The sequence below is a fragment of the Hyaena hyaena genome, unplaced genomic scaffold (assembly GCF_003009895.1).
Source record: "Hyaena hyaena isolate Hyena2069 unplaced genomic scaffold, ASM300989v1 scaffold_456, whole genome shotgun sequence".
NCBI lineage: Eukaryota > Metazoa > Chordata > Mammalia > Carnivora > Hyaenidae > Hyaena > Hyaena hyaena.
The window spans coordinates 988,205-1,056,378 of record NW_024081087.1 but is presented as its reverse complement, the minus strand read 5'-3'; the positions used below and the strand labels follow the sequence as shown (position 1 = coordinate 1,056,378).

Here is a 68,174-nt window from a genome sequence, read left to right as displayed (position 1 = left end):
ACACAGCTGTGGTCATGAAGGGAGGGCTCGTCACCTTGAGCAGGTTGCTTCTCGCCAGACCAAAGCCCTGCAGGGGAGTGTGTGGGCCGACAGCCAGGATGCCTACCTTCTGCCCCTGGTAGTGCCAGAGCTGCGCTCTGCAAATTTGGGCGAGTTGCTGAGCCTCTGCCTCCTCATCTGTTGACTAACAGAGTGGATAGGGTGGCCCCTTCCAGCTCAGACATGCTAAGCTTCTAATGAGGGAGCCGGCCTTCGGACTGGGTGGGTGGGTGGGGGCACCCGGCTGATCCTGTGAACTGGGCAGGGATCCTGGCATTCCTTGAAGCCCTCGGGGCAGGAAAGGCCTGCCCCAGGCTCCTGTGGGTTACGGAAGGTAGGCCAGGAGTTAGACAGCTGCTTGCCTGTCACTCCAGTGGTTTCTGGAGACCAGCCCTCTCATTTTTGTTTTGTTTTGTTTTGTTTTCCTGTTGCATGTCTATGGTGGACATGGCCAGAAATCCCCAGAGAGTGGGAGGGGAGAGCGAGACCTGTTCTTTCTCTCAGTGGCACACAGATGGCGTCAACCCTCGAGCCCGTGTCCTGGGGAGCGGGGGCGGGGGGGGGGGACAGAGCCTGCCACCTCCAAGCCACCTGGCGCCACAGAAGTCCTGGGCTGGGCCGTGGGCGGGCCAGAGTGCCAAGGAGAGAGGGGCCAGGGGTCATGGATGAGAGGCCGCGGGAGAGGGCTTGAGGCCTCTGGAAGCCCGCCGCGCCCCTGAGCTCTTTGCTGGGGAAAGGTGTGAAGCGTGAGGGAGCAGACGCAGGCTGGAAACGAGATTTCACATCACCCATGTGTTCATTAGCCGGCTCCATTTCCACCCACAGCCTATTTTTACCTCTTTGCCATGTAGGTCTCCCTCCGTATTCTAACACGCCCATCCCTTCTGATCCTTACATCAGCCGTCCCTGCCTTCCTGGGAGAGGTGGAGGTGGAGGTGGAGGCCCTGGGCCCTCGCCCCTACCCTGCCTGACATTCCAGGTGGACACGTGCCATTGCCACCTGGTCACGCCCACCCCTTCCATCTCACGGCCTCTGGGGCATCTCCCGGGTGATTGGGCCGCGCCCCACAAGGGTCTCCAGAACCAAGCGCTTCCTTCCCACCACTGTCCCCATCCCCAAGCTCGGCATTGGCCTTGGCACCACCCCTGGGGCACCCAGCACCTCAGTACTCCATTCGTCAGGATTCCTGGCTCTTTGGACCTTGGAATGGGAGGCTCGGGTCAGCTTCTGCCCCCAGACCCAGAGTCTGCCCCTCTGCCCCGATCCCCTTCCTTCCCGTCCAGCTGACCCCTTGGCTGGATGCCTGGGGTCAAGAGTGGTTCTGTCAGCAGTGGGTACCTGGGAGGCAGGGGTCCCCGGAAGCAGGAGCAGCCATTCCAAGTCCCAACCGAGGTAGGGGTCCATCTAGCAAGCAACATGGAGGTGGGAAGGTTGGTCACTACCTACCCCCAGCATCCTTGGTGCCCTGGAAGCCCCCCATCCAGGATCTCCCAGTCCCTGGGCCTCAGCACCGTGGGTCCCAAGAACAGAATGCTCTTGGACCCCGGAGGGAGGGAAGGAAGGAGGCCAGGGCCGCCCCAGGCTCCCATGCCGCCTGCTGCCTTCACCCATCCTTCCGCATCCATCCCCACGTCATGCTCTCTGCCATCCCTTCCATTGCTCCTCGGGATCCAAATGGTTTCCACCGCGGCCCCACCCCCACCCGAGTGGGGCGCGGGGCAGGGCGGGGACCGGGCCACCCCCATCGCTCTCCTCGCCCCAAAACCACCATGTTTCCTCTGTCCCGGTGTGTGTCCCCGCCTCCTCTCTGCCCCTCCTCTCGGCCGCCTCGCTCGTCCCCTTGTGCACCCTGCAGCCTCTTCACTAGTCTCCGACTAACCTTTCTTGGCCTCTCTCTCTCTCTCTGTCTCCCTTCTCCTTCCTCCCATCTGCTCCTCACAGGGATGTCCCCGGGCCGGTGACGGGCCCCTCCGCCTCTCCCTCTGCCTCTCTGTGCACTTGTCTCTCTGTCTCTCTCTGTCCTGTGACCTCCGAGAGCTTCCGTGGCGTTGACCATCTACCCAGGCTGCTTTGCAGCTGTGCTGATGCCGTGGTGTGGCCAGAATAACTCCGACTCTCTCATACCTTCAGCAGTCAATCTGGCGCTCTCCTCCTGTCCCACTCTATTTTTAACCTGACTTTACCTCTCCAGCTATTTCAGTGTCCTCTTCCTCCCCGCGCCTGTCTGCGTACGCACGTGTCTGCGAGTGTGTGTCCCTGTGTGCGCGCGCGCATGCGAGTGGCTGTGGCCGCACCTCTGGGAGGGACCCCGGTGCGTCTCCGGGCGGGGTGGGGGGTGCGTGTTTCCTGCTGTCGAGGCAAGGCCGCGTTCTCCCAGCGGGCGCGTGTGCGTCTCATTCTCGTGTGTCTGTCCCCGAAACGGCTCCCTGCTTTTTCTGTTTCAGTTTGTCCCAATTCACGCGCACACCTTGGCATGCCTCGGTCTCCCTGAATGTTTCCTCTCGGGATCTAAGTGTGCACATTGCTGTGCGTCTCAGCTCACGGCTCTGGTTTACCTGCCTTGTTGCTGTGCCAGTCTCTCCCTGGTCCCCTGAGTGTCTGTTGGGCTTGTGTGCACCACTGTGTATGTGTGTGTGTGCACGTGTGTGCGTGCGTGCGTGTGTGCACGCGCGCGTGCACACCTTGCTGTTGGATCCTGGTATCTTCCCTCCAGGGCCTGGCATATTCCGTGCATGTCTGTCTGCCTCGTGGCCAACTGTGTGCTGACAGCTGGTCCGTGCCAAGGGTGTGTGTCTAGCCTGTGTGTGTTTCCGATGCTGTGGCTCTGGGACTCTCCAAGCTGTTCCACTGTAACCTGTCCTGAGCCCCACGCTGCCAGTCTCCCGTCTTTCCCTCGCTGCCCACGCCACCTCTCCTTCTCATGAGATGTTCCAGCCTGGTCCCTGGGCAGGCTTTCAGTGCCCCCTTCCGGAGCCCCAGCTGCATGGGGCCTGGGCGCACCACCCAGCTGTTGGGCCAGAGAGCCCAGCTTCCTGGGACCAGCGCGGAGTCGGGGTTGTACGTGGAATGGTCAGATCTGGGGCTTCCCGGTGGGGCCCCATCTCTCTCTGACCCTGGGTGAGAGCCTTCTCGCACTCACAGTGCTCAGAGCGAGAGAAGAGTGGGGGATTGGGGAGCAGGGGGCGTAGTCTCACCCTGTCCGCCAGGTGGCTGTTTAAATTCGTTTGAGTCGAACAAGACTAAACATTCTGTTCTCAGTCGCGTTGGCCACTTCCAATGCCCGGTAACCGCATATGGACAGTGCAGATATAGAACACGGCTGTCCTCGTAGAAAGTTCTGCTGGCCAGAGCTGTGTGGACGGCGGTCCTGACCTCACCTGGTCAGTCTGAAGGGCACCTGTGTTCTCAGCCTGAACAAACACAGGTGTGGCCTCTGGGAGCTAGCACTCGGGGCGTGTTTGCAGAGGCTAATGACGCAGAGGGGTGACCTGGATGGGCCACCAGGGGAGCCTCCCCTGCTGGGTCGGAGCAGGCAGGGGTGACAGGGACCTCTGGGGAGGGGCCCACGCTCAGATACTACCCTGCAAGCAGTGACTGGATGGCGGGGAATTTTCTGGGGGAACAGGAGGCATGGGAATACCCACCAAAACGGCACCCACAGGGGAGTCACGCTGAGCTGTGCTGAGGTGAGGGAGGTGGGCCCTGAACGCTGGTTTAGGGGAAAACCAGACCTACCCCAAGGACAAGAGCATAACTCTTGCTGACCCATGGGACGTGGCAGCTGCTTGGGGCTCAGAGAAGGCCTTGCTGCCACCCAGGCCAAGGTGCCCAGCCCAGCCCACCTCCCGCCCCGTACTCATTCGCATTCCCCCCCACCCCCAGGTTGCCTGCAGGAGGGAAGGCGGTGAACACAGCCCCTGTGCCCGGCCAGACCCCCCACGATGAGTCTGACCGCCGGACCGAGCCACGCTCCTCCGTCTCGGACCTCGTCAACTCCCTCACCAGTGAGATGCTCATGGTGAGAAGGGCAGGAGGCCTGGGCCCCACGCAGGAGCTGGAGGGAGGCGGGGGCAGGGTTGGGGTCGAGTGTGGCAATTGGTGACAGCGTGGGGGTTGTCCACCCAGGAAGGGAAACCAGTGTGGTGACTGAGTGAGCGAGGCTTAGGTTCTTTCCTCAGCTTGTTCATCGACACAGGCTATGCCTCAGTTTACTCATTGGTCAAGTGAGAAGAAGAATACCCATCCTTCTCCAGTCTCTTTCTGGGTTGAGTGGGGGTCTAAGAAACCCTACTCATGTGAGATATTTTTATGGTCGTCAGAGGAACGGCTTGGGGCATCACGCGTCCCCTCTCTGGGAGAGGTGCCCCACTGAGTGGTGGGGTGCGTGGAGCTCCCAGTAGACCTGGTCTCATATCCCCCTCCTGGGGACCCCCCCACCCCCGCCCCCATCGCTGGGGGCCAGCCGAGGCTCCAAGATGACAGGAGAGCCAGAACCCCCCCCCCCCCGGTCCTGATTCCTGAGGGCCTTCTGTGCACACCCCACTCCACCGGGATCGCAGCCCAGTGGTTCTGCGGCGTTTTCACCGAGGTAGAGGTTGAAGCTCCGCATTGCGCCCCCTGGTGGCGGCAGGAGCGAGGCACGGCCATTTGCCCCACTTGTGCTCACCGAAGAGCCCCAGGAGGGCTGCCACAGGGCAGGTTCACTGCCCTGGGGCAGCCGGAGGTTTGCAGCTGGCAGCCAGCCAAAGGTTTGGCAGCTCCGAAACCCCAGGGAGGCTTAGGACATCCAGTTGGGAACCTGGTGCCTGCTGTGTTCCTACTGGATGTGACCTGGGACAAGTCATTTCCGTTCCCCACACCTGGGTTCCCAACCCAGTCCCTCCTGTAAAAAAAGAAGCAGGTGTGTAGGCTGTCAAGCCACTGCCAGTCTGACACCATCCAGGTCAGAGTTCCCTTGCCCAAGGCCTGGTGCTGCAACCGCCACACCGCCTGAGGCCCTGGGGCCCCCAGGCCCTCCCTCTTTCTGCCCCATAGGCTCCAGCAGCTCTAACCATCCACCTCCAGTGCCCCTTACTAGCCCAGCTCTTCTGAGCTTCTCACAACGTGATATGCACGTGAATGAATCACTGGGAGATCTTGCTAAAATGGAGATTCCCAAGGGGCACCCGGCAGACTCAGGCGGAAGAGCGCGTGACTCTTGATCTCGGGGTCCTGAGTTCGAGCCCTGTGCTGGGTATAGAGATAACTTTGATAAACAGAACTTTAAAAAAAAAATACTGACTCGTGGTCAGCAGACCTGAGGTGGACCCGAGTCTGCATTTCTCTTGGATCTAGACCAGGGCATCGTATTTTCCTGGTTCCAGATCTGGTCTCCCTTGGGCCTCCCCACCTCGGCCCCTGCACACCTGGCCCTCCTCTGCCCTCCTGTGCGTCTTCCGCACCCACATAGACAAGCCCTGCCACGGTCCATCCTGCCTCCCTGTGCAGCCTCCTAATGGGTTATAGCGTCCTGGTAGTCAGGATCCTGGAAGGGACTGCCCGTTCCCAGCCAGCTTGCCTGCCACTTGCTGCCCCCAGGGAGGAGCTGACAGCCTCATGCTGTGCAGGCCTCAGGGCCCTCTCATGGGCTCAGGGCTCAGCCAAGGTCTCATTGCCCAACCCTAGGCCAAAGATGGGTCACGGTCATTCATGATGAAGATAAGCAGGCCCTGGCTGTCAGGAGCTTGCGGTCCAGAGTCAAGGCCCCCACAGCTGGCCCAGGGACGGGACTGAGGGAAAAGGGTCAGAGGGAATGCCAGGCCACACCCCTCTCTGAGTCACCCCGCTCTGGCATTGATGCTTGTTTCTACAGAGCAGGGCTCAGGCAGTGCCTCCCCTGGGGCCATGGTAGGGGCAGCCAGTCTGGTTGTCATGGACACAGCTCCTCAAGCTGCCCCGGCTGGTGAATTCGGCCTTAGGACTGTGGTTTGGGAGAGCCAGGGCATGGACACAGAGCTAGGAGCAGCCTGGGCCTCCCTCCGGCTCCCCCCCACCCAAACACACACATAGACCACCGTATCTGGGAACCAAGAGCCAAGCGACTGGAGGGACCTCAGATGGGGCTGGGACCGCCTGGGCTCTGATCGCCAGGGACTCCACCCAAACTTCAGAAGGAACAGGAGGGGCTGGGGGGGGGGTGTCTCTGCTGGCCCTGCCTACTCACACGTGCCCCAGGCTCTTGGCCCCACGACGGACAGCGGCAAGGCCCAGGCTGCAGAGCAGGACATGAGCCCATTTAACCTTCCCAGGAGTCCCGTGGGATGGACGGCATGGTCCCATTCTGCAGATGCAGAATCTAAGGTTCATGGGGAGCGAGGCGGGTACCAGCACAGGAAAGGAGCACATGGCCAAACTGGACGTGGGGAGCAGAGCCACGCTCTCAGTGCGCCTGTGGTGGCGCCTGGATGTAGCCAACGGGTAGGAGCTGGAGGGACCCTCTTCCACGGGGAGGAAAGCCAGCTCCAGACAGGACCAGGGTGTGGCCGAGGAATGCCTGATGCTGGATCTGCGTGTCAGAGTCAGGGGGGCCAGAGGGACACCCGCGATGGCTGGGTGCTGACCTGGCTTTGAGTTTCAGCTCAGTGTTTGTTCACTCAGGGGTGACTTGAGGCAAGCCCATCACCTCTCTGTGCTCCCAACCGAACTGACACATGGTGGTGCCTGCCTCCTTCCGATGTCCTAGGGAGTAAATGAGTGCTGGGCGCGGGGCACAGGGCCAGGCCGGCATGGTGGTTACCGCTCTGAGTGTGATTCAAATCTTCTCACCTGGGGCAGGCGAGGCCTCACTAGCTTGAGTGGGGGCGGCGGGGGGGGGGGGGGTGTATCTCAAAATTGCCCTGAGATGCGAGCCTGCCTTGGTGGAAAGAGTGGGCTTTGAAGTCAGAGAGGCTCCATACTGCTTTGTGATCTTGGCCGTGTGACTTAACCTCTCTGAGCCACTCTCCTCAGCTAGAGAGTGGTGATAAGTACCTCGCCCGGCTGTTGTCAGGATTCAGTAAGAAGGTGATGTAAGAGCCTTCTGCCATGGTAGGTACATGCTATGTATATTCTTATTATCTGTGTTATCTGGTATTTCAGAGCCTGGAGGGAGGACAGGGCACACGGAAGACCTCCAAGCGAAGTGGGGAGAGGCAATGGGCCACCAGTTGTGTCCTAAAATGTGGTACCATGAGTGCTAACTCTGGCCCTCCTCCAGTCACCTGGGGGCCTTTCAGAGAGAGGGATGCCTGGGCCACTTGGACCCCCGGGTCTGGGGTGGGACCCAGGGAAACCACCTCGCTGCATCCCCAGTGAGCGGCCGCAGCTGAGAAGGCTTGGCCGGGAGACCCTCCCCCTGATTACTTCCCAGGTGTTCAACATCACTGTGGGAAGGGGACACCCAGGCCACCATCCACATGTCTGTCTGCTGCTGGGCCCACCCCTGGGATCAGTGCAGATGGAGCCCTTCCTCCTAGCGGCCCTCAGCCCCGCTGTGCGGTACAGACAGCCGAGGCGCTATTTACACAATTCCGCGCCCAGACCCTCTCCAGCGCCATCAAACCAGGCTCTCTGGGGAACGGGGCCCGGGAACCTGAATTTTTTAGCATCTCTACACGAATTTATGCCCTACACAGATTCAGTGCTGCTCCTGAAACCTCACTCTCTCATTTTGTAAATCACATCATTCTCAGAACCCCAGAGAGTCACTTTCCAAAGAAATGTCATGGTAAACGCTTTTGAGCTGGGAGCAATGTCCCTGATCTGCTCTGTGGGCCCGGCAGAGCTGTGGAAGGGGACGCTCGGGGGCCCAGGACTTCCCGGGGAGGCCAGGGAGGAGGGTGCACACTGCTCTGGGGTTCCGAGGACAGGGGCTGCCCCAGCTCGGTCCCCTCGGTCCTGTGTGACCGGAGTGTCCTGGCCCAGGTGTGAATGGGACATGGGCCACCACCAGCCCCACGTTGTGCCCAGAGGGAGAGCCAGCTGGCAGCAGCGGGACTTGGCTTCAGGCACGGAGAGACTTTCTTCCGTGCGGGGCTGTGGGCGGGGGCCTGGGGGAAGCAGGATCCTCCCTGACCCCGCCGGCCTCTTCCCCCGCCCCCAGCTGTCCCCAGGCTCCGAGGAGGACGAAGCTCATGAGGGCTGCAGCCGGGAGAACCTGGGCCGGATCCAGTTCAGTGTCGGCTACAACTTCCAGGAGTCCACGCTCACGGTGAAGATCATGAAGGCCCAGGAGCTGCCGGCCAAGGACTTCAGCGGCACCAGCGACCCCTTTGTCAAGATCTACCTGCTGCCGGACAAGAAGCACAAGCTGGAGACCAAGGTGAAGCGGAAGAACCTGAATCCTCACTGGAACGAGACCTTCCTCTTCGAAGGTGAGGCTGGCGCTGCCCCCCGCCCCCACCCAGAGTCCCCTCTTCCCTCCCACGGCCCCACCCAGCTGCACCCGCACAGATGGACGCACCCACGCGCACTCACACACCTGCTTGCACCCGCCCACACAGCCACGTGGTTCAGCCCAGTGAACTTGAGGCATTTTGTGTCTGGCTGAGATCAGGTTATAGGGCCTGCTGGAGCCACACCACGGCCAGAGGGGCCCGGAACCGAACTAGACCCCCACATTGGCTTTCAGCTCACACAGGGCTCACCCTGAGGGCAGGCAGGAAGGGAGGCATCCACGGGACCTAGAGGTGGCGCACCGGGCACAGTCGTAGGTTAGTGGTCGAGAGCTTAGGCTGTGGTTCAGACTGTCTGTTGGAAACCCAGCTCTGCCACTTCCTAGCTGTGTGCCCGGGGCAAGTTCCTGAACATCTCTGTGCCATGGTTTCTTCATCCCTAAGACAGATAATCCTTGTGAGGATCTGAAACAAATCAGTGAGTCAGCACCCAGAAAACCCTTTACACCAGTTTGTTAAATATGCTCTGTCGGGTCCCCATCTCTGAGCCCTTCCCCCATACTTCCCCCGCACCCCCACCACATCCAGATACATAGGAACAGCTCTGAACCATGCACCCTGGCTCCTGGAGACCTTGCTTTCTCCTGCAGTCTCTCTCTGAAGGCCATCTTTCTCTCTTATTTCCGAGGATCCAAGGTAACCAGGAAGCTGGGTGTGTGATCAGGGAGTGATTTCTGTCCCAGGCCTTTTTGGTTCCTGGACTCCACTTAGAGAAGCCATTGCCCTCTCCTGATATGGTTCAACCAGTGAGAATAAATCCCTGCAGCTCCAACTGCCAGGTGCCTTGGCGTTCCAGAATTTTCAGTGTGCATCCCGAGGAATCTTCCCCGCCTGGTGTCCCAGCCATCGGACACCCCACCCGTTCTGCAAGGTGACGGCCAGCTCACCTCAAACAAATTGTTGAGGGTGAGCTAGGGGTGCTTGTGTGTTTCTGGATCCTTCTCCTCCCCAGCTTGGTGTGGGGGCCAGGGAGAGGCTCAGCTCTCTCACTCAGAGGTGCATGTAGCCAGCTGATGGGGCAAGGTTTACGAGCAGATCTTCAGTCCACTGGTCTCTTCTGCAAACATTTATCCAGCATCAGCGATGGGCTGGGTGCTGTCCTTGGCACCGGGGGTGCAGAAAAGAGCAAGGCACCATTTGGCTCTCAAGGCATTCCTGATCTAATGGAGGACACAGACGTGTAGACAATGAAGCTGTAGGCTGCATGGCAGATGCTGTAGGAACCCACTACAGGCTCCCTTTGGTAGTGCTGGAAGACTGGGGGGCCATTCAGGATGGGTTCTGATGGATGAATAGGAGTTTGCCAAATGAGAGTCTTCCTCCTCTGCTGTTGAAGAGGGCTGACTCAGGTGCGGGATCTCCTGGGGCCTCCAACATTTCCAGAACACCTGTCCTCATGTGTTTCACCTGGATAGATGCCAAAGGTCACCTGGGCAGTTCCCTGGGGGGGCTCCCAGATGAGCAAGACAGAGCCCCCTTTGGTCTGAGGAGGAAGCCCCGCAGAAATGCAGAGGCTGGGGGCTTGGGGAACATGCGATTTCCTCTTCGAGCACACCTGCTCCTCTCAGAGACAATTCGGCTTCTAGCGTCCGGCCGAACGTGCCAGAATGCTCCAGACCTCTTTCTTTCCCTTCATCTTCGCCAGTCGGGCTGAGGTGTTACGTGTCCTCCCTCCTTCCTGCTCACACCCTAGTTCAGGCCCTCACCACCTCAGGCCTCCAGGCTGACCCGCACCTCCCGCCCCTCCTCTGACCAAGCCTCCCCAGGCTTCAGCCCTTCCTCAAGGCCCCCCACCATCCTTTCCATCCCGCAGGCTCCCTCCCCCGGCTCTCCCTCTGGTCTTTTTTTTTTTTTTTTTAAATATTTTATTTCTAGCAGAGAGAGAGAGAGAGACAGCGTGAGTAAGGGAGGGTCAGAGAGAGAGGGAGTCACAGACTGAAACAGGCTCCAGGCTCTGAGCTGGCAGTCAGCACAGAGCCCGACGCGGGGCTCGAACCCATGAACCACAAGATCATGACCTAAGCGAAAGTCGGACGCTTAACCGACTAAGCCACCCAGGCGCCCCTCTCCCTCTGGTCTTAATCTCCCTCTGCACCCCGGCACACTCCGGCTGCTCTGTCAGTCCATTTTGCTGGCATTAATCCACTCTTCCAGTTATTGATTCACTTAAACAAATACTTATCGAGTGCCTACTATGTGCCAGAAATGGCGTTAGGTGCTAGGATCCGGTAGTTGAGGGCAAAGACACCTTCCTGGAAACCCTTGCCTAGTGGGAGTCAGACTCAAGGGAACAGAGACATCTCTGTTACCACCCGTGGTGCATGGCATGAAAAAAAATTGCCAGAATTTAGAGCAGGGGGAATGGAAATCTGAGACCTGCTTAGGAAGAGGAAAGGCCAGGGTGGGTCACGGATGCGCCACCTGGCAGGATAGACTGGGTGCTGAAAAGCTGGGAAGGAGGCTGGTGTGGCCAGAGCCCATGGCTGAGCGGAGAGTGTTCGCAGGAGGGGCAGAGAAAGGTCAGTGGGCTGGGCCGTGTAGATGGTCTTGAAGCCAGGGCAGGGCACACAGCTTTTACTCTAAGTGCCCTGGGAGCCTCTGAAAGGCTTTAAGCAGGGAGCGTCATGATGTGGTTTCTATTTTTAAAGGATCGCTCTGCTGCGTTGACGATGGACGGTAGGAGATGGTGTGTAAGTAGGGAGGGCGGTGTGGAAACTCTTGTGACTGTCTAGGCAAAATGTGCCAGTGGCTTAGATGAGGGAGGTGGCAGTGGAGAAGGGGACAGGCTCAGGATCTGTAGAGGAACAACAAAGGACAGCCTGAGGCACCGGGGGGGGGGGGGGGGGGGGGGGGGGGGGGGGGGGGGGGGGGGGGGGGGGGGGGGGGGGCGGGGGGGGGGCGGGAGGCGGAGTCCTATAGCACAAGTGTCCACTCCTATCTCCATATCTTGCCGCCTCCTCCTCCTCCTCGAGCCCTCCTGGGGCTTGGCTTCTGGTGGCCGTGGCCATCTCAGACAGGGCCACCTGTCCAGAGAGCAAGGGGCCGCTGCCCGGCCACCAAGACAGACATGTGACAAACGAGTGAGTAAATCGTCCCTGTTCTGCTCTATTAGCAGGGAGACTTTGGGCAGGTAATTTCAGCCGTCCGGGGCTCAGTCTCCTCATCTGTGAAATGTACAAGATGCCACCCACCTTGGAGAACCGTCAAAGGAGACAAATGTGACAGGGGCAGTTCTTGCTGATGCTGCAGGAAGGTCTGAACTGGTCTGATGCCAGGGGCCTCAGCGGGGCAGCAGCGGGAAGGCCCGGGACCGGCTGTCTCCCTCACGGTGCCCCCCTGCCCCAGCGCATCACCCTGCCCAGGCCCCGCGGAGCCCCGTCCCGCTCTTCACCCATATGCTCTCTGTCCCCCAGGTTTTCCCTACGAGAAGGTGGTGCAGAGGGTCCTCTACCTCCAAGTCCTGGACTATGACCGCTTTAGCCGCAATGACCCCATCGGGGAGGTGTCCATCCCTCTCAACAAGGTGGACCTGACCCAGATGCAGACCTTCTGGAAGGATCTGAAGCCATGCAGCGATGGGAGTGTAAGGCCCCACTTGTGGGTCCCCGGTTTGGGGGCTGGCAGGTCAGGGCCGGCAGATCTGGTCCTGGTCCCCTGGCATGTCAGGGGGGGAGGGGGAGAGGTGCAGCTGGGCACCTAGTGGAGAGGACTTCCCACCCTGGGTCTCAGTGCTGGTGTTGGGCACTGGCGAGAATTGTCCGAGCTGTGACAAAGCTCCTGGACTCTGCTCAGGGAGCAAGGGCCCCATGCAGGGAGGGGGGGGGAGGGGGGCGGTGGCGGTGCACAGAACTGTCAGATGAGGGGACACCAGGTGTGACAGAGGTGACAGATGGGGGTGGGTAAGCACCCTGGCCAGCCAGAGACTTCTCTAACTGTCCCCTCTCCCCTAGTCCCCGAGCCCTCCTGTTCTCCCTCCCAGGGGAGCTGAGGCAAGGCTGGGGACAGCCCCCTCCACAGCCCATGGGGACAGCCCTCTCCACAGCCCAGACTCACCCCCCCATTCCTCCCAGGGGAGCCGAGGCAAGGCTGGGGACAGCCCCCCCCAGCACAGACTCACCCCCCCATCCCTCCCAGGGTTGCTAAGGCAAGGCTGGGGATAGCCCCCCCACAGCCTATGGGGACAGCCCTCCCCACAACCCAGACTCACCCCTATATCCCTCCCAGGGGAGCCGAGGGGAGCTGCTCTTGTCACTCTGCTACAACCCCTCTGCCAACTCCATCATCGTCAACATCATCAAAGCCCGGAACCTCAAAGCCATGGACATTGGGGGCACATCAGGTGCTGGGGCCCCTCGACACAGAGGGAGGAGGGACTGGGGAGTTCTGGGGACATGAGGCTCGTGCTGGATGGGGACAGCGGGGTCTGAGCTGTGGCCCTCACCCCTGACCCTCTTACCCCACCTCTGGAACCGTGGAGGGGCAGCCTGCTCTTGGACTCTGTCCTTACCAGAATCAGGGAGAAGGGGGGCATCGTGGTGGGAGGCCCGCGCTGCAGCCCCAGCTTGGACCCTGCTGTGGAGCTTGGCCTCTGTGGGCTTTGGTTTCCTTCTTTGTGTTCACAATGGGGCCCGGGTGACGGCTGAGGTCCCTTGCAGTTCATCCATCCGCTGGTCCCCCAGATCCCTCTCCTGGTTGCTTGGGGCTTTCCTCACCCTCTGGGGAAAGCTTACAGCCCTTCCTGCCCTAGTTTCCACACCCGGAGAAGGAGGGGGGCTCCTGGAGAGCCTCCACCACTGCCCTTCTGACCCTTCTCCTGCCCATCCGCCAGACCCCTACGTGAAGGTGTGGCTCATGTACAAGGACAAGCGGGTAGAGAAGAAGAAGACAGTGACAATGAAGAGGAACCTGAACCCCATCTTCAACGAGTCTTTTGCCTTTGATATCCCCACGGAGAAACTGAGGGAGACAACCATCATCATCACTGTCATGGACAAGGACAAGCTTAGCCGCAATGACGTTATTGGCAAGGTAGGGGCCTGGGGGGAGGGGTGATGCACCTGTCCTCACAAGAAGGAGCGGGGGTAGTGGGCTAGCTCAGGGATGAGCAGCAGGAGAGAGAAGGGCCGGTCCCTTCCCTCTCTGGACCTCCATTTCATCTGAAAAGGAGAGGATAGGACAAGATTGCCCGTAAGTGTCCTACTGTGGGTCGTCAGCTCAGGACAGTAGGTAGGGCAGGGAAAGGAGGAAGCAGGAGAAAGAAGCGCCTTGGGTCCCCAAAAGAGAGTTTACTGGACAGGATCCTCAGGCAAGGTAAGGGCCTCCGAGCAGCTCACCCAGGTCCCATCTTCAGAGGGCGAGCTGTGCAGGGCAATGTCAAGAGCTGCAGTGAGACTCCAAACACCTGGCTTCAGTTCCCACCTCAAATCAAGCTGTGTGACCTTGGGCCAGTCACTTGTCTCCTTTACCTGCAGCGTCCTCAGTCTTTAAAAAAGTTTATTGATTTATTTTGAGAGAGACAGAGACAGTGCGAGTGCAGGAGGAGCAGAGAGAGAGGGAAAGAGAGAATCCCAAGCAGACTCCGTGTTGCCAGAGGAGGGCCCCATGCGGGGCTCGAACTCATGACAACGTGAGATCATGACCTGAGCTAAAACCAGAGTCAGACTCTCAACAGATGGAGCCACCCAGGCGCCCGAAGTATCCTCATTTGCAAAATGGAGCTAATAGTACCAACCCTACAGCACTTCACCCGGTGGTGTGAGAATTGCCTGGGACATGTGGGTGCCCTCCTTGCAGAAAGTGACCTCTCCTCATCACCTACTAAAAAAATCCATATTTTTTTTATCCTGGAAAGCCTTCAGTTTTTCCAGAATGTGATTCTGTAGCACAAACCCTTCCGTTTTTCTACTTTGAAATGTCTGTCCCTGTGTTTGTTTATGGTTTTAGTGTTGAGAGGTTGGGCTTGGGAATCAGATCTCCTGGGCCCAGCACCCCCCTCTTGACAGCCATGACCTTCTGAGCCCCATCTCCTCCTATCACAGTGAAAGGCAGTCGTGACCTCACAGTGTGCCCCTTCACACAGTGCTTAGAAGGTATATGTTAGCTGCTGTTGTAATAAAAGTTATTTTTGAAACTAAGGGCATGTTTGTCCCATCTGGGCACGGAGCTTTGACCGGGAGCAGTGCAGGAAGCCAGCCAGTGGTCAGGGCAGGCCAGGTGAAGGACACATTCCAGAAGCACGTGAGGAAAAAATATGCATCACCTGGGGCGCGACCCAGGGGTAAATGGGGGTAGATGGGAAAGGATGGCCTCCATCCCCGCAGGGAAGGGGGCCAAGGTGGAGGCAAGCCTCAGACAGATGGGGATGGAGAACTTAGCTCCTAGGGCAAGGGGAAGCAGGTGGCCTCAGAGAGGATGCCTGAGTCCTGCCTGCCATCTAACAAGGCCCAGGGAGCATGACTGGCCAACCTGGGGTCGCAGGTGGGACCGATTCTTAGGGTGGTGTCACCCATACCCCAGCAGGACCCTGTGTCCCGAGCGGGCCTGAAGCCTGGTGTTAAGCCCCCTCCTTGACCAGCTGCGGCCAAGGGCCACGTAGCCATATCGACTTCTAACCTCTTTTGAAGCTTAGCCTTTTTGAGTTGGGGATTCCTTAGAGACCAATTATAGCTCCTTTTGAAACCATTCTATCTTCTATTGACCGAACCAAGGGTAGCTTAGGCAGCCCTATGCTGCTAACAGCTACAAGGCTGGGGTCAGCTGGGGGACCATGTGCACGGCCCCACGAGGCCGCCCCTAACGCAGAAGCCTGCAGGACTGGGCTGATAGTGCAGAACCAGAAAGACCTAGATTCAAATTCCTCTGCACCACTCACAAATCCCATGGCTACGGGCGAGTCTCTTAACTCTCCGCACCTTTGTTTCGCCATCTGTCAAACGGGGCTATGGTACCTGCCTCGCAGGGAAGGATATGATGATCTGTGTGTAGAAGGCCCTGAGCCCGGGGTTCAGTGTGCAGTGAGTGCTGAGGGGGTAGGAGCAGTCATAAGTGGGGAGAGATTGACAGTGGCCAACAGGTAGGGCAGGGAAGGGCGTGGGAACAAACTGCCTCCACGCCCACCTTCCACCCCCACCCCCACCACGAAACAGGTCAGGAGTCTCATTAGGAAGGGCTAGGCGAGCCCAGGCTCCCAGAGGGAAGTGCAACAAGGAAAATAGGTCAGGCTGGCCGGGAGGAGGCGGGAGGGAGCCTCGGAGGGTAGGTTGTCACTGTGGGGAGTCCCCTTGGTCCCCGTGATCATCATCTCAGGGTGTCATTGAGGAGATGGAGTGTCACCCCCTGGTGGGAGCAGGGAACAATGCCTCCTAGAGTGTCACTGATGCCATGCTCTTCCCTTTCTCCCCAGATCTACCTGTCCTGGAAGAGCGGGCCGGGGGAGGTGAAGCACTGGAAGGACATGATTGCCCGTCCCCGGCAGCCGGTGGCCCAGTGGCACCAGCTGAAGGCCTAAGTGGGACCAAGGGAGGCCCAGGGGGCCCCGGGCCCGGGTCCCCATCATGCCCTCACCACTTTATGCACAATGCCCGGCCTGGGCCCCCGCCGTAGGTCAGGGGAGGACCCTGAGGCCTTGGCCATGGAGGGGTCCCAGGAGTCAGTTGGGCCCCGTTTCTAGAAAGTACCAGCCTCATCCTCCACCGGTCCAGCTCTGGGGGAGGGGCTCTGGGAGCCATTTTCCTGCTTTGCCCCTTTCCTTCCTGACTTGCTGATACTAAAGAAGTGAGGGAGAGTGTGACGGCCAGACAGGCAGATGGGCAGAACCCTCCAGAGGCCCGCCAGGTGGGCACGGCCCCCCGTTTTCTTTAAGGCAGTGCCTGGAGTGAAGAGAAGCCGCCTCCTCCCCAGCTCCCGACGCCGGCCCAGGAGAGGGGAGGCCGAGGCGTTTGGCCCCGGCCCGGCCAGGAGAGGCCCATTCCCTGGGCAGTTTCAGGTGCCGACTGGGCCCTGAATGCCAAGGATAGTGTATAGCCTGCTCCGGGGTCCTGGAGCCGCAGCTGTGTCCTCGCATCGTGTCCACTGTGTGTGTGTGTGTGTGTGTGTGTGTGTGTGTGTATGGGGGTGGGGGCACTCTTACCCTGTCCCCCTGGGGCTGGCAGTGCAGGGAGGACAGGGTTTCATAAAGTGAGGCAGGGAGGAGGCTGAGAGAGGTCTACACACAGAGGCGGGGGGCAGGGGGCAAGGAGAGGCAGGTGAAGGTGGGGGTGGGGAAAGACGGGTGTGGGGAGAGGGGCAGACAGTGGAGCCCGGCTGAGAACTTGGCCACCCCCTGCCGCCTCCACCCCGAGCCCCTCTCTGCTCAGAGTTCTCCAGTAGCTCCTTGCCTAGTGACTTCATCTCTTGCACACCACTTCACACCTTTTAGGCACCTACTGTATGCATCGCATTCCACCAGAACTCACCTCCCTTCCTTCTCAGGGGCCCAAGCCCGCACTGGCTCTCTTCCCTAGCACCGTCATCCAGACACCCCGAACCTGTCAGGATCGTACAACCCAGCTGAGCTGGCCGTATACTCCATGCTTCCCAGTTTCCCTCTCCTTCCCCACCTCCCCTTGTCTCTGCGACCCTCTGAACCTCTGCCACCCCTCCATCCTCTCCCTTGCTTCCACTCGCTGTCGTCGCTGTCGGGAGTCTCTGGCCGCCTTCTTTCCCCAGCAGCTCCTTCTGCCCCTCTCAGTTCCCGCAGAGGAAGCAGGGAAAGGTCCAGGATGTCGTTGCAGGTTCTGAGGTTGCCCCACACAAGCTGTGGTTTTTCTGCCTCAGCCGCTGCAGCGATTAGAACTGGCTTTCCCTTGGAGACAGCAGATTCCGAGATGACCCCTGCTTACGCCTGCTCATCCCCACGAGGGTCCTGGTATTGATACGAGGCAGCTGCTGGCTGTCTCTCAAGTCCAGGGGTCCGTGAGCCTGGGTCTGACATTTCCGGCGCGCGCCGCCAGGTGGCGCCCGGACACCGCATCTGTGGCTGCCATCTGGGACCACACTTCTTCCCCTCCCCTCCTTCCCACCCCCCCGGCCAAGATGGGCCTGACCCCAGGGGACACTCTGGATAGGGCTAGGGTCCCCACCTGCAGAGCACGGCAAAAGCATGGGAATTGGGGAACCGTTTACCTTCAGTAGGCTTCCCCTTGAGCTGCCCACATCAAATTGTATTACGCTGATTCTCACACCCCTGGCCCCCCGCCTCCGCCCCCTAGGATCTGGAGGAATATCATACAGAGTAGGTGAATCATTTTGTAGATTGGAGAGTGCTTATGTAAAGCAAATAGTCACCCACATTTCTTGTAAATCCCAATTTTTCTGTATTGTAGCTTTGCTTAAAATGAAGGCCTGCCCCAACTGCAGGGTCCTTTTTGGGCCGGCTGGGGACCAGCCCACAGCTGGGAGGGCAGCATCTCCGACGGCTGTGTGGAAGCAATCTGAGGGTGCTGTGGAAAGTCTTGAGAGGCGAGGGATCTGTCATCCACCATCCCTCCCTCAGATCCCATGCCCCTCCGCCTCGGTGCCAGCCCCACCCCAATGTCCCCTGGCCCTTCAGGGATTGAACCAACCTGCATTGAAGGACTGTGGGGGGCAACTGCATCCCTTTCTTCCGAGCCCCACCCACGGAGCTATTAGCCAATCATGGAGAGAGCATCTTGGGGCCGAGTCTGTTCCCAACCTGACCCCCCTGGGTTTCCCCAACCCAGAGGAGGGGGAGGGGAGGAAGTGGTGGGCCCAGGGGCCGGTGGGCTGGCACAGGAGGCAATGGGTGGTACGGGGTGAAGACGGGGCTGGGCGAGGGCTAGAGGAGAATAAGGAATGGGGGAACTTGAGGATGGGAGGAGGGCACTGGAGCCCCGCCACCATCCCCGGACCTTGGGCAGATCACCCACACTCCCGAGGCCTCAGTTTCCCCATCTGTAAAATGATGGTCATAATACTTCACCTACCTCATAGGGGAGGTTGTGAGGCCACTGTCACGTGACCTGGGGGTTGAGGCAGGAGGACTGTGAAGGTGCTACCCGGGAGCAAAGTATTATTACTGTAGCCCGAGAGCGAGGCCCACCTGCCCCTCCCCCTGCAGAGTCTCCAGGGATAGCTGAGGCCAGCCTGGGCCCATCTATCTCTTCACTGTGTCCCAGGTCCCTTCATGAGCGTCACCTGCCGTCTTTGTGGGCGCCCTAGACTTAGTTGTTATCTTGTTCAGCTTTCCTTTCTTGTGGCCATCTCCCTACGTAACTGCTGTATAAATTCCACCCGCCACAGGACCCCGCACCTGCCCACTGGCGCCCGACGCCAGGGAAGGGACAAGGAAAACAGCCACAATAAAAGCCAAGGGGGGCCCCGGAGCCCCCAGCCCGGCTGGGGCCCCAGGGGTGGGGTTGGTGGCCGTTGTTTGTATCGTGTTTGAGTCCTTGAGTGCAAGTGTTTTATATTAAAAAAAAAAAAAAGACCCACTCTCACAAAAAAAATTGCAGTGAAGAGAAATGAAGAAACACTGAAGAAAAAAAAAAAAAAGGAAAAAAGAACCATACAAAATTTTTTCCACCACACGCACCCTCTAAGCCAGCAAGATTTCCTCTTTACAAAATCATATTTTTGTGGGAATGGGCCCTGCTTTTTGTGGGTAGGGCCCGTTCTGATTAATAAAGGATCGTGACAAAGTAGGGCCTTGGCTGTTTCCTCCGTGGGTCCCAGCCCTTCCTCACCTGCCAGGGGAAGAGGCAGCCGGGTGAGGGGGATGGGGAGCCTGGGACTGAGTCTCTCCCCGTCACCTTTGGGATCTGGCTTCACTGGTGAGGAGGGCCTCCCTGAGCTTCCTGCCCATCCTCAGATCTAGAATAGGAACCCACCAGCTGCCCAGAAAGCAAGAGCGCAGCCATATTTCCTGATCAGGCCTGAAGCAAGGCTTGTCGGGACTTGAGCCTCCTTGAAGTCCTCGAGGGCACCCAGCCTCCCTCAGTCCCCAGGGGGCCATCACCACCCTCCAAGGCACGTCCGACAATCCGAAGCGGGGCCCTCCACCACCCTTACTGTCCCCTGAACGCCGGCTGGGCCACTGTGGTTTCAGACCAGTGCCTGCTTCCCGGTCCTTGCTGGGACAAGGAAAGAGTTCCAGGTCTGTCGGCTGGATCTCTGGCTTCTCTCTGCCCTTTTCTGGTTTAATTCTTTCGGATGAGGAAAGTCTCTCCCACTCAGAAGGGGCCATGGCCGGTCCCAGTCTGAGGAAACTGGGCCCCTGTGTCTTCTTTCCATAGTCACTGTGATCCCCGGCAAGTTATTTCCTCGCCCAGGGCCGGTGTCCTTAGTTCACAAAAAAGCAATAACCACCCTCTCCCCTTCCCTCCCCTCCCCACACACAGCCCGGGGGAAACTGAGGCCTGGCAGCTCTCAGGGTACTTTAGAAGGAAGGTGCTATCTGTGTCGCAGACACAAAAGGACCAAATGCACCTGATACCACGTGTCCACCTGCTAGCCCTGCCCCCTCCAGAGTGAAGGGGGCTGTCGCACCCCTGCTCCCCAGCACTGGGGGTGAGCAGCTAGCTGCTTCCTTGCGCAGCACCAAGAACCCCCACCTGAGGCTGCCCACCTTCTCCCCTTCCGCCCCATCAATTCCTTAAAACCTGGCTTAAGTGTCCCATTAATAGGTGAGGGTTGTTTTTCTTTCCCTTTTGGCTTCTGATCTCTGTCCCAGAGATCAGAGGGAGCCCTAGGGTCAGGTAAGTAGCCTCAAGAGCACGCCTTGCCAGAACTTCTGTTCGGGATCTCTCTGGAACAATGGCTCTGGAAAGCTGGGCCCCGAAGCAAGGGACAGCTCAGCCTGGCAGACGGGACAGCCTCTGCCCCGGGATCAGGGGCTCCTCCTGGACTCTGCCTTCTCCTGCCTTCACTCTGTTGGCTCTCTCTTCATCCAAGAAATTTGCCCGTTCCTCCCTGGGCCTGGGACCTCTGTCTCTGGTGTCCTCTTCCTCATGCAAGTCCCTCCTGGATGCTGCTGCTTTCTGGAAGGCCATCCTGGGCCACGTTCCGCTCTCCTCTCCCTCCCCCACCAAAGACAACAGAAGGGCAACGCTTGAACATGCTGTGTGCCCCAGCCTGTGGCTGCCCTGGCCATCCGTGTCCCTTAAAGATGCCCCGGTCCCCGTGTCTGTGTCTTGCGTGTGCGTGTATGTGTGTGTGTGTGTGTTGTGTTTTGCTTAGATTGTAAGCCCCCCTGGGCAGGGACCCCTGTCTGAATACACGTTCTGTGTGGTGCACCCAGGCGTACCAATAAATGTCCATCCTCAGACAAGAGTGCTGTGTGTCTTAAGGAAACTTTGGGACAGGCGGCTGAGCACGCCGATGCGATGGCACAGGAAGCAGGGAGGGGCTTCTGGGCAGGGTCCCCCACTCCCAAACACTGTACCCTGCTTTCCAGAGCTCCTGAGGGTGGGCGGGAAGCAGAGGATGACTGTAACAAAGTTAAGAAAGGATCCACACAACACACACACACACACACACACACACACACACACACACACCAGTCTCTGCCACTCTGCTGACCGGATCTGGCCGTGGAGAGGCTCTGGGAGAGGGCAAGAGCAGGTCCTACCCATTCCACACCGAGACCTTGACCATCAGCTGAGGAAAGAGTGGATCTCCTGTAGCGTGGATTGAGCACTGAATTAGGAGGCCCGAAACTCACTGATGAGCAAGTCCCTTCCCTCCCCGGGCCTGTTCCTAGCCCTGCCACTGCCTCTGCTCACTTGTCATTACTGTCCCCACTGCCTGCCTCCTTGCTCCTGTCCCCAACTCCCTAACACACATACAGCTCTTGGTCTCCCAAGACCCACACGCCGCTGACCGCCTCAGACCACGTGAGGCAGTGCAGACATGGCCGTCGTAACAAGTACTCCTCCAGAAGTCTTTTCCCCGTTTCTCCTTACTCCCCCAAGGCCAAGTGGGAAGTCACAGGCAGCTAGGCAGGGGGTGGGCGAGGACTCCCAATGCCATGCTCTCTTCATCACTGAGGGGGGATCTGGGATGCCCAGATGTCCTTGGCAATGGCCCCTTCCTACCCTGGTCTCTCCGTTTCCATATGGAGACAGAGATCTTCAATAGTGCTCTCAAGCCAGGCATCAGCACCCACTTGAACCAAACTCTCGAAGTTCCCAGGAGGAACTGGTTCCTGGTGATGGAGAGCACGCAAATAGCAAAGCCGGGAACTGAGGGTTACTCGTGTGGCCTTTGTCCCCCCTCGAGTTCTCAGGCGAGTGCACCAGGGAAAGAGGTACAGGGAAACACACCAGAGAGAGGAAGGAAATCCGGGCTATTAGTCCAGAGTGAATATGGCTCCTTCCGCACCCCGACTTTCCCCTACATCTAGGATTTGCGTGAAAGGAAGGTAGACAAACACTGTGTAGCATCAGATCTGAATAAACCCAACACCGTGTAGGCAGATGGGGAAACTGAGGCCCAAGGGATCATGACTTGCTCAAAAGCACTTGGCCACGAGCAGAACTGGGACTGGAACCTTCTGAGTCCAGCCCCCAGAGCTATTTCCTCTAAGCTAGGGTATGAGTCAGGGAGCAAAAGAAAGACAACAGCTCTGGTCACTGCAGTTGCTACCTCGAGTGATCTGAGATCTCAAATTCCTTCCTCCAAGTTTCCAGACCCTAGAAAGGCCCACTGGCCCTGATGGAGCCTCATCAAGGGGAACATGGGCCCCTGAGGAGCCCTGGGAGGGATAAGGTCTGTGGCCAAGCCCCAGACACCTCTTCCTCTTTAAGCAGGAGTCAGCCTCCAATCTTTCCCACCCACCAGCATTTCCTGTCCTTTGCTTTTGTTTTGTTTTTTATGTTTTATGTTTTTTATGTTTACTTCTCCTTTTTGAGAGCGAGCAAGCAGGGGAGGTGCAGACCGAGGGAGAGAGAGAATGCCAAGGAGGTTCCACGCAGTCAGCGCAGAGCCCGATGTGGGGCTCGAACCCACAAACCGTGAGAGCACGCCCTGAGCCGAAACCAACCAACCAGCCGCCCAGGTGTCCCTCCTCTGACCTTTCAATGGTCTTCTCTTTAACTTGCAAGCTGACTGTTCCAGATCCATCCCCTGCCTCCTTCTAAGCCAGGCCCAGTCCAGTGACCAACAGAGCTGCCTGGCCGGACTTGACCTTTGGGCTTTGTATGACATCAGCCGTGTTGCCATGGCGATGGTGACCTGGCAGCATCTTCTCATGGGAAATGGGCCTCTAGGCTTGAGGTGTTATCATTGTTTCTTTACATCTTTTTTTCCCTCCCTGAACAATGAGGGGAGAAAGTAATACGATGCCTGAGTAAAAAAAATAATAAAGAGGGAGAGGCTAAGCAAAAGGAAAATGGAGCGAGGGAGACAGAAGAAGGGAAGAACAGAACCACAGCGGGGTGGGGGCGGGGGTGAGTACTAGTGAAAGGAGAGAGAAAGGTCAGCCCAGCTTGAGGGAGATTCGAATTATACGGAGAGTCAGGAACCTAAGAATTAAGCTGGAGAGGACAGAAAAGGGGGTGAGAGGGGTGCCCGGCAGGCAGAGTCCATTAGAGCGAGACAGGAGACCAGCCTTGAACAGCCAAAGCTATTTGTGACTTGAGGACAAGCACTTTTTCCCCAGACAGGATACAACTGTTGGCCAGGGCCGATCTGACGCAGAGCACATGGGGCACATGAGCAAGAGGGCAGTGCCAGAGGGAGCCCAGGTTCCCCACAGCGATGGGACCCGGTGCTCCCTCCCAAGGCTTATAAATAAACAGGCATGTGGGAAACGCACATTCTTTCTCCAAGAAATATAATTTATGTTTACAGCCAGTTTTTTTTCATCCTAAAGAAAACACTAACGCGTGGGGCCCCTGCCCCGCCAGTGTCCCTGAGTGTCCCTGGCCCTGGCCCCCTCCTCCCATTATTGCTTGGATGGGAAAGATCTGGCCCTGGGGGATTGCAGAGGACCCCCACTCCTCACCCCCTGAGGCTTGTCCCTGGTGACGGAGTGGAGGCACACAGGGCTTGTCCCATGCCCCACGCCGTGCCAGCTACCCTGACTGTGCCCATTTAAGGGAATGGAGAGTGCAGGCAGTGGGAGAGGCTGGGGGGCAGCCTCCCAGGGCAGAGAGCCTCTCTCTTCTGCGCAGAAGGCCCTACAGGCACAGTGGCTTCTTTTCAAACTTGACAGCTGGAAGGTTCAGGCTGCAGGGAAAGGAGAGAGCTCGCTTCTCCCAGCAAGCCTCCAGGCACACGCCTAGAGAACAGAACAGAATCAAGGTGGGGGTTAGGGGTGGTGGAGACCCTGCCTTCTAAGAGCCCCCCTTCCCCATGCAAATTTGAGGGCCCGGGGGAGGGAGGGTGTGCAGATGAGCCCCAGTGGAGGGGCGAGGGCAGCTTCGGGGTTGGGGCCCCAATCCCAGTTTGCCACTTCTGTCCCGGGCGCAGGCCCCAGTCCCAAGCCCCTGCCCGCGTGGCCCAGGCCCTTCTCCAAGGGCAGTTCTGACTCACACAGGCGTGTGGACCACCCCAGAGGTAGCGGCTCCCGCACGGGAAAGGGTAGGGTCTAGGAGATCCAGACTCCAGGAGGAAGGGGTTGGTGCGGCAGCCTGGGTATCCAGACTCAGCCAGTGGAGAGCCGAGACCCTCGTTTCCAGGAGGAAGCCAACATCTCTACTGTGGTGTCCGTGACTCTATCAGAGGATCAGACATCTAGGGAACTAGACCGAGTCGGGACTTCTCAGGCTGAGGACTGCCCAGAGATCAGCCATGTAGAGGTCTCCTTACCAAACAGGAGTATGTGAAGACGGCCCCCAGGCCTGCCTGTCCCTACGGCTTGCCCAGAGTGGTCCCTCCGCGGCCCCCGGGTAGGGGTCCACCGTTCCCGCAGACCTTCCCGGAGCCCCTCCTCCCAGAATGGCCGAAGTCCATCACCCAGAGCACAGGCTCAGGTGCCCAGGCCTGGGGCAGCTTCCAGGGCGGGGAGGCTGCCCCCCGCGGGCCCCAGAGCCCGGGAGCTACCGCCCCCTATGAGCAGGTCTTCCTCCTCCTCATCCTCAAAAGCCCGAGCCGGGCGCCGGGGCGGCGGCCGGGGCGTAGGCTCGTCGCGCTCGGCCATGCGCTCGACCGCGCCCTCGCCCACGAGGAAGACGGTGTCTGCGACGCGCGGGGGCCCGGTGACCGGGTTGTGGTCGTAGGAGAAGACGCGCAGGGCGCGCAGCGGGTGCAGGTCCGGGAAGCCGCCCAGGCGGTTGCGGTCCAGGTCGAGGATGTGCAGGCGGCCCATGCGCAGCAGCGCGGGCGGGAACTCCTCGAAGCGGTTGCCGTAGAGCCAGAGGCCGCGCAGGCCCGTCATGCGCGGCAGCTCGGCGGGCAGCGCGCGCAGCCGGTTGTCGCCCATCTGCAGCGACTGCAGCGCCACCAGGCGCAGCAGCGGCCGCGGGAAGCGCCGCAGGAAGTTGCCCTCGATCCAGAGGCAGCGCAGGCTCTGCAGCTGCGCGAAGTCCGCGGGCAGCGCCAGCAGCCGGTTGCCGCCCAGGTAGAGGCGCGTGAGGCGCGGCAGGCGACACAGGCCGTCGGGCAGGCGCTCGAGCTTGTTGAAGTCGAGCGCCAGGATGCGCAGCTCGCGCAGCTCCTCGATCTCCTCGGGCAGCTCGCGCAGCCCCGTGCCGCTCACGTACAGCTTCTGCAAGCGGCTCAGCGCGCACACGGCGCTGGGCAGCCGCCGCAGCCGCCTCCCGCTCAGCTCCAGCTGCTGCTCGCCGCTGCGCAGCTGCTCCTCGGCGTCCGACGGCAGCTCGTCCGGCGTGGACTCGGCGATGCCCATGGTCACGGGCCCCGGCCGGGGCCGCCTCCGCCGCCGCCGCCTCCCGGCATCGCCCCCGCCCCGGCCGCTCCCGGGCCTCCCCGACGGGGCCGAGGCTGCGCGCGTTCCGGGGTGGGGGCCCCCCGCCCCGGCCTGCCTCTGCGCCGGGAGGGGGGGCCGGGCCGGGAGGAGGCGCCCGCTCGGGGCCCTGCCGCCGCCGCCGCGCCCCGCCGCCCGCCCTCGGGCCTCCCCCGCTCCCACCGCCGGCGGCCGACTGCCTCGCGTTCGCGCTTCCTCGCGGCTCCGCGACCCGTCGCCCTGGCAACCCCCGACGCGAGTGCGGCTGCCAATGAGGCGGCGAGGGGGGCGGGGCCGGGCGGGGCCAAGGTGCCACCTAAGTGGGGTCCGGGTGCCCGGGCCCGCCCCTCGCCGGCTCAGGCGACCCGTCCGGAAGCTCGCGCGCACCCGGGGAACCCAAAGTCCGCGCCGCGAAAGCCTGGCACCGTGCCAACACAGACTCGACGTCCGACGCTGTCTACACCTCTGGCCCCGAGAGCCTTCTGGCGTGCGCGGTGGTGTGGAAGCCGGAGCGGCAAGTAGGAAAGAACCGCGGACCTTGTAGACCCGGCGCGAGACCAGAACTCTGGCCAAGTGGCTCTCGGGGAGGGACTGAGGGGCGCGGGCAGGGCCGGCTTGCTCCCATTCTCGTCGCTGGGGTCACGTTAGGATAGTAACTCGGAACAGTGTTACTCTCTGGCCCTTTCCGCGGTGGGTCGCGTCTGAGGATTTGTGGGGACTTGGCTCCGCCCCCAGTCCCCGCCCTCATTGCCCAGCAGGTTCCTTGTGAGTGTATTCGCACTCCAGTCCCCTGCCGCACCCCTCCCCTGCGGCTGTGTGCGAGGTCTGTGCGTGGCTGCGGTGGGCAGAGGACTGGGACACGTGAGCTCCTTTGAGCGCCACCAAGGATGACCACTCTGATTCTGTAACTCTCTTGCGCATGCTCCCACCAACGGCGGCCTGCCGCTGCCTTCTCCCCTCGGGTTCAGATCTTGGCAGAAACACCCGCTCCCATTTACTGCGAGCTGCCATGTGCCCTGCGCTGTACTGAGGGCGTTGTAGTGAATCTTTGCAACACGTCTGACGTGCTAGGTACCCTCAATACCCCAGTTGTAAAGGTGGAGAAACCGAGGCTCTGAGGGTTTGATTTGAGCTGGGGGACTTGCCCAAGGTCACCCCGCTGGTGAGTGGCTGGGATCTGTGCTCTTAATCACGTAGCACATCAATAAAGAGAAACAATGGTGGGGCGCCTGGGTGCCTCGTCTGTTGAGTGTCCGACCTCAGCTCAGGTCGTGATCTCACGGTTTTAGGAGTTCGAATCCCACCTTGGGCTCTGTGCTGACAGCCCAGAGTCTGGAGCCTGCATCCCATTCATGTGTCTCCCTATCTGCCCCTTCCCTGCTCGTGCTCTGTCTCTGTCTCAAAAATAAACAAACATTTAAAAAATTAAAAGCAAAAAATTAGAAACAATGATGATCCCATTCATTGCCCAACTGTGGCAATGAATTTTCTCACAAGGGAGAGAAAACTACATGCCAAAACTACAAGGAAAGCATCATTAATGCCATAAGGAAGATGAGGAAAGTGGCCCTAAGGGGATTAGGGAACTTGCTTAAGGTCACACCGTGAGTAGAAGTTACAGCCAGGCAGCGGAGTCTGCAAGTTCAGTGCCTCCTCTATTCTGCCTTCCCTTGACCCTGGCTTGTGTGACCATGTAAGTGACTGTGTACAGGCAGCAACCTATCCTTCAACCCACCCCCATTCCCAGAGAACAGTGGCCAGCGCAAGGTGTGGATAAGAACCACTAAGCTGTAATGTAAGCTTCCCCGGGAGTGGGGGGGGAGGGGCAGATAAGTATGTCTTCTTCCCTGCAGGGACAGGTGTTTGGCACATCGTAAGTATTCAGTGAACATTTTTAACTTTTTAAAAATGTTTATTCATTTATTTTTTTAATAAATTTTTAAAATTTATTTTATTTCTAGGAGAGAGAGAGAGACAGCGTGAACAGGGGAGGGTCAGAGAGAGAGGGAGTCACAGACTGAAACAGGCTCCAGGCTCTGAGATGGCAGTCAGCACAGAGCCCGAAGCAGGGCTCGAACCCACGAACCTCTAGATCATGACCTAAGCGAAAGTTGGACGCTTAACTGACTAAGCCACCCAGGCACCCCTATTCATTTATTTTTGAGAGAAAGAGAACGAGCGGGGGAGGGAGACAGAGAATCCCAAATTTGTTCCATGCTGTCAGCACAGAGCCCAACACAGGGCTTGAACTCATGAACCGTGAGATCATGACCTGAGCGGAAATCAAGAATTGGACGCTTAACCGACTGAGCCACCCAGATGCCCCACATTTTTAACAGTTTTTAAGTGGAGACAAAATTTACATGGAGTGAAATGCATCGATGGCGAGTGTATGGTTTGATGAGTTTTGACAAATGTAAACACCCGTGTAATATTTCCATCACTCAGAGTTCCCCTGTGCCTCTCTGTCAATCCCCACCTCCCACAGGCAACCACGAGTCTGACCTTTATCATCATGGATCAGTTTTGCCTTGTCTTGAATTTTATATAAATGAGTTTATTCAGTGCCAAATTTCTTTTTTTTTAATGTTTTATTTATTTCTAGGAGAGAGAGAGAGAGACAGCGTGAGCAGGGGAGGGTCAGAGAGAGAGGGAGATACAGACTCTGAAATTGGCTCCAGGCTCTGAGCTGCCAGTCAGCACAGAGCCCGATGTGGGGCTCGAACCCACGAACCGTGAGATCATGACCTAAGCGAAAGTCGGATGCTTAACCGACTAAGCCACCCAGGCGCCCCTCAGTGCCAAATTTCTTCCTTCCTTCCTTCCTTCCTTCCTTCCTTCCTTCCTTCCTTCCTTCCTTCCTTCCTTCCTTCCTTCCTTCCTTCCTTTCCTTCCTGACTTCTTTTGCTCGATACACAATATATATTGGTTGGATAAAGGAAGGAAAAGGCATGGGGTGAACAGGTGATGAGAAAGAGAGGTAGGTGTTGCTCTGAGCCAGGAGCCAGCCACGGACCCCTATCCTGGGAGGGACATTAGCAAAATGAAGGCAGGACTTAAGCCAAGGTAGGGGATTCAGGCAGAGACTAACTGGAGCCCAGACACCACACCTGGAGCGTGGAGGGTTCTGAGCTCCTTCTAGACCTCCCCTAAGCCTCAGTCCATCTCTCTCTCTCTCTCTCCTCATTTGGGAGAACTCTGTGGAAGAGGTGACACCTCAGAGGCTTAGAAAGCTGAGGAAATGCCAGCCAGGCTGCAGGGGAAGACGCTGGGCACCTCCCCCCTCCACCCCCCCCCCCCAAGCAGTTTCCCCAAGGGAACATTCGCTGTGGAGGAGGCAACCCAGTCAGCCCCCGCCCCTCACCACATGCTCAGAGCTGGCACTCCAGCACCAGGCAGCCTCGTGGGCTCTGCTGGCATGGACAGCAGCCATGGGAGCCCCTGCAGCCCAGCCCCAGCCTGGCAGAGCTTTCTGGGTTCAAGGGCACAGGGGACCCACCCGCTTTTTTCTCGGAGGCTTTTTCTTGCTCCGAGTAGATCATGTACCTTCACCTCCCACCAGGCCCTTCTCAGTGGGTAAAGGTAAAATGTGCTGGCGTTCCGGGCCCACGCAGGCTGGCATCGGGGCAATCATGTTGATGAATCACGCTGGCGCCGCGGGCGCCCAGCCCTTATGGAGCGTCACTAATGAATTAGCTTCACCCCCAGCACGGGGCCTCTCAGCCTGTCCCTGCTCCCCAGGAAGGCAGGAAACTGAGACCTGGGAAGGGGGAGCAGCGAGGGCGGGATAGAGGGCTCTGCCCCCCCCCACACACACACCGGAAACAGACTCAAGTGCGGGTCCCTCGGTCCCCCAGATAAAGCTTCTCTATGCCTAATCCCAAACTCTAGCTGCCTTCCCCACCTCCAAATCCATGGGGTTTTTTAAATAAATTTTTGAAATACAGAAAAAGTACAAAGCTCTCTGTGATAAACACCCCTGTGCCCTGCATCCAGCATTGACAATTGTTCACATTTTGTCACACTTGCTATCCGTCTATTTTCTTGTATATAAAAAGAAGAAAGCGGCACGTGTAATAAGGAAGTTTCCCTGCCGTGTTCCCACCCACAGGCAGCCTTTCCCCACCAGGCTGACCCTGCCAAGGCCCCCTCTTTGGGGCCAGGACCCCGGTGGCTGCTGAGACTAGAATAAGATCATGGAATGTCAGCATCGTGGGTTCTTAGAAAGTAAGGATTTGAGCCTAGTAGATCCGACCATGAAACACCTGCGTAGGGCCGGTACTTAGTTCTGTTAAATGTCTGCCAGGAGTTAGTGACCCTCACCCTGGAAAAATGCATGGAGGCGGGAACTCGCCACTGATATGCACAATTGGCTCATGGTCTCCTGGGTCCAATTCTTTCTTTTGGAGAAAAAGGAAATTGACACTGTCCTTCATGCCAGGCTCACTCCCCCAATCTGCACCCCTCCTGAACTTGAGTCCTTGCTTCCACTCAGGTATTCATTCAACAAACATCATGAAGCCCCTATATATATGCCTAGGCACTGAGGATTGCTGTGAATGTGAACGTTATAGACCAAAAAACTCTGTCTTTGGGGGCGCCTGGGGGGCTCAGTCAGTTAAAGCTTCTAACTTCAACTCAGGTCATGATCTCAGTTTGTGAGTTCGAGCCCTGCATCGACAGCAAGAGCCTGCTTCAGATCCTATCTCCCTCCCCTACTTACTCACTGTCTCTGAAAGATAAACATTTTTTTAATTAAAAAAAAAAAAAAATCCCTGACTTTGTAGAACTGTGTCTCTGTAAGTGGAGATCATCAACAAAACACATTCACAGTGTGTCAGGCAATGGTCAGGCTATGGAAGAAATAAAGCAAGGAAGAGACAGAGAGAGGACTGAGGGCCCCATTCAAAACAGAGTGGCTGGGGGCGCCTGGGTGGCTCAGTCGGTTAAGCATCTAACTTCAGCTCAGGTCACGATCTCATGGTTCGTGGGTTCGAGCCCCACGTCGGGCTCTGTGCTGACAACTCAGAGCCTGGAGCCTGCTTCGGATTCTGTGTCTCCCTCACTCTCTGCCCCTCCCCCACTCACACTCTGTCTCTGTCTCTCTCAAAAATTAATAAACATTTTAAAAACAAAAACAAAAACAGAGTGGCCAGGGAGACCTCTTTGACCAGATGGTCTTGGAGAAAAGATGGGAAGGAGAGGAAGCAAATCAGGCAGACAGATGTCAAGGGGAAATGGATCCTGGGCAGAAGGCATGGCACTCCTGGGGCAGGAGTGTGTTGGGCATTCTGGAGCAGCATGGAGCCCGGGGAGCAAGGGGGAGCATGGTTACAGGTACATCCAGAGAGACAGCTAGTGAGGAGGAGGCGGACCTCACTGGGCCCGTGGCCTTGGTGAAGGCTCTGACTTTGGATGAGAGGTCGCTGGGAGACTTCTCTGAGCAGAGAAATGGCAAACAATCTAATGCACATTTTCACAGGATCCCTTTGGCTGCAGCTGCAAGGAAGGTGGTGTGTGTGTGTGTGAGAGAGAGAGAGACAGAGAGGGGTGGGGGGGGAGGAGTTTGTGCACTGGGGAGCCTCTCACCTGGGTTCTCTTCCACAAGAGAATGATGGTTAGCACTTACTGAGCACCTGTAGGTTATCTCATTGATCAGGCACCCCTTCTTTGACTGATGAGGAATGCATTCAGCGAAGTAGCTTGATCAAGGTTACGCAGCCAGGAAGGGGCAAAGCCAGCCCATCCTATTGCAAAGTCTGGGCTTCTCCTACTGTGTCTCATGGTCTCTCTCGGTTGGGGGAAATTAAGGAAACCACCCAGGGTGGCCCAAATGATTGCTCCCAACCTCAAAATAGCAAAAAGGTTTCAGGGCATCTGAGTGGCTCAGTCAGTTAAGTGTCTGACTTCGGCTCAGGTCATGATCTCACGGTTCTTAGGTTCAAGCCCTGCGTCAGGCTCTGTGCTAACAGCTCAGAGCCTGGAGCCTGTTTCGGATTCTGTGTCTCTCTCTCTCTGACCCTCCCCTGCTCACGCTCGCTCTCTCTCTCTCTCTCTCTCTCTCTCTCTTTCAGAAATAAGTAAAACATGGTGCCTGGGTGGCTCAGTTGTTTAAGCATCCGACTTCAGCTCAGGTCATGATCTCACAGTTTGTGGGTTCAAGCCCCTTGTTGGGCTCTGTGCTGACAGCTAGCTCAGAGCCTGGAGCCTGCTTCCAATTCTGTATCTCCTTCTCTTTCTTACCCTCTCCTCTCACACTGCCTCTCTCTCTCTCTCTCAGAAATAAATAAAACATTTAAAAAATTGAAAGAAAGAAAGAAAGAAAGAAAGAAAGAAAGAAAGAAAGAAAGAAAGAAAGAAAGAAAGAAAACACTTAAAAAATTTTAAAAAGGTTTCCAGGACTTCCACACTTGGAGATTTTGATCCGTGGCCCCGGGGTTCCATGTGTTTGTCCCGCTGGGGCATCCTAGAAGCCACAAGACAAGCCTATGTATCTTAAACAGGTTCAAGAGGCAGAGCAAAGAAGTCCTCAAGGATGCACCCTGGGGATGGTGATCTGGGCTCAGGATTTGCCTATTAGCAAATGGGTAGTCTCTGACCCATTATTAACCCAGAGCCCTTGACTAAGTAGTCAAATGCATGAGGCTAGCTCAGCCACTGCCAACCTGCTCCCTAGACCTTCTAGAAACCAGAGACTAGACATGCTCTGAGGATCACATTCCCTTGGAACCTGAGCTCTGAGAGTGAAATGCCTGGTCTGTTGAAATGTGAGAGTTCTCCCCTTTCCCTTCCAGGGACACCAGAGCTGGGGCAAAAGAGGCCAAGAGAGTGAGGGCCACACCTTCATGCCATGGACGGGAACCTGACCATCCTAATGGGTTCTCGGCACCATAGCTTCTTCTCCAGGGAGAGGCACAGTGGTCATGGCTGGCAGCTGCTCTTATACGAATACATTCCTATGGGAAGCCTGGCTGGCTCAGTTGGTTAAGCATCCAACTTCGGCTCAAGTCATGATCTCACAGTTCATGGGTTCGAGTCCCGCATCAGGCTCTGTGTTGACAGTACGAAGCCTGCTTGGGATTCTCTCTCTCCCTCTCTCTCTCTCTGTCTCTCCACCCCCCTCAACCAATCAATCAATCAATAAACATTTTTAAAATGCATTCCTAGATCTATGGTCAAGTGCAAGCTGGGTTTTCTACTCAAAGACTGTAGATGCCGGTCTTTACCATGACCACCAAATTCTTGCCTCGCCTGGCCTCCTTCCCGGTGCAGAGGCTGCTGACCCAGTCACAACTTCTGTGTCCCTCCTCTTCTTCCTGAGTACTCAGCCCAGCAACTTCTCCCTGGATTGAGTGCTGGGCCAATGAACGTGGGCAGAAGTAATACACACCACAGGCATACACAGTCCTCACCTCTTTGGTTTTCTGCAGTATTAAAGGTAGAAAGCCCTGGATCCCCAGCTCACCACTTAAAGATGAGTGTCCTGACCCATGTTAAACTGTGAGGCAAATGAGAAACACATTTTTTAGGTTTATTTACTTATTTTGAGAGAGAGAGAGAGAGAGAGAGAGACTGCGCGTATACACGAGTAGGGGTGGGGCAGAGAGAGAGGGAGAAAGAGAATCCCAAGCAGGCTCGGCACTGTAAGCACAGAGCCCATCACGGGGCTCAACCCCACAAACCATGAGATCATGACCTGAGCCAAAATCAAGAGTTGGACGCTTAACCAACTGAGCCACCCAGGCACCCCTGAGAAATACATTTTTAATATGTTTAGCCATTCGGACTTAGGGGATGTTTGTTACAGAATCAGCCTGGACTGACTCGCAAGCTTCCTCTCCGTTTCTCAAACCCGTCAGCTTCTTTCTACCCCAGGACCTCTACACATGCTGATTTCTCTTCTTCCTTCACTACTTGGTGTTCACGTTCCTCATCTTTAAGGTTTCAGCTCAAATTTTCCTCTCTCAGAGAGTACTTCCAGGACCCTCCAGAGCATGTCAAGCCTCCATCCTAGGGATTCTTGGGCTCCTACATTCCTCCTTCAAAGTGCTTATCCCACTTGTAATTAAATAATTAACTGAGAACTACTTGATTGAAAAGGGTTTCCCCTGTTACAAGACATCAGCTCTGTGAGGATGGGGACCTTATCCATGGAGGTTTCACATGCCTGCTGCATTGTTGCCTGCACAACCAATATGTGTGAGAGCCTCTCTCTCTCCTGCTCCCTGGGCCCTTCTCTTCCAACCTGAGCCACTCACCACCTCTGAACCTCGATTCTAACATCTGGAGGAGGAGCCCAGGGTAGGGTGAGGTGAGCAAGGCCCAAAATTCAAGGCGGTGCCAAAAAAACCCAGTAATGAACATAAATAATGGTTCGATGCAGTGTTTTTTAATCCGAAATGAATGCAGGAAATCTATGATGAACAAAATATTACAATTTCAAATGAAGCTAGGATCTGTATCAGTTCTAGGATGAACCATATTGGAGCCTTCAGCAAAAGGAATAATCCGTAGGTCTCATCCCATCTTAAAGTGTCGGTATTTTGTTCATTCTAAATATTTTGCATTCACTTTTATTTATTTTTTAATGTTTTATTTATTTCTAGGAGAGAGAGCAAGAGAGAGCGTGAGCGTCAGAGAGAGAGGGAGTGACAGACTGAAACAGGCTCCAGGCTCTGAGCTGGCTGTCAGCACAGAGCCTGACGCGGGGCTCGAACCCATGAACCGCGAGATCATGACCTAAGCAAAAGTTGGACGCTTAACCGACTAAGCCACCCAGGCGCCCCGCATTCACTTTTATTTTTTAAGTGATTGCACTAAACTATTGTTTGTCCTGATTGCGGGGGGGGGGGGGGTTGACACTTTTCTAAATTTTGTACATGGGAAAATGCCTCCCTCACCTCACCCTAAGTCCCGGCCTTGGAATGGGCTCACCCTCTCTTGAAGAATTATCATGAAGCATCAGTGAGTAATACAGGACCTGGGGCTGTCATTCTGAGATATTAACTAATGCTCCACCGAAGACAATTTTCACACACCCATTCCCATCTGTCAGATACAAAATTGGCTTCCTCTATTCCCGCTCTCCAAGGGAAACTCAGAACAGAGAACCAAATCCTTGGCTTTGAGCTGCAAAAGAGGCTTTGAAACCAGAGTTCAGATGATAGCCTTGCAAGAGCTGGGTTTCGAGCGAGAAATCTTTTTTATAGGTCCGAAAGCTTGGCTTTGAACTTGGAGAGCAGGGAGCTGATGCCGGAAGCCCTGGAGTGGGGAAGCGTGTGTCATCACAGAAGCAAAGATCCCACCCAAAAAGAGAGAGAGGCTCAACCGAATGTGGGAGAGAAGGGGCAGAGCTGCACCCTTACAGATGGGTGGGTACATCCTCTGCAAAGGAGCTCAGCCTCCACCTGCTCTCGGCTGAGGCAGAGGGTGGCATGAAAAACATCCCGGGGACATTGAGGGGACACCAGGGCAGAGGGGATCTGCAATCTCCTTACCATGTGTGGCCTAAAAATGCATCAGGCTTCCCACAAGCCCCCTTGCCCATATGGAGAAGGTTCAGTAGAGTAAAAATTGAGATGAACCAGCCCCTCCCCTGAATCCTCTACACACCCCTGTGTCATGAGAGAGAGCATCTAGAAGTTTCTGCACCTCTGAGATGCACTTGGTGTGCTGACAGCAGCTGATGGACCCAGAGGGGCTGCATGTGTGGTCCCACCGGAAGGTTATTTGCAGAACCCTGACAACCGGAGCCCAGAAGGTCCCAGGAGCTTCCGGACAGGTGCAGGGAGGGCACGTGTGGATTGACCAAAACCCACAAAGATCATACATCTTGGGGGGAGTCCATCTAGATTGCTGCTTGTCCCCCAGGAGCAAGCTCCACACCCTGCTGAAGAGGACAGGAATGGGAAGAGGGGCAGATTGGATTTGAGTCCTGAGCAGACAGAGTTTCAATTCAAAGGGGATGAGGAAGTTGGATTGGAAGCCACCAATGGATGTCTTTGCCAAGTTCAGTTACAGACAGCCCACGATAAACACTTCCGAGCTCCTGACTACGTGTCTGTGAGGTCCACACCTGCCGTAAGGGCGGCGCCATGTACAGTGGACCCCTGGGCCAGGGGCCCCATTTGTATCAGCAACCTGACCGGTTGGTATACTATTAGGGAAACTGAGGAAGGGTGTATGTCGGTTCGCCATGTCTCCCAGAGTGTCCTTCAAGGCTAGCAGCGTCCCTGCCCAGTGTCTAAGGCACTGCACAAATGCTCGCATCCTTCCTGTTGGTAACCCGGATGTGAAGGGTATTTGAAGTCCTCGGAGCCCTCAGCATTCTTTGTGGACAATCCCAACTGCCTCAGAAAACACAACCCATTTCCCACTGTGGAAGGTAAAAATGCTGGGAACTCACTTTCCCAGCTTCCTCGGCAAGCTGGGTGCAGGCATGGGACCCCGGAACCACCCAGCAGAAAAGCACCGCCCCCCCTTGATTTGGAATTGGAAATTTGAGATTCGGAGCAGAATCCCTCCCGAGGCTCGGGCTGGGTGGGGGTATCAGCAGCAAGAGCCCTGTTCAGTGCCCAGCAACGGGGAAGCATGCTGTCGCCAGGCACCCAGGCTCATGGGGCGATTTTGACCCTCATTCTTGGCTGGGTAGCGTCCAAGCGTTCTCGAGTCTGCCTGAAGATTCTCTGAGCTCAGAAATCCTTGGAATAAATTCCTCTTCTGCTTACATTCGCTCAAGTAGGTTTCTCTTGGTTGCAGCGTGGGCACTGAGGGGACCCCATGGTCACAGTGGAGGGCACACTGTCCCCCACTCCAGGGTCCTCACTGTGGTACCCAGGAGTGCCCACGCTGCCAGATGCCTTGGCTATGCGTGAGAATCCATTTGCCCGTGTTCTTCGAAGCCGCCTATCCCTGGTGCCAGAGACCCCCCCACCTCCCTCTCCAGGTGAACCTGTCCCTGCTGCAAGGCTCATACCAGAGGGACCACACCTGTCATTGGGGCCACAGCAAGCATGCTGGGGCCCAGAGTCCCATGAAGTCTTGCCTGAACACGGCTCCTTCAGCATCTCACCCAGTGTCTCTCTGAGGAGAGGTGGGCTAAGCTGATCCCCTTCTGACCTATCCCTTTCCCCGGGGACCCCTGAGGACATATGCACGCTAACACACACTCATACTCACACACCCCCTCGTCGGCAAAAGAAAACAAAGCCCCATGTTTTCCTGGCTGCGAAAGAGATGCCTGGCTCTCCTAGGCAGCTGCCAGGCCCCCACTTGCGCCCACTCGAGAGCCCGATGTCAGGATATAGTGAGGAAGGCTTTGTGTTCAGAGTGCAGAGACCTGAGTGTGCGGCTCAATAAACTGCGTGTCTTCCGAGGTTGCTTTCTCTCTCTGGCCCCGATTAACTGTTATTACAAAGGTCCTTCCAGGATTGACATCTCAGGATTCTAAGAACGGTCTTGCTGGAGCCCTGTCTGTAGCAGCATCGTGAGAAGCAGGGAGTATCCGAAGGCTTGAAAGAGGTGGCAGGCTCTCCTCTGACCTTGAACAGAGGCCCTAGCGGCGGGGGGGGAGGGGGGGGGTGTTCCTGGGTCCCGCTCCTCCTCTGCCCTTGCCAATCTAACTATAGGGAAAATTTCCTAGAGAAGGGGTGGCCCTCCAGATGGCCAGAGAGGAAAGTGGGGATCGGATTCTGAGTTTCAGGCCTCCATCTGTCTGGGTAGAGCTAATCCATGGTCCTCCCCACGCAGGCTTCCGCTACCCCCGCCCCCCCTCGGGGGGGCCTCCAGTTCCCACGGACAGATGCCTTTGCCCGGCTGGCCAGCTGTCAAGCCTGTGAGCTGGTGGGTCTGCATGTCACCACGTGACCTGGGCCAGATGGTACCTGTCAACATCAGCCACCATGGTGCCGTGAGGGGCAGCGGCCTCACACGCATCTGCGTGCGTCAGAAGTGGGGCCCGATGGCGTGGCACCCAGCGTTTCTCCCAATCCCATCGGCCCTCGGGGCTCCACACCCCCACACCACGGCTGTCAGTGCAGCACCCACTTGAGTCGCCAAGCCTCCCCCCGAGGGACGCCCCTCGGTGTTCTTGCTGAGAAGATGAAGGCCCATGGAATATTCCCAACACCCAGCAGGCTGTGGGGGCTTAATACAGTTAATCATCTGTACACCGTACACCTCAGAACGGCTTCTAGAATATCTGCGGGGAGGGGAAGGAAGCTTCTGGTAGCTGCTACAATAGGCACCCACTAGGAGTGACTCACCTCAACGCCCAAAGCCTGGTTTCCAGGTGAGGGGAGAGGCAAGCTGTTTCCAGGAGAGGCTGGTAGGAGCTGGCCTTGGGGACACAACAGGGGCAGCCTGGGCCCCTGAGAGGGTCTGTCCGGGGGGGGGGGGGGGGGGGCAAAGGCCAGGCCCTGTGACTATCCCAAGTCCCCACTCCCACACGGGCCTGTGTCTCCTCTGCTCCAACATCAAGCCAGCTAGCTACCATTCAGCCACCAGGCCCTTGACACCCATCATCTTGTTTAGCCTACAGCGTGGGTAATGCTATTAACTGCAGCTTAGAGCGGTCAAGTGGCCTCCCCGGCGGGGAGCAGGAGGCAGCCCTGGCTGCGGAGAGCTGGGAACGAACCCAGCCAGTCTGACTCCAGAGCTCAGGGCAGGACCGCTACACTCTGCTGCCTGCCTAGACCCAGGGAGAAGAGAGGGCGCTGGGCTGATGCTGGCTGGGGTCAGACCAGAGACTCATGTCTCAGAGGGACAAGGGGATGGGGCCTCCCCAAACGAAGCCACGTTATCCGCACAGCACAGAGTGGGTGTGAGGTGGCCAAGGCCATCACTTCAACGGGGTTTTAATAACCTGAGTGGCCCCAGGGGGGCAAGTATCTATCCCTCCTGCCCTGGGGACACAGAGAGGATTGCAATGACCCGATCTTGGTCTTGGGGCCTGGCGGCGGTGGGGGGTGGGGGGAGGTGTCAAGTTTGGAAGGTGAATCGCTCAGAACAGTACAAGGGAGTTCGGTTGGGGTTGGGCAGACGGTGGGCATGAGCAAGGGGACACATACAGAGAGAGGGGTGGCAGGGGGGGCTTAAAGCTCAGCGGTTCTGAGAGGTTACAGCTGTGGCATCCGGGCAAGTGGGGGTGGGCATAGCAGGGTCACAGCAGGGTCTCAGGGAGCCTGGGTGACCGAAATCCTGGGGCTAGGGCAGATGACATCCAGAAGCTCAAATCTGGTGCTCCAATAGGCAGGCAATGTTCGTTTGTCATTCATTCATTCGTTCATTCATTCATTCATTCTCTAATATTTCCTGATCACCTGCAAATGTGCCAGGCACTGTCTTGGGCTTTGGAGTCTCAGCTGCGAACAAGACAGATGGACTCTGTGCCTTTGTTGAGCCCCATAACTGATGAGGGCGACAGAGAAGGGTTCCCTAGCATGGTGGTTGGTCATGACCACTGAAACCTAGTCAGCCTGCCTTCTCCTTGGGGATGGGGCTGCCCACCTCACACCCTCACATGTCCCCTCCCCGGGCCCCTGCCAAGCCTTGAGCTGACCCCTGCACTCTGTCTTTGCCCATGACCTTGCCTCCTTCAGTGCCCACAGCCAGCCATGCTGCCCATTTGATTCAAGGTCTGGCTCACACACCCTCCCCCATGGGGCCTGCTCTAAGAACCTCAGTGAGGTGGGCAGCGATCAGGCAGGCAGGTGTGGAGTCAATCCCCACCCCCACCAGCCGGCTGCCAGTCTCGACCCCCCCTCCAGCCCTTACCAGCAGGCCCCCACCCGCAGTCCTCACTGCTGTATGACCCTGCGTCAGATGGCCCCGTCTCTGTGTCTGTCTCCTCCTCTAGAAGATGGAGAAGTTCATGCCTTGTACCCGGCAGGAGCTCCAGAACCACCCAGGCCGGGCGTGGGGTCCTCTCGCACCCCCTTTCTGCGACCGCGCACGCTGGGTCACCCTGTCCTCACACAGCCTTGTGGGCTGAGATCCAGGATCAAAACAGAGAGGTCAAGATGGGCTGCCTGGAGAGAAGCCCCAGCAGGAGCTGAAGGGAGCAGAGCGTTGCTGCTGGGTCCCCTCCCAGGGGTGAGGTCCTTAGCTCCAGCTCTGGAAACATCGTGGGGTGGCCCCAGCTCACACGGCCTGGAAACTGGGTGTCGGACGGTGGGAGGGGGGACCATGGCAAGAGCGTGTAATAAGGCTCCAGTGTCCCTGACACCATATCCCCTATTGAGTCAGACAGAGGAGGAGTGAGCAGGAAACGTGAGCCGTAAAAGGACCCTGGTGGGGAAGAAGGAAATGGAGACGTGAAGCGGGGTATGTGTGTGTGTGTGTGTGTGTGTGTGTCTGGGTCTAAGCACGTGGATGTGTCTGTAGGTACATCTCCGTGTGTGTACATCTTCATGTACAAGCGTTCCAGGTGTTTATGTGAAGATCTGTGCATTTGTGGGTTTTTGTTTGTTTCCATTTGTGTCCTGCGTGTGCTTACAGGCACCTGTCTGTGGGTACTTAGGTGTCTGTGTGTGTTAGTATGTGCGTGTCTCCACGGGCCTGTGTGTGTCTTTGGTCGTATTTGTGTGAGTGGCTGTGTGTGCGTGCGTGTGTGCGTGTGTGTGTGTGTGACTGTGGGCTGGAGGGGCTGGTTGATCCCTTTCCCTCTCCCCCACCTCACTGTGCCCGGGCCACAGTGGAGACCCAGCCCAGTAGGCAAATCTCTGGTTTGGTCACTTGGCCCCAGTGCCGGAGGCCATGGACCAGCAGGTGCACCCAGAGCCTGGGTGGCTGTCGTTGGGTGTGTAGCCGAGAGACTCTGTGTCCCCTACTTCCCTCTTCCGGTGCTGGAGCCACCCACATCCCACATGGAGCCCCAGCCAGGCGGAGCCAGGACACCCCCCCACCCAGGGCCTGCTGGTACACCCAGGCCTGGGGGGGGCCAGCAGTGCGGTTCCATAGACACCCACTGGGGGTGGGGGAGGGGCAGATGCTAGACCAGGAGTCTGCGCAGGGGACATCCAAGCCTGGGGCTGCCGCTGCCTCTCCCCCCGTATGACCTCAAGCAACTCCTGCATTCTTCCTGGGTCCAGGTTCCCCTTTATATAAGGAGGAGATGGTGCCGGCAGGGCCACAGCATACAGTTGTATAGTTGTGCACTGTGCAAATGCACCTGGCGGGGATGCCAGGCACTGAGAGGCAGCCCAGGTTCTGCCTCGCAGGCCTTGATGTTAGGCTAGAGCATCTGAAGGAAGGAAGCATTTACTTCCCAAGAGAGGGTCCCTCTTTAGGGGCGGGGGTGGAGGCGGGGAGGGGGGCGGTGGGGTACCTTGTTCTAATTCTCACAGAAGGGCTGCCCTGAGGCAGCAGGCTTTTCAGCCAGCCTCCACCCCTTCCTGTGTCAGTGTCCCGGGGTCCATCCATTGCAGGCCTTCCTCTGTCCGTCTCTGGGGAGAGATCTCTATGACTGTGTTCCCCTGGGTCCTTCCTTCTCCTTTAAACCATCCAAACGAGGTACCCAGAAGGCCCTGGAAGTCCCGTTCTCATCCCCCTGCCCCATTTCATAAGCCAGAAAACCTATTCCTTGGCCCCCCTCTGCCCCTCCGGGGCTCCCCTACTTTGTCTGGCCTGCTCCCTGGCCCCTCCGCCTCTGCACCCCCCACCCCCACCCCGCGCCCTCCCCAGTCCTTCCCCTGCTTCCCTGGCAGGGACTGGACACGCTGGCCGGCTTCGCACGGCTCTTTATTTCATTAGGAAAGTAGCCAGGGGAGTCCCAGCAGGCGATGGGATGGGAACCCGGCCCCTGTGGCCCCTGTCCCGCTGGGCTGGCGAACCTGTGGGGAGCGGAGATGAGGCCTGAGGGGCTCCGGGGAGACTCTGTGCCCTCCTCCACCCTGAGGGCCCCCCAGTCTTCCACCCCCCACCCTGAAGCTGGGTCCCCAGCAGGGCTTGCAGGCCCCAGGGCAGGGGAGCCCCTTACCCAGCCTGAGGCTCAGCTGGGCGTGGCGAACCGGCTGCTGGGAGGCGCGGAGCCTCGGTAAAAGGGGTCCTCCGCCACCAGGGTTCTGCAGGGAGGGGAGCAGCGCGAGGTGGCACCTTCTCCTCTGCCTACCCCTCCCCTGGGGCCGCCCTCAGCCAGGTCAGCCAAGCCACAAACACTCCTTGCCTGCCAACTCTGAGCCACTGTCTTATAAATGTAATTTTTGAGGAAATTGAACTGAGCGGAAAGGAGTCAGAGTGAGGCGGAACCACACTCCATTCAGCCATGTCCTCACCGCGTCCCCCGCCCCCCGCTGCCCGGGGGAAGGGTGATGGGAGCAGGTGCTGCCCCCCCCCCCGCGGAATGGGGGATGGGAACAAGGTGGGTGGAGGGCAGCCTCGAGGAGGGAGGGGTCGCTGGGGAGGGGGGGGAGGGACAGGAAAAGCAATGCACAAGACTGAGAGAGGAAAGGGGCCCCTCAGACAGACAGACAGACAGATGAAGGGAGGGAAGAAGCTGGGGAAAGGCTTGGATTCAGCAAAAGAGGGGGCGAGAGGGCCAGCTACCTTCCCACGTGGGGGTGCAGGCCCCGGAGGCTCTCTGCGGGGGTGGGGGGGGCCTCCATGCGGGTGACCGGCTGGTTGAGGGCGTAGCCTCCAGGCTTCTGGGGCTGGAGGCCGCCTCGAGTCCAGCCTTCTCGGTCCAGACCCTTCGGGATGTTCTCAAAGTACCTGCAGCACAGGGGGTGGGTTCTTGGCAGCGAGTTGGCCTCTGCCCACCTCTGCAGCCCCTCTGCCCTCTGGGACAGGAGGCTTGGCTCCAGCAGGGCACAGACTGCCTCCGATCCCTCCAGCCTCCTGGCCTTTGCCCACACTGTGCCGACTGCCAGGCACTCCCGAGCCCTTGGGAACGCCGTCTCTGCTCCAAGCTCAATGGCCCTCCTTGGGGCAACCCCCTGATGCAGAGCCAGCACTTCGGAGCACAAAGCACCCTTCAAGTGCGCCTCCCCCCGGCCTGTGAACACCTCCAAGGATGGGGAGTGGAGACCCCGTGTCATTTGTTTTTCTCCAGGCGGTCCACCTCGCTTCCATCTGGCTACTATTCACTGAGCACCGGGCTGGGCTCTGAAAGTGCCAGGAAGACGATGCGGGCCCTGCCCTTAAGCTTACGAAGTGGGGGTGAGAAGATCAGTGGCTGCAACACCCCCCCCCCCCCCCGGGAAGGGCAGCGTGCCTGACAACTGGCAGGAGCTCAGGAGAGCCGAGGGGCAGGTGGGAGAAGGACCCGGCAGAGGCGGCTGGGCCGGAGGCTCCGCCAGAGCTACAGGGCGCGGGCACTTGCCTAGCGAGGCGCAGGGACGCTGTTGTCCCCCAGAGCGTGTCTCAGCCCCTCCCCCTCGCCCTCTGTGGGGGCTGGACCTGCCGTGTGGCTCAGGCGCCACTTCTCCTCTCTGAGCCTCCAGATCCGCATCCCAAAGAGGGGGGTGCGCCCCAAGGATGGGAGGCATCTTGGGAGACCTAGGGATTGGGGGGCAGTGTGGACACAGGTGACACACGCCGACACACAGAGGACAGGTGGTGTTCGAGGAGGCTTTGGTCCAGAGAATCACATCTCCTTGATCCCCATCCAGTCCTGGCCCCAGGAGCCCTCCCCACGGCTCTAGGGCCACTTCCTCCTGGAAGCCCTCCCTGATGCTCAGCAAAGAGCTTACTTTCTGGGGAGCACAGAGCCCACCTGCCACGGGCTGGATGTAGTATCTTAGCAGACGGCCTGCGGCTCCACCCAGACCCCCTTCAGCCCCCCTGTTCTCCCCCTGCCCACCAGCCTGGACATCAATGGCCTGCACTGCATCCGAGAGAAGTGCAGAGGAAGGTTTCCCAGAGGCTGCTACAGCTTGCTCTGCCTGAGCAGGGAGGCACCTGGGATTTTTAGCATGGTCCCTGGGGACAGCCCTTAACTAAGGACCGATGGATATGGAGATATCGGCCCCCTAGCTCCCTCTCCCCTGGGCTGGGATAATCCTGGGCTGTGTGTTTGCACTGTCTTCTAGAGTCTTCCCCCGGGATAGCTGATGAACAGCACACCCGCTCCGGGCTGCCTTCCGTTCCCCATACCGCTTTCCCACTCCCCCACACTCCCCGGTAAGAGGCTTGCGCTCAAATCCTTGGCTCAGGGGCTGCTTCCGGGGGAACCCACATTAATTCAGTGTTGGTCTACTTCGCAGACTGTGAGCTCATTACTTGTCCCCGTGTTTGTCTGAGAACCGCGAGCCAGCTTCGCAGCCCTGGATCTGCATGGGGAAGCGGGGCTTACCCTTGGTTATAGGTGGTCAGGTACCGATTATCCATGTCGGGGTCAGAGGGGCTCCGGATGTAGCTGGGGTTGTTAAGGCTGAACCCTGTGGGCTCCTGCGCAAGAGGTACAGAGGGCACGTGGCAGGTTGGGGGCGGGTGAAGATTTGGGGGTGGGGCTGGGTGGCCCGGCCTCACCTTGTTCCCCACAGTCTCCCTGCCGAGCAGGGCGACGTTGGTCTGCTGCACCCGCTGCGGGGGCTGGAATTGCCAGTGGCTCATGCTGCTAGGCTCCGGGCCAGGCGGGGCCACCTGCGGGGGACAGAGCCACAAGGAAGGTAGCCGTGTGGCCGGGTGGCCAGGGTAAGGCAGCAATAGAGGGGGGGAAGGGCAGCCCCAGCCCTGGGGCCTCGCCCTGCCTCCTCCAGACAAACCAAATTCTCTGTTTGAAAGACACCCCTCGGGGGGCGCCTGCGTGCCTCAGTCAGTTGAACACCCGACTCTTGTTTCGGCTCACGATTCATGAGTTCAAGCCCCGCATCGGGCTCTGCGCTGGCAGCGTGGAGCCTGCTTGGGATTCTCTCTCTCCCTCTCTGTCTCTGCGTCTCCCCTGCTCATGCTCTCTCTCTCCCTTCTCTGTTCCTCTCTCTCTCTCAAAATAAACAAAAAAAATCCCAAAAAAAACCCAAAGGCATGCCTCACTTTCCAGCTTCCTAGGCCTTTCCCCCTCCACCAGGACGTCCAAATATCCCACTTCTTCCCGTTCCTTAGTGCCCAAATGCTGCTGCGTCCAAGAGACCTCCCTGTCTCCTCCCGTACAGAGCACTCTTGTTCTAAGGGAGCCCCCCGCACCCCCCAAAGGCCACTCACTCTGGGGTTCAGCAACCTCTCATTCACTCGGCTGTAGCCCGTTTCCTGCTCGGAGCCTCTGGGCAGCACAGGCAGGAACTCATCCCCCTGCGACAGGAAAGCATCACTGGCACCCGAGGGTGCCTGCCCCTCCCCCAGGCTTCCACCCTACTGGCCCCGCAGGCCACCCCAGCCCCACCGGCTCAGCTTACACGAAGGTGGGTCACTGGGGGGAAGTCGGACCTGGTGACACTCCGGCCAGGGAGGAGCACCTGGAAAGAGGCCCCCAGAGGAACATCAGCCCCGCACAGACAGTGGCCCCTTGTCCCGAGCGCAGAGTGGGGCTGGAGACAAGCGGGTATAATTGGGGCAATGGAGGCAGGGGAAGAGTTTGGGGAGAACAATGCAGGCCAGGGCTCTAGTCCGAACCCTTGTGCAAATGTTGGCTCTGCCCCTTCTCCTCTTTGGACCTCAGTCTTCTCCTCCATAAAATGGGGGAGCTGGACCAAAGCGGTGGTTTTTACCCACACTCGTTCATCTCGCATTTGAACAAAGGGTTGGGCAGCTCACACTTTTAAAGAAGCTAGAAGTCGCCCTGGGGTTCAAGTGGGCACCAGCCTGACTTACCGGGTCCCCAGGGAGGCCCTGGGCCGGTGGCTGGAAGACAATGGGGTTCTTGGTAGACTCTTCGGTGAAGCCAGTCTCCTCCTTGGCACCAATTGATTTCTTCTGCAAGAGATCTGCAAAACACACCCCCCTATTGTGCTGCCTAGTCCCACTCCAGCCACCTGGCCCCACCCACGTGGTCTCTACGTGTCCCAGCCACCAGGGGCGGAGCTAGCTCTGAGCTCCAGAATCGTGGGCACCTGGAAGACTCCAGAGTCCAGGACAGACAAGAGGGGAGAGGAGCAGAGGAGAGGGGAAGGAAGGACAGAGGCTAACAGGCCAGGAGGCGGCTGTGGTCAGGTTCGACAGCCCTCCTAAGCGAGTGAGGTGCCCGTTGGGGACTGGCACTAAGGCATGTCTCCCCCAAGCTGCCTGTGTGTTCGTTCTTCCTCTGCTGCCTTCTTTGTCTTATACCAGCCCCATCCGGGTCCCCCCCGTGTCTCTCCTAGGGCTCAGGTGTAGGGAAGTATGGTGGGAGGGCGGCATGAGCTCAGACACGTGCCTACCTGGCTGGTTTGAAGGCTGCTTGAGATACTTGGAGTTGTACTCGGAAGTCATGAAGCGTGGGCCCTGGAACACAGAAGTGAGCAATGGGGGAACATAAGGTAAACCAGCACCCAGGAGGCCCTGGTGGCCGTGGTAGCCCCGTGTATGCTCTGAGTAGACCTGTGTGGCATATTCGGAGCAGGGAGGGCCAGCACTGCGCTCCTGACCCAGATCTCTCTCTCTGATGGGGCATCAGAGCCCCATGAATCCCCCCATGAGAAGACGGTGCCCCTGTGGCAGTGGAAACGGTCACTTCCCCCACTGGACGACTCCCAGTAATGAACGTGGGGCCCAGAACCCTGGGGCCCAGATTAGGAGGGGGCTCAAGGCAAGGAGAGAGGCTGAGGGAAGAAAATGGGTGCTCGCTTCACAAATCCCTGCCCAAGGCTGAATGAGTCTGGATGGGAGAGGGGAGAGAACGGGCCGCTGGGGTTAAATCCCAAGACATGAGTAAGGAAGCCTGTGATGATGGCTCTGATGCTGTCTTGGAAATAACGAATAGCCTTGGCTCTCCCCAGTTTCTCTAGGTATCCTGAGCCCGCCTTTATTTAGTTGGCTTTTAGGGTGAGTCAGAGAGGGACGTGTCTCCAGGAGGGGAAATAGGTGGGTCTGGCCCCTCTGCCCAGCTCACAGCCCTTCCTGGGGGCTGCCCACTCACGCGCTGGGCATCGTCCCACTCCAGCGAGCCCTTGCCCTGCTGCTGGTAGAGCAGAGGCGTGACCTTGCGTTCCAGCCCTGTGATGGCCTGCGGCCGATAGTTCTGGGTGTCAAAATGGACCTTCCTGACCTGGGAGGGAGAAGCAGCCAATCATCCGCCAGGTGAGGCGATGGCAGTCACTCCTTGACTCTGAGCCTGCCCTTGACCCCTAGGGAGTATCTATAGCCTGAGGGGCCTCTTTATAAGGAAGTTGGTTCATGTCCCTCTTTGCTCAGAGCCCTGCAATCTTCCCACTGCACTTGGAGTAGAATCCCATGGCCTGACAGCGACCCACAAGGACCTGGGCTCCTCACTTGGCTACAGCCACCTGCCTCCCTGTGGTTCTTTGTCACATCACATACTCATAACGCAGGGCCTTTGCACTTGCCGTCTGCACTGCCTGGAACTCTCTTTCTCTTCCAGAGCTGCATTTAGAGGAACACTAGCCTCCCTTGACTCTTTGACTAATGTCTCCACAGCAAGCCCTTTTCCGACCCTCCTGCTTTGCTGTTGTACCTCCATTTCTGCTGCGCCCCGCCTCTTTTTTTCCCAGCACTTGCACCTTCATATATAGAAGAGATGTCCGGAACACATTGGTTGAATGAATGAATGAAGGTGATAAAGGTGAGCCGACTCCCAGCCCACATGTGGCTCCCCTGTGCTCCTCATCTCAGCCTTGACCAACCCTTGGTGGCTCAGTCCCACTCTCTGCTGGAGGGATCCTCACCCTTCCCGCCCTTCGGCCCTGCCTGCACCCCAGCCTTGGGCTCCCCCTCTCTCCTGGGGGTTCCCCCTAGCCCAGCACTGACCTCCTTAGTGGAGGTCGCCGCACTGGGTTTCTCCCGAGAGTAGCCAGAGCTGGTCTGATGCATGTGCCAAGGCAGCGGGTATTTGCCATCAGGCACCTCCAGGGGGCGGTAGCTCTGACTGGTCACTGACTGGAAATTGTGGCGGACTTCTTCCCTGAGGGTGAAGCGGGAGCAGGAGTGATTACCACCAGGAAGGGCCACGTGGAGGCTGCAGGGCTTACCTCTAGAAGCTTCCCACATCCCTCAAACCTCCCATAGAAGTCCGCCTGCCTTTGGGCCCTCAGGCTGGGCACCGGGCCCTCAGTGCCCCAGGACCCCAGATGTAGGCCAGGCAAGTTCAGGGTCTCCACACATGGAGCTTATAGGGGGCCTGATGAGCTTCGACGGCCCTGTGAGCTAAGGCTCAATGGAGCAGGGGGTGAGAGAGATCGTACAGACCGTACCCCATGGCCGGGTTGTCCAGGGCATCGGGATTGGCCTGGTATGAGACCACAGGCCGGTAATTTGATTTGTAGCCTGTGCCTTCGTGACTGCCCATGCGGGGCCTGAAGTCCTCCCGACCTGCCCGAGGGGGGAAGTGAGGAGACAGGACCATGGGTCAGCGGAGTGGAAGAGCGGTGAGCAGGGCTTCCCGGCAACCCCCCTCCTCCCCAGAGGCCCGGGCTCCTTGGGATGGAAAAGGCATAGAGCCAGGGGCTGGGACACGTGGGACAGGAGCCGTGGAAGCCTGGCCCTTCGAGACTGCCGCAGCAGGAAACAGAAACGATGGGCTGAGGACAAGGTCAGTGTGGCGGGATAACAGGATGGATGCGGAGGGAGGGGGCGGCGGGGCAAAGCCAGACTGACTGTACAGGTGTGGACACGTCCTTGGGAGGCTCGGGGGTGGAGCGTGCTGGGGTTCTGCTGAGGGAAGTTGTTCCCAGCTGGACTCTGCACAAAAGAGCCCTCACCATAGGCTGTGCAGTAGGTGGTGGCATAGAATTTCAGGGGATCCGTGCAGCCTCCTGAACTCATCTTTACATAAGGGGAGACGACCCCCAGGGGGAGTTTCCCCATCATGATGCTGTGGGGCAGGGCTGCCCCCGGGCAGGGGTGGGGGGCACCTAGGAAAGACACACAAGGAGCCCCGTCAGTTCAGCAGCCCAAAGACCCCGAGCCTGGCTCAGTCCTGGGCTGCAGAGACCATGGAGGTGAAGCTCGAACCCCGCCCCGCCAGTGCCTTCCCCTTCAGCCTGTCCCTCTCCACTGACACCCCCGCACGCCAAAGAAAAGACTCATCGTTGTCAGCACTTCACTCATTTACGCTCATTTCGCCTTCCTTCAATATTGTCTCCCCAGGGTGTAGCGGGGAAACTGAGTTTTCAAGAGATGAAGGGTTCGTTCATAATAGGCATCCGACTCCCAGCTCCCAATCTTAATCCCCTCTTGGCCTCCTCTGCAGACCGAGTGGACAGACGCCCTCCCACATGGGAATTGCTGGCTGCCCCAGCTCCAGGGCTCACTCCCAGCCCTGGGCTCCTTGTCTTCCCGCCGCCCCCGCCCCCCCGCCCCCGGGCCCTGCTGAGGGAAGTTGGCTTGGCCCTCCTGGGGCCCAACCCCAGCCAGCCCCACCCTCACCTGCCCTCTGCTGTGACTCTGAGGTCTGGAGAGGCTTCCAGAGGCAGGAGGAGCTGCTCCTGAGAAGCTCAAGCCCTCTGGGAGGCGGCCAGGCCAGGAGAAACAGTGGGTTGCCTGGCAACCGGTGCCTAGCAACAGCGTCCCCACGCCGCCTCGGAAGCCTTTCTAGGGCCAGGGCCCACTGAGAGGCTGACCTGGCTGGGATGGGGATGAGCTGCCCAGGCAAAGTCCCGCCTCCTTCATCCCCACCCCCATGGCTGGCTTCCCCGGACAGAGCTGGGCAGAGCTGCTGTCTGAGTGACAAGAAATTAAAGATAATCTCAAACAATCACTCCCGTTTATTGGGCATGCACTTCTCAGCAGATGCTTTACATCCTTTATCTCCAGTACTCTGAGTGGCTCTTCCAGGTAGCTATTATTATCCCTCTTTCCACGTGGGGAATACAAGGCTTAGACAAGCAGCGCCTTGACTGGCCGGGGATCTCGGAAAGCCAAGAATTGAGACTCGAACGTGGGCTGTCTGGATCCCACCCGTAAGCCTCTGGGTGAATTACTAGAGCCAGATCAGTGCCAAGCTCTTTTACACACATCACCTCCGATAATCCCCCAAACCACCCTGTGACCTGGGCGCTATGGTCACAGGGCCAATAAGCCACAGCCCCTAAGAGTGGGGCTCAAACCAGGCGTGTCACCTTTGATGAGGTACCTATCCTCTTAATGCATTCAGCTCCCGGAAGACAGTTGATGCTCCATTTTCCAAAGCTGCTATTCTCAGCCTATTTTTAAATGTTTATTTTTTGAGAGAGAGAGAGAGAGAGCGAGCGAGGGAGTGAGCCTGAGCAGGGGAGGGGCAGAGAGAGAGGGAGGCCCAGAGTCTGAAGCAGGATCCCAAGGCTCTGGGCTCTGAGTCATCAGCACAGAGCCCGATGCGGGGCTTGAACTCACGAACTGTGAGATCATGACCTGAGCTGAGGTCGGACGCTCAACTGACTGAGCCAACCAGGAGCCCCTCAGCCTATTTTGCAGATGGGAAAGGTGAGGCCCAGGGACACTGCCTGGGCTTCAGAGTTGGTGAAGGATTAAAATGGGTGTCAGCCAACTCCGAACCCCCTGCTGCCTTTGCACCGGCCCATTTGCCCCATAGGTGCTGTCAGCCTTGTAAATGTTTAACATCTGGGTCTCTGGGGATGTGGTGGGGGTGGGGAGCCCTGATGTGTAGCATTTGCCCATTTCTCCCATTGTGGCTGCTTTCAAACTACCAAGGCAATGTCACTGAGCAGGAAGTTGGGAAGTCACGCTCACCCCCCCTACACAGGCCCCACCATACAGGACTTGCACCGGACAGATTCAGTAAACCAAAGTAGCCTCCAGACCACGAATGACAGATAAATGTAGGAACATAATGTACTACCTTTGTTTTTAATGTAATTGATTACGTTGTACGTTTCTATCACTGGGTTTTTAGCAATGGCGGAGTTCGGCAATCAGCTCACAAATTTCCTGGAAGTTATGCCTTCCGCCCTCACAGCGGGTGTGTGTTGGGTGCAGAACACCCCGACAATTAGGGGAAAGCAAGGTGTGAATGAAGAGATGCTGAGGGAAAGGGGGCTGCCCGCCCAGGAGATGCCCTTGCTGCGCTCAGCCTCGATTGACAGGACTGGCCAGCTTGCGACCACACCTGATCCTGCAGAGAGGCCCTGGACCCAGAGGTGCCCCGGGGCCAAGGGGAGGTCCCCCCCCCGCCCCACATACAGAGGAACAACCCTGTTCAGGGATCAGAAGCTGCAAGGCCAGAAGTGCGTGCGCAGCCCTGCTCTCCCAGTCTGATGGCAGAGGCTCAGGTGAGCCCCACCCATGGGCCACAATGGAGGGTAGGACTTCCATGCGTGGTCAGGACAGAGGGATGGAGTGGCCCTCCCCAAAGTGTGCACAGAGAAGGGGTTACGAGGAAGAGCGCAGACTCTGAAGCCTGTTGGCATAAGCCCTGGCTCTACCACTTAATAACTGAGATTCGGTGCGTGTTACTTATGCCTCAGTTTCACTTTCTGGGAAATGGTACCTGCCTGTGGGGTTGTACATTGTAAAGCCCTTGAGGTGCTCTAGGCGCAGTGTCTAGCAGGTGGTAGGTGGAGACGAGGGAGGGCTCGCCGCGTGCGCCTGCAAGGGCGACGGTGGGTAGCCCTGGCATGCTCCGAGCGTGATGGGTCCCTGGCTGGAGCACTGTGTGGGGAGGAGGCACTCAGCGGGGAGAGGCTGTTTTCCTTTCAGCAGCTGGCGGGGGCAGAGGAGGTGGCAAAAGGTTTGAAATAGTCGGGAGCGCTGCGAGGAAAACTCTAGAGCTGTGGGCTGGAGCCCACAGAGGATGGGGAGGAATTCAGGGAGACGTCCTGCTCCCAGACAGAACTCCCATTAGGTCTCCGGCTCCCGGTGACCTGATTTTTGTGTTTTTGTTTTTGTTTTTTGCCGTGTGGCGACACCTAGCGGCTGTCAGCGGGAACTGCAAGATGTGCAGCGGGTGCTGCCCTCATCCGGCTGGGGCGGGGCGGGGGACCAGAGCGCTTTGAGGACCTTCGGAGCCCCCATCGTTCCAGCCACAGACGGCCCTGCCTCTCCTGCCCTTCAGACGGGGCCGACCTGGCAAGGAGCGCTCTGGGAGGGCAAGGGCTGGAGCCCAGAAGAAGCGGGAACCTCGCTTCAGCTTATCCAGTACTGATCTCAGTGGTAACCGAATTGCTGTGTGACTTTTGGGCCTCTCAGCTTGCGTCCAAAGTATGTCTTTTTTTTTTTTTTAAGCTTATTTATTTATTTTGAGAGACAGAGAGAGAGCACAGCAGGGGAGGGTCAGAGAAAGAGAGAGAATCCCAAGCAGGCTCCCCTCTTTCAGCGCACAGCCAGATGCAGGGCTCGATCCTACGAACCATTAGATCATGACCTGAGCTGAAATCAAGAGTTCATCGCTTAACAAACTGAGCCCCCCAAGGGGGGCTTCAGTTTTCTATATGTAAGAGGAAGCAACAGACTAAACGATGCTTCCAGATTTAAAGTGGGACATCCCGGGGCGTCTGGGTGGCTCAGTTGGTTAAGCGTCCGACTTCCGCTCAGGTCATGATCTCATAGGTTGTGGGTTCGAGCCCTGCAGCGGGCTCTGTGCTGACAGCTCAGGATCTGAAGCCCATTTCAGAGCCTGTGTCTCCCTCTCTGCCCCTTCCCCGCTCGCATTCTGTCTCTCTTCCAAAAATGAGTAAACATGAAAAAAAAGTTTTTTTTAAGTGAGACATCCAGGGCCCACCTCAGCCCATCTTCCCAGTATGGTTCCCACTTATTAAGCATTTTCTTTGCAGGGTCAGAGCTGGGTTGTCTCTCCACTCTTCAGTCCGGCCCCAGAAGATAGGAACTATTATTATTATTCCCACTTTCTAGCCAGGAAGGGGTAGAGCCAGCTTTGATCCCAGAATCCACACCAAGCCTGCTAGAATGTGCTGGCAAATCCTCTGTAAGGTGCTGGGACTCTAGCAGTGGGCTCTCACACCACTTGGCTGAGCTCTGTGATCTTCCACAGTGACAGACTGCCCTGGCCAGATGGGTGACCTCTTTTTCCCGTGTAGACCCGCCGGGCCCTGAGCAGTAAGATTCAGTGCTGTTTCCCTCCTTCGAGGAGGCAGGGCTACAGACACACTGGGGCGGGCCCTGGGCACCAGCAGCCACCTCCCGTCTGAAGCCCGGCAGGCTGAGGCTTAGGAACCAGTTAGAAGATATTTTGGGGCCTGGGCACACTGAGGTCCTTAGCTGGGAAGGCCCTGGCAGGCATCCTGAGCAAGTGTGCAGCGCCCTTTGACTGCCCAGCCTGAATGGGGACAGACATCTGCACACTGTGCTCTGGGCCGCATGAGCTGTGGGTCCCCAAAGGAAGATCAATTCGGGCAAACAAGGCAGCACAGCACCAAGCAGGTGTCATTTGACTTTGACTGATGTGCGTCTTTTTTTTTTTTTTAAGTTTATTTATTTTGAGAGGGTGGGGAGAGACAGAGAGAGGGGGAGAGAGAATCCCAAGCAGGCTCCTCGCTGTCAGTACAGAGCCTGACACGGGGCTCCATCTCATGAACTGTGAGATCATGACCTGAGCGGAAAGCAAGAGTTAGACGCTTAACTGACTGAGCCGCCCAGGTGGCCCAGATTGACGTGTGTCTGTGTGACAGGTGTCAGAGGGCAGGGCCAGGGCTTTTATCAGGAAGAGAAGTTGCAGGAGGGAAAAGCTTCCTGACACACCAATCTTCTAATGAGGGAACAGGTAGTCCTGGTGGGGAGTGAGCTCTCCACCCCAAAAGGCATTCAAGCAGAAGTTTGAATTCACTTGAATATAGATGACAATAATAGCAAACTCTCTTTCAGGCTCTATTTGGTACCAGGCACTGTTCTAAGTGCTTTGCATGTATGAACACATTCAGACCTTGCCACGGTGAGCTGTGTTCCTGGGTGGGAAGGGGTAGCATCAGCACCTGCATTTTATAAGTGAAGAAACGGAGACACAGAGAGGCTGTGTGACTTGTCTGGGGTCACACAGCTAATGGGGGAGGAGTTATTACTTGAACCCATACAGGCTGGCTCTGAGGGGCGTTGCTGTTGCCTCGTGGGTTGAACTAGAAGATTCTCCAAGCCATTTTCAAAATTTGAAAATGGGTTTTCAGATTTGGTGACGGTTTTTCTTTTTTCTTTTCTTTTCTTTTCTTTTTTTGATTCCTGCAAGGTTTTTCCTTTTTAAAATGCATGCCTCCCTTGCCCTCTCTCTCACTCAGCTCCTTGGTCTGTGCTAGACACCTTGGGGTGAAAATCTACAGAAGGAAGCTTTAAAATCATCCAAATTGGCCAAGATGACTAAGAAGTGAGAAGCAGGGCTCTGGGGTGCAGCTGAGCGGGAGGCTGCGCGTGGCAGGGAGAGGGGACTTTGTCCTCCTTTTTAAAAAATTGTGGTAAAGGGGCGCCTGGGTGGCTTAGTCGGTTAAGCGTCCGACTTTCGCTCAGGTCATGATCTTGCGGTTTGTGGGTTCGGGCCCCGCGTCGGGCTCTGTGCTGACTGCCGGCTCAGAGCCTGGAGCCTGTTTCAGTCTGTGACTCCCTCTCTCTCTGACCCTCCCCTGCTCACGCTGTCTCTCTCTCTCTCCTAGAAATAAATAAAACATTAAAAAAATTAAAAATAAAATAAATAAATAAAAAATTGTGGTAAAGGGACGGCTGGGTGGCTCGGTCTGTTAAGCCTCTGACTTTTGATTTCAGCTCAGGTCATGATCTCATGGTTTGTGAGTTCGAGCCTTGGGGCTTTGCACTGACAGAGTGCAGATGAAAAAGTTCCAAAGATGGATGGTGGGGACAGTTGTGCAATATTATGATGGATTTAATGCCACAGAACTCTACACTTCAAAATGGTTGAGATGGTAAATTTTATGTTATGTATATTTTGCCACAATTTTGAACATTTAAAAAAAATTTTTTTTAATGTTTTATTTATTTCTAGGAGAGAGAGAGAGAGACAGTGTGAGCAGGGGAGGGTCAGAGAGAGAGGGAGTCACAGACTGAAACAGGCTCCAGGCTCTGATCTGGCAGTCAGCACAGAGCCTGACGCGGGGCTCGAACCCACAAACCGCGAGATCATGACATAAGCGAAAGTCGGACGCTTAACCGACTAAGCCACCCAGGTGCCCCCACAATTTTGAACTTTTTAAATTTTTAAATTTTTTTTTTGAGAGAGAGAAAGTATGCATTCAAGCAGGAAAGAGGTAGAGAGAGGAAAGAGAGAGAATCTCAAGCAGGCTCTGCGCTGTTAGCACTGAGCTGGACGTGGGGCTCCATCCCATGAACTGGGACATCATGACCTGAGCGGAAATCAGGAGATGGCTCTTGAAGTCCCTGCGCTGGAGGCTGGGGGAAGCCCAAAGGGGATGTGGCCTGGCTTCAGGCGGGCACTAAAACAAGGAGGTGCTGGGGAGGAGGGACTGGATCAGCGTGGCCCCCAGGGAAGGCCTGAGCTCACCCCTTCAGGTGGGAGAGGGAGGGGCAGGGAGGCTGACATCTTGGGTGAGACCAGGTGGCATCCTTTCTCCTCTCTGAGCCTCTTCTAGAACTCGGGTTCGATGCCTAACTCTGGCACAAATAGTGCTGTGTGATTTTCCTTTATTACTCACCCCTCTCTGGTCTTGCTGCCTGTGAATGGAGGGAGACTGGGCCAGAACAGGAGATTTGGGTTGTTTGCTTAAAGTTGGAGATGTTATGTTTCTTTGGCCTCGGGGGCCTCGGAACTCTTTCTTCAAATGGACATTGAAGGGACAGTTGGCTCTGCACCTCCTCCTCCAGGCCCTCACCTGGGTGACGGCAGCGCCCTGGCCCATTCTCTTTCAAGGTCCTTCCCCTGTGCCTTGTTCCAGGGGCTGATGCAGGGAGGTAAGGCCTCCCCGCTTTGGGACCAGCTTTTGGGACCAGCTGGGATGAGCAGGGGAGGGGCAGAGAGAGAGGGAGACACAGAATCCAAAGCAGGCTCCAGGCTCTGAGCTGCCAGCACAGAGCCCGACACGGGGCTTGAACTCACGAACCTTGAGACCATGACCTGAGCTGAAGCCGGATGCTCAACCGACTGAGCCACCCAGGTGCCCCGAGAAATACTGCTTCTGAATCAGGATTCTTCTGAGCCCACCTGACACACCCTACCCAGACCAGGTGCCTTCCCCCGGGGGACCGCTGGGATCTCAGCTGCTCCCAGTGACCGGGAGTAATTTGAAGCTTGGGGACACTGCATAAAGAGGTTCATGGCAGGAAGGGCTGATCGGGGCAATGCCCAGCCCACAGGGCCTGCTTGTCCACAAGATGGGGGTAGCAGGGTGGCTGGTGGGGGCTGTCCCGCTCAAGGGCTCTGCAGCCCCTGGGATGGCCAGGTAACCAAGCCGGGGTGTCAGAGGCTCCTAGGTCTGAACAGCCTGACCTTGGGGCCTCACCCACCTGCACTCAGATCCTAGCTCAGTCAAGGTCAGTGTCCTTGGGCCTCACTTTCCTCTCGGTGACAGCAGGATGCTAGCCGCTCCCTGGGCCATTCTGAGAATGACCCGAGGGCAGTAAGAAGGGAGCACAGTGTGGCGCCCGCACGGAGGGCACAGTGAGTGACGGGGCTGTGATGACTGTGGGTGTCAAGACTGGGTTCTGGTAGAGAACCAGCAGGCAGGCCAGGGTGGGGGGCGGGGGGGGGCTCCAGGTCCCACCCTTTGCCCATTTGCAGCTTCTCTGCACTGTGACTGGGGCCTCTAGGAAGGAGAAGTGCCCTGGGGAGGCAGGGGGGCTGCCGGGACGGGGTCCTGAAACCCTCCCCTTTAAAAAGTGCTCTATTCTGCCCACTACGCAATCACCACCAGCAGCTGAAATGACCCGAGTCTGATGGTCTAAGTCCGCTCTCGCTCGCTCGCTCTCTCTCTCTCTCTCTCTCTCTCTCCTCTCTGTCTTTCCTGAAAGGCAACAATTCCCTGGGTGACCTGAGCGTTCTCTCCCCAGCTCGTGCTTATTTGATGGCTGTTCTGTTCTTTTACTGTCTCCTCTGGGTGCACTGGAGGCTCTTGCAAAGAATTTAAAAATTCATGACTCCCAGGGAAGATGAAATGAGATGGAGCAGAAAATAAGAACTCAGTGCCAGTCGTCCAATGAGATGAAGATATTCTCGGCAGCGATCAGCAAGAGACTCAGGCCAGAGGTCAAGAGCAGGGGGTCCGGATACCCAGAGATCCGGCTTCAAATCTGCAGCCCTGTCTTTCCGAGGGCTGTGCTCTCAAGATGCCCTTGACTTCTCGAAGGCTGTCTCCTTAGCTGTGTGATGAGGTCATGGTGGTGAGGTCACATGGCAGAATCCCTACAGTTACCTGAGGATTCAGAAAAGACCACAGTTGGGGTGCCTGGGGGGCTCAGTCAGTTAAGTGTCTGGCTTCGGCTCAGGTCATGATCTCCCAGTTCGTGCGTTCGAGCCCCCTGTCAGGCTCTGTGCTGACAGCTAGCTCAGAGCCTGGAGCCTACTTTGGATTCTGTGTCTCCCTCTCCCTCTGTCTGTCCCCTGCTCGCACTCTGTTTCTCTCTGTCAAAAATAAATAAACATTAAAAGCAAATTTTTTTAAATAAGAAAGAAAGAAAGAAAGAAAGATAACTGTTAAGAGCTTAGCACACAGCCTGGCACAGAGAAGACACTGAGTATGTGTTTGAGGTTATTTTCCATTTCCCAGCCTCCCCTGTGCTGGATAAACAGAGTGTGGCCAGTTCTGGCCGACGGGCTGTGTGAGGAGTTGAGAATTGCCACTCCTCATCTGAGGGGGTCAAGAGCAGCGTTTTCCACTCTCTTTGGCTGGAGACCCCCCTGTTGGGACAGAAGACACAATATGGGAGCAGCCCATCCCAGAGTCAGCACACGGAGGTCGACTGTCCCCAGAGCTGCTGTCCAAGCCCCATGGTCTCTGGTGCCCTAAGCCACCTCTGTCTCTGTGACCTGCTATGTTCCAGAAGGGGCTGCCCCGCCAGTGTGAGGTAAGGAATGGCGACAACACGGATGTCACGGCGCGCGCACCATTGGCCTGGGACGCACCCAGTGTGAGCAAGAAACAGAGCTATGCCGTCTGGGGCCGCTCGTTAGCTCAGGACAAGCTAGCCCGTCCTAACTTTGTGGCACATCATCCTTCAGTGCTGGCATTTCAGAAGCAAGCGCAGAGGTTTGGGCATGACATTGAAAATCTGCCATCCTCGGGGCACCTGGCCGGCTCAGTTGGTAGAGCGTGCAACTCTTGATCTTGGGGTTGTAAGTTCGAACCCCATGTTGGGTGTAAAGATGACTTAAAAATAAAATCTTAAAAGACAAAATCTTCAGGGCGCCTGGGTGGCTCAGTCTGTTAAGCGTCCGGCTTCGGTTCAGGTCATGATCTCATGGTTCGTGCGTTCGAGCCCCCACAAGGGGCTCTGTGCTGACAGCTCAGAGCCTGGAGCCTGTTTCTGATTCGGAGTCTCCCTCTCTCTCTGCCCCTCCCCTGATCATGCTCTCTCTCTCTCTCTCTCTCTCTCTCTGCCTCTCAAAAATAAATAAACATTTCAAAGGTTTAAAAAAAAGAGTCCAACTCTTGGTTTCGGCTCAGGTCACGATCTCCTGATTCATGAGATCGAGCCCCACATCGGGCTCTGCGCTGACAGCACAGAGCCTGCTTGGGATTCTGTCTCTCTGCTCCTCCCCTGCTTGCTCTCTCAAAATACATATATATATTTTAAATCTGCCATCCTCCCTTCCAGGCCTCCTCACTAACCCCAGTGATGATTGCTGAAAAGGCAGAGCCCGGATCACTTCGTCACCCGCTGAGGACACTGCCCCACTCACACCGGACTTGGCCCAAGTGAGAAATAAGCTTTGCTTCCTTGAGCTGCTGCGATTTGGAGGTTTATTTATTATCGGAGTCTAACCCGCCAGGTGCCCTGTGCTGCAGCTGTTTCTAGACTCCCCAAACATGCCCCGCCCTCTGTCAGCTCCTTCCTTTGCTCATGCAGTTCCCTCTGCCTGGAATCCTTTTCCCTGCCAGGGCGCCTTTCCTGAAGCACAGATCTGAATAGGTCCCTTCTCTGTTCACATCTCTCGGACAGCTCTCAGAGAACGCACAAGGGGGTCATCCTCAGGCTTTGCTGGCGGTGAGGAGGAGGGCCATCCTATTAAGTGGTGTCAGGTGTGAGAACTAGACAGCCAGGCTAGGGCGCTATGGGCAGGGGCTGCCCGCGTGGTGACACAGAGACCAAGGTGCTGTGGCCACTGCATCCCTCACAGTGCCTTCCAGGGGGTGCTTAGCAAGGTTTGGGTGGTGGGCACCCACGGAACAGCGCAAGGGTCCCCAAGGGAACACCCTCCCTGAGGTTTCAGGATGGATGGAGCAAACAGGTTTTTAACAATTTATGAACTGAAATTACTGGGTAACGGGAACAGCGAATACAGATAGCACGCCAAGCCCTTTTCTTAGGAGAAGGCAAAACCACAGAGGGGTGAGGAGGGCTGGCGTAGAACCGGGCCGCCAGGCTTTACGTGGCACATCTCCCACTCCCCATGGAGCCACCTTGGGCGCCTTGGCGTCTCTGATCCCCCCAGGTAGAGTGGGATGGCCAGAGAGCTTCTACCTTCCTCTACAAGCGAGCTGGACCAGAGGCGTGCCTCACACGATTACCACGGCTCACTATTATTAGTCTCAGGGTAAAGTTACCAGAAGTGTGGTCTGGGCTGTCCCCCTGACGCTGGCCAGGACACCGACCACGTGGCCACGTGCTCCTCCTGCTACGTGGCCAGCGGGCCTCGTCGGTGATGGGGACCACTGGGGTGGGCTTTCCGGCGCTGGATTTATACACATATCACCACAACAAACACTCCTGGACCATTTTTTATGTGACAAACCAAGAAACGATTTATCAGAAAAGACAATTAAAAGCTTTTGCTCTCTCTACCTACATACGTGCAGGCTGTTGGCATTCTCGAAGCTGGTTAATAACATGGTTAAAAAGGAGAATTGCTGGGGTGCCTGGGCAGCTCCGTCGGTTGAGCGTCTAACTTTGGCTTAGGTCTCGCGGTTCATGAGTTCGAGCCTTGCGTCAAGGCTCTGTGCTGACAGCTTGGAGCCTGGAGCCTGCTTCGGATTCTGTGTCTCCCTCTCTCTCTGTCCCTCCCCCACTTGCACTCTGTCTCTTTCTCTCTCTCAAAAATAAAAATATTTTTAAAAATTTAAAAGAGGGGCGCCTGGGTTGGTCAGTCGGATGAGCGTCTGACTTCAGTTCAGGTCATGATCTCACAGTTTGTGGGTTCGAGCCCCGCGTCAGGCTCTGTGCTGACAGCTAGCTCAGAGCCTGAAGCCTGCTTCGGATTCTGTGTCTCCCTTTCTCTCTGACCCTCCCCTGCTCACTCTATCTCTCTCTCTCTCTCTCAGAAATAAATAAGACATTAAAAAATAAATAATAATAAAATAAATAAATAATTAAAAAATTTAAAAGAATTGCTTTTTGATGGAGAACTTTATTTTTATTTTAGATATAAATGATACTACTAAACCAAGCAATCTTTTATGATAGACTAGTCCTCACCAGGTTCCATTTTTCTCAGCCAGGAACTTATTTTTAAAGATGAATTTTTGTAACTCAATTAGACTACCTTTAGCTACATTTATTTTTCACTTAAACATTTTAGTTAAAAAGTGTGTACATTCAATAACTTTGTTTTGTTTGTTTTCACAGCTATAGAGGTGATTTTTGACAAAATACCACATCAAGCCTTTAAAAAAGGCCTAAAAAGGGGCACCTGGGTGGCTCAGCCAGTTAAGCTTCGGACTTCAGCTCAGGTCATGATCTTGCAGTTCGCGGGTTTGAGCCCATCGTCAGACTTTGTGCTGACAGCTTGGAGCCCGGAGGCTGCTTCAGATACTGTGTCTCCTTCTCTCTCTCTGCTCCTCCCACTCTCATGCTCTCTCTCTCTCAAAAATAAATAAACATTAAAAAATTTTAAAAATAAATAAAAAATTAAAAAGGCTTAAAAAGGTTTTAAAAAGAAGTTTTTTAAGAAATGATGTTGGAATAACTGGGTATCAATATGGAAAAAGGACCTCAAACCTTACATCACACCACACCTGAAAAGCCATGCAAGATACAAAGATATACCTTCATGACTCATGGAGAAGCAGACTTCTGAAACAGGTCACAAAAAGCAATAACGATAAAAGAAAAAGCTGATAAATTGGACTCCATTGCAATTTAAAACTTTGGCTCTTCAAGACACTTAAGAAAATGAACGGACAACTCACAGACCGGGTAAAAAAATATTTGCAAACATATCTCGGCAAAGGACTGGTGTGTAGGATATATCAAGAATACCTACAACTCAATAATAAATTGACAACAGCCAAATTTAAATGTGGAAGAGAGACTTGAACTGGCCTCCCAGAAAAGAAGATGTATGGAGGGCCAAGGAGCATGTGAAAAAAATATTCAACACCATTAATCGTTAGGGAAATGCAAATTAAAACCCCACAGTGAGAGGGGCCCCTGGGGGGCTCAGTCAGTTGAGCGTCTGACTTTGGCTCAGGTCATGATCTCGCAGCTCATGGGTTTGAGCCCCGCATCGGGCTCGCTGCTGTCAGCCTTTCAGGGCAGAGCCCATGTCAGATCCTCTGTCCCCCCTACCTCTGCCCTTCCCCAGCATGTGCCCTCCCAAGAATAAACAAAACTAAGTATTTTAAAATAAAATAAAAATAATAATAATAAAGCCCCACAGTCAGGCATCAGTACCTAGGCAGACGAATGGCCAAATCTTGAAGGACTGACACTAAACGCTGGCAAAGTTATGGGGCAGCTGTATCTCTCAGACGTTGTTCATGAGAGTGTAAAATGGCACCTCTGCTTTGGAGAAAGTTCTGGCACTTGCTTTTCAGCTAGACATACACCTATCACTGACCCAGGAATGTCTGCCTCTAGATATTTACCAAGAGAAATAAAAGCCTTTGGTCACAAAAAGAATGGTCTATAGCTGGATACTGGAAAGAGCCTCACATGTCCAGCAATGGAATGGGTAGATCGAATGTGGCGGAGTCGTTTCCCTGGGATACCTTCAGCTCAACAAGAAGCAGAACCAAATACTGAGGTGGGCAACGCCAGAAACATGATGCTGAGCAAAAGCAGACATATGCACAAGAGTACGTACCGTATGTTTCCATCTCTGTGAAATTTTAGAACAGACACAACTAAACTGCCATGGGGAGAAAAAATCAGAGATACAGTTGCCTGGGGTGTGGGGAGGTACGTTGTGGGGACTGACCGGGGCAGAGCATGAGGGAACTTTCTAGGGTGATGACAATTCCTGTTTCTTGATAGGAGCTTGGTGTAAGCCATCTGCCCAAATGCAGCGAGTGGTCGCTTAAGATGTGAGCATTCCATTGCATGTAAATTCTGCAACAAGAGGAAACAGCTTCAAATAAATATATGTCTGGTTCATGATACGCATTCTGAAGTATTTAGGGGAAGCATTCTGATAGCTATAATTTTCTTTGAAATGAATTAAAAAGTAGATGGATTAGTCTGACTTTGGCTCAGGACATGCTCTCATGATTCATGGGTTCTCATGATTCATGGGTTCGAGCCCCGCATCAGGCTCTGTGCTGACAGCCCAGAGCCTGGAGCCTGTTTTCGATTCTGTGTCTCCTTGTCTCTCTGCTCCTCCCCTGCACGCTCACGCATGCGCTCTCTCTCTCTCTCTCTCTCTCAAAACAAAACATTTAAAAAACTAAAAAAAAAATATTAATTTTTAAAAGGAAACTTTACATCACAGTTGTAAATGGGAAAAACCATATCAATGGTGTCACTTGCCAAAATTAACAAGGTAGCTATGAAAAATACACATAAGTTATGAAAGTTTTCTAACATTTTATTATAAAATTTCATATACACAATAATGCTGAAAGAGGTGTTTTTTTTTTAATGTCTATTTTCCAGGGGGCGGGTGGGGAGGGGCACAGGGAGAGGGAGATGAAGATCCCAAGCAGGTTCTGCACTGATGGCTGATGCGGGGCTCAAACTCATGAAAGTGAGATCATGACCTGAACGAAAGTAAGACGCTTAACCAACTGAGCCACCCAGGCGCCCCGCAATGTTGAAAGACTTTTACACTGAACACTGTATATCCACCACTTAGCTTCTACCATTAGCTTTTTACGTACTTGATTCATTGCATATCTGCCCATCTTTCCATCCATTAATCCATCTACTTTTTGTGTGTGCGTGTGTGTGTGTGTGTGTGACAGGGAGAGACGGAGCACAGGTGGGGGAGGGGCAGAGAGAGAAGGAGACACAGAATCCGAAGCAGGCTCCAGGCTCGGAGCCGTCAGCACAGAGCCTGACACGGGGCTCGAACTCACAAACGTTTAACTGGCTGAGCCACCCAGGTGCCCCCCCCCCAAATTTATTTGTTTAAATAAAGAAGGCAATCCACTTAAGGAAGACGGTAAGTAGTAGTATAGATGGTGCAGGTGTTTGGCAAGGCTCATGAAAGCAAGGAGTGAACATGTTAAGTCCAGGACAAGTTCACACCCGAGATCGAGGGAGACTGGATTTGACTCTTGTCTTGCTGCTTCCCAGCTGGGTGGCCATAGGCAAGCCTCTCTGAGTTCCCATTTCCTCTTACAGGAATGGGATAATGAAATCTCTTCTGAAAAGAGAGGTGTTGTAAGAATGATTCCGCCCTGGGAAAGTGTGGCTTGGCGGCCTTGAAAAGCCACAAGAATCCCGTTCCAGGGACCGAGGGGAGCTGCCCCACCTCCAGCACTCACACTGGCTCCCTAACTCCTGGGGATGCCAGGCCCCTTGTGAGCGGGACCCTCACCACCCTGCTTCCCTTGCCTCATATCCCCTCAGCAGTTCCCGCAGAGGTGAGAGGTTCTTATAGATGCTGCACCAGATGATGTGTTTCCAACCCGAGTAGAAAGAGGCAGCTAGTTTGGTCCTTTAAAAAGGAAACAATGGGAGCACCTGGGTGGCTCAGTCGGTGAAGCGTCCGGCTTCGGCTCAGGTCATGATCTTGCAGTTCGTGGGTTCGAGCCCCGCGTTGGGCTCTGTGCTGACAGCTAGCTCAGAGCCTGGAGCCTGTCTTTGGATTCTGTATCTCTCTCTCTCTGACTCTGCCCTGCTCATGGTGTCTTTCTCTGACTCTCAAAAATAAATTTAAAAAAAAAACATAAAAAAATTAAAAATAAAAAGGAAATGATGCCCAGAAATCAATTTGAAAGACACACTGGAACAATCTTCCCTACAGTACGCATTAGCAAAATGTTTGGTAAAGCTATTTCCTGCTCTGACTTTAGAGGAAGCCTATGTGCTTTCCGAGCTGACCAGCTATGGAAAAGAAGTTAGAAAGCCAAAAACTAGTCCTCTCTGTTAGCTGCTATCGTGTGAGGACAGTCCTCAGGGAAGGATTACCTTGTGTTCAAGAAGTAAGGAAAGGCAATGGAATACAGCGATCCAAGGCCTTCCAGAGTTGATAAATCCTCTACACCTTAAATAGAAAAAGATGAGATCTAAGAAAAATTGGGGGCAATAAAAGCCCAGTAAAACTTTTCCCTTGGATAAAGTGACTCAGTACAGGACCAGGCGAGAGCATGCCGTCTATTTATTATTCTGAGTAGCCTCAAGATAGCCATTGAGAAGAGAAGGAATAGTACAGGGGTGAGCCAGCAAAACAAATCAGGTTCTAGAATTGTCTAGAAGACTTTGGGGGAGTGCACAAAACTGACTAGAAGCAAATGGGTTGGAAGCCAGCTAAGTCTGTGAAGGGTTGATTGTCAATGGAGCTGCGAGCCTGGGCTCCCCGCCCCTCACATAATAAAAGTCCTTGGGGCGCCTGGGTGTGTTAAGTGTCGGACTTCGCTCAGGTTGGTGAGTTTAAGAGAGATGAGCTTCTCTGATCTTTTCTTCTAAACTGATGAGTTTAGGGCCCTGCTAACCTGCAGACCTCTTAGAGCCTGCGTGAGATTCTCTCTCTCTTCCTCTCTGCCCCTCCCCTCCTCACACTCAAAATAAGTAAATAAACTTAAAAAAAAAAAGTCCTTAACAGTTTTGGGGCACCTGGTTGGCTCAGTTGGGTAAGCATTCAACTCTTGGTTTTGGCTCGGGTCATGATCTCTCCGTGAGACCGAGCCCTGCGCCAGGCTCTGTACTGGCAGTGTGGAGCCTGCTTGGGATTCTCTCTCTCCTCTCTCTCAATGCCCCTCCCCCCCCCACTGCTTTCTCTCTCTCTCTTTGAAAATAAATAAACATTTAAAAAATGTTCTTTTAAAAAAAGTCTTCGGGGCGCCTGGCTGGCTCAGTCGGTGGAGCATGTGACTTTTTAAATGTTTACTTATTTTTTTGGGGGGGCATGAGTGGGGAGGGGGCAGAGAGAGAGAGAGAATCCCAAGCAGGCTCCGCACTATCAGTGCAAGAGCCCGACTTGGGGCTTGAACTCACAAACTGTGAGATCTCTCCTCCTCGTGCTGTCCTGGGAGCACTCCTCCTTTCTCTCAATGCCTCCTCTAATGATCTCACCCACACTGGGCTGTCTGGTACCAAGAGTGTGCGGGCAGTTCTCAAATCTATCTTCCACACCTATACTTTCCTTTGACTCTAGCCTGATTATCTAACTGCCAGCGTGACTCCTCCGTGTCCAAAAGGGCACCAGGCTATTCCCCATCCCTGGTCCACCCACCCAACCTCCCTCGCTTTCCTCTGTAGTGTCTCAGTCAGTGGAGTCAGTATCCGTCCAGTCGCTCAAGCCAGAAATTGCCCCAGTGCTCCCCACACCCCCGTGACATTGTCAAGGCCTATTGACTTACTTCCGAAGTAGCTCTTGAATCCATCCACTTCTTTCCATCTCCAGAGCCATCACCATGGTCAAGACTGCTCACATCCTTCAGCTAGATGACTACTACAGCCACTTGAACCCCCTTGAATCTGTTCTTCACCTGTGCCCCTGAAATCAGTGTATTTCAATACACTGTTTTTTTTTTATGTTTTATTTATTTTTGAGAGAGAGAGAGAGAGAGAGAGCATGAGCAGGAGAGGGTCAGAGAGAGAGGGAGATACAGAATCCGAAGAAAAGCTCCAGGCTCCGAGCTAGCTGTCAGCACAGAACCCGAGGTGGGGCTCGAACCCACGAACCATGAGATCATGACCTGAGCTCCAGTTGGACGCTTAACCGACTGAGCCACCCAGGCGCCCCTCCAATACACTGTTCTGCTCATGACTTCCATCTCCTTGAACTTTTCCATGGCTGCCCACCGCTCTTTAAAAAAAGAAAAACCCTTCACGTGACCTCCGAGGGTCCTGCATCTTGGCCCGGCTCTCTTCTCAGTTTCTGTGCTTCAGCCTCTAGATGGTCCTTAGACCTCTCCACAGCCCCTCCCACCACAGGTCCTTTGCACGTGTAGCTCCTTCTGCCTAGAATGCTCTTGCCTCAGTTTCCTTCTTCACCCCATCCTCTTTCAGATCTCAGCTCAGGTGGCACTTCCCCAGAGCAGCTACCGTAACCTCTGTTTTAAATCCATCTGGTGATTCTCTGATGAATGACTGTCTCCTCACCAGATTGTAAGGTCTATGAGGACAAGGGTTAAATCTATTTGTGCTCATCTTCATATCCCTAGCGCCCGGCTAGGGATCTATACACATCTCTTGGCCCATAGTAGGTGTTTCTAATTATTTAAGAAGAAAAAAAAAAAACCCGATGTGTCAATCACACTGCAGAGCTCAGAGCAAGCCTTCCCAGCAGGGAGAGCCCGGGTTCCGCAGGAGTCACAGCCCTCTTGGGTGCACTGCTCCGATGGCATACTTTTTTCCTCTCTCTAGTTCCAGTGGTTCTGTGCGCTTGAAGGATCGGTCCCCAGCTTCCTAGGTGGCTGGATGCCCTTCAACTGGGCAGAAGGGTTTGACTGAGTTAGATTGGTCTCTCTCACTGTGGAAAGGAGAAAGTTCTTGGTTCTCTGCCTGGGTCTCCGGAAGGAAGTGAACTCCCAAACCCAGACGGGCTTCCGAAAATAGAGGCTGCGCGGAGGGGTTCTGAAACCCGGGGCGCCGGGGTCCATCCGCCCCCTACTGGGGTGTGGGCATTATTCCCGATACTTTTCCCCTCCGATGGCAATGTTCTCTGCCTTTCTCAGAAGCAGGGAGGGAAGGTCCAAACTGTCATCTGGAGAGTGCATCTGTCATGGTTGGGGGGCGCAGGTGGGTAAGGCTGGAGCTGCGGAGGCCATGACGTCATTTCCGCACTAGCCAGGGCCTGGGGACCAAGGGACCACCTCTGCAAAGTCGGCCCAGCTGTCCTCCACGGACCAAGCCGAGACCCCGAACGCGCAGTCCGTAGCAGAGGGGTACTGGCCTTGGCATTCGCGTTTGGAGGCAGTGGAGCACATGGTGCCCAAGGCCTGCCTGCAGATGCTTGCTCTACCTCTTCCCAGCTGCGACCTCCCGCAAGCGGCTTCGTCTCGGCCCCCCTCACTGGTCTCATCTGCAGAAGGGGAATGATAACCGTACCTACCTCCCATGCCCATTATGGCCTTCAGGGGTGGATTCCACGTGATCCCCTTAGCAGGGCTGAGCCCGCCATTAGCACACAGTGCTGTTGCCATGACTACGGAGAGCTGCCAAGGTGCCGGGTACTGTGCTAAACGCCTTCCGTGCATGACCTCATTTGGTCCTTCCCCGCCCCCGCCCCAATGTGCGAGGAGGTTCCTTTTCTTTCCGTTTTTCCCAGCCAGTGTGGGTCCTGGGGGTGGGGCAGCTCCTCTAGGGCCCCGGGCCCACTCGGCTCACCAATGAGAGATCCAGGATGCTTAGTTAGGTCTGACTCCCAAGCATCCACCCTGCGATATTTGCCCGAAACACGTTCCGGGGCATCGCCGAATGTGAACATTTTATTCAATCCTCACGAACCTGAAATCCACTGGCAAGTAGAATGTACCCCTTCTCCTTGTCACACCTTCAAAATGTCAATTTGCTTTAAAACGACACTCTGCGACATGTAGTTACGGATGGTGTGTTCACAGTGCCTTTTATAGAGAACATTCTCCTCTCTGGCAGGGGTATCTGGATTCAGGCAAGACCGGGGACCCAGCAAAAGACTTGGGCTCCGCTTCTGTGATTGCCGGTCCTGAGCTGGTAGATTTCTTCTCTGCAGCCCTTCCCCATTCAAGCCTGTTATCCTGGAGAGCATCCACTTTTTTAGAACCCACCTTAAAACGTCAGAGCGCTCGCAGACACGTGGTTCTCAAAGCTGAAAGAGTGGCCCTTGCCCCAGGCTGCCCTCCTGTCCCACTGAGGCCATTTTCCCTGACTGGGGAGGATTCTGGACCTTCCACCCTCCCAGAAGGCTCCCGGCCAACAGATGGCCTAACTGGAAGCTGTTTGGATGCCGGCTGGCATCACCCTTGTGACAGCCACAGGATGGGGGCCCTTGGGCTCAGAGGCTCGCAGACCCGCTGGCCCGGCCAGGCTGCCCAGCTTCCGTATCCCTCCTCCCCATCTCATCACAGCGGCGGCGGCAGACAGGCTGGAGGAGATAAGCCCTGCCGGTGCAATCTCTTCCCCTGCAGAAGTTTCAAAACATGAGGCAGGTGTGTGTCTGGGCCACGCTGGCTGGGGCTCCGAGTCAGACCAGATAACCTTCCGAAGGTGCCCTAGGCCAGCGAGAGGCACCTCCACGGTGACCCCAACGGCTCCGCTCCAAGGCACAGAGCTGGGGCGAAGGCGCTGGGCTTATGCCTTCTGAAGGCTT

General features: G+C 56.2%; 3 protein-coding genes across 9 annotated transcripts in view; 1 reads left to right on the top strand and 2 right to left on the bottom strand.

The window, feature by feature from the left end:
- Positions 1–16,755, top strand: part of SYT7 (synaptotagmin 7) — a 60,544-nt gene extending 43,789 nt beyond the window's left edge. For all 5 annotated transcript variants that reach the window (XM_039253531.1, XM_039253527.1, XM_039253530.1 and 2 more), the window contains 6 exons: positions 3,923–4,058; positions 8,160–8,430; positions 11,925–12,094; positions 12,736–12,850; positions 13,340–13,539; positions 15,914–16,755. In XM_039253531.1, the coding sequence (XP_039109462.1) occupies positions 3,923–4,058; positions 8,160–8,430; positions 11,925–12,094; positions 12,736–12,850; positions 13,340–13,539; positions 15,914–16,018 (997 nt within the window). In that variant the 3' untranslated portion in view covers positions 16,019–16,755. The remainder of the gene's footprint in view (positions 1–3,922; positions 4,059–8,159; positions 8,431–11,924; positions 12,095–12,735; positions 12,851–13,339; positions 13,540–15,913) is intronic.
- Positions 16,756–23,324: 6,569 nt separating this feature from the next.
- On the bottom strand, positions 23,325–25,387 carry LRRC10B (leucine rich repeat containing 10B). Of its 2 annotated transcripts, none has more exons than XM_039253500.1 (2): positions 24,043–25,387; positions 23,325–23,788 (listed from the first exon to the last, which is right to left on the bottom strand). In XM_039253500.1, exon 1 carries the CDS (start codon positions 25,355–25,357, stop codon positions 24,479–24,481), a length of 879 nt encoding a protein of 292 aa, XP_039109431.1. In that variant the 5' UTR covers positions 25,358–25,387; the 3' UTR covers positions 23,325–23,788; positions 24,043–24,478. The 2 variants fall into 2 exon arrangements, with proteins under 2 accessions (XP_039109431.1, XP_039109433.1); XM_039253502.1 differs by having other exon boundaries at positions 24,319–25,387.
- A 15,747-nt stretch (positions 25,388–41,134) lies between these two features.
- PPP1R32 (protein phosphatase 1 regulatory subunit 32) lies at positions 41,135–48,954 on the bottom strand. 2 transcript variants are annotated; one of them, XM_039253546.1, is made up of 14 exons: positions 48,866–48,954; positions 48,199–48,351; positions 47,692–47,809; positions 47,249–47,402; positions 46,401–46,529; positions 45,703–45,766; positions 45,158–45,270; positions 44,743–44,802; positions 44,552–44,638; positions 43,880–43,993; positions 43,704–43,798; positions 41,957–42,121; positions 41,391–41,475; positions 41,135–41,244 (listed from the first exon to the last, which is right to left on the bottom strand). In XM_039253546.1, the coding sequence occupies exons 2-13, from the start codon at positions 48,305–48,307 to the stop codon at positions 41,403–41,405; spliced, it is 1,281 nt and encodes a 426-aa protein (XP_039109477.1). In that variant the 5' UTR covers positions 48,308–48,351; positions 48,866–48,954; the 3' UTR covers positions 41,135–41,244; positions 41,391–41,402. The 2 variants fall into 2 exon arrangements, with proteins under 2 accessions (XP_039109477.1, XP_039109478.1); XM_039253547.1 differs by lacking the exon at positions 46,401–46,529.
- Between the last annotated feature and the right edge of the window lie 19,220 nt (positions 48,955–68,174).

Bases quoted from the DNA above. Each gene is read 5' to 3' on its own strand.
- LRRC10B (XM_039253500.1), bottom strand. From the start codon at position 25,357: ATGGGCATCGCCGAGTCCACGCCGGACGAGCTGCCGTCGGACGCCGAG.
- PPP1R32 (XM_039253546.1), bottom strand. From the start codon at position 48,307: ATGATGGGGAAACTCCCCCTGGGGGTCGTCTCCCCTTATGTAAAGATG. The intron at 43,994-44,551 runs GTGAGTGGCCTT...TGTCCCCCGCAG, and splicing joins AGAGGTTGCTGAACCCCAGA to GTGGCCCCGCCTGGCCCGGA. The intron at 41,476-41,956 runs GTAGCTGGCCCT...CCCTCCCTGCAG, and splicing joins CTGCACCCCCACGTGGGAAG to AACCCTGGTGGCGGAGGACC.